Source organism: Pistacia vera, unplaced genomic scaffold (assembly GCF_008641045.1).
Source record: "Pistacia vera cultivar Batoury unplaced genomic scaffold, PisVer_v2 Contig1192, whole genome shotgun sequence".
In the NCBI taxonomy this organism is placed as follows: domain Eukaryota; kingdom Viridiplantae; phylum Streptophyta; class Magnoliopsida; order Sapindales; family Anacardiaceae; genus Pistacia; species Pistacia vera.
In genome coordinates, this window is record NW_022195240.1 from 41,934 (window position 1) to 113,422 (window position 71,489).

Sequence of the window (71,489 nt, forward strand, 5' to 3'; positions counted from 1 at the left end):
AGTGTTGTTGTAGTCTTCTCTCTATATGAGTCCAATCCCATAAACACGTTATCACTTCAATCATCTCATTGGTTAAAGAGCATCTTCTGTCTTCAACAATCTGGCCACTCGTTGAAATTGTTGACTCTGATGAAATTGTAGAAATCAACACAAATAAAATGTCACATGCCATTTGGGCTAAAATGGGGAATCGACTTTGATGTTGGTTCCACCATTGAAGCAAATCTATCTCACGTTTCTCCTTCATCGTCATGTAGGACAGGTCCATTTGTAGGTAGTGATTTAGCTCATTTGGTCCATGTATGTACAAACTGGAGCTGCTACTTCCGTCATGTTCCATATAAGTCCATATGCTCAATCCTTGATGGAGGTCTCCATCAAGGTCGGGTCCTAATCGTCTCTCTTAGACGTTCCACTTCCATTGTACCTGTTCTGATATAAAGAAAATTGACTTTCCAATCTGTGCTTAAAGTCAGTCAAATAAGACGTATAATCATGTCCTAAATGCTGGTCTATCTCACTAATTATACAGTTAACTACATGTAATTTAAACTTAGGATCTACAACAAGGCCTAATCCATATAAGAATGGAATATCTAACCAATATTTCTCATATTTTTCTTCCATCTTTAAAACAATTTCCATTAAAACTTCATTATATCTATATTTAGCAAAATTTTTAGAAATTTAAAGTAAAATATCTAACGCTAATTAAGTAGTCGGATAATAAATACCACTTAATGTATTAGTGGAATCATAAAAAATTTTAAGAAATGAATAAAAAAGTTTACAAACTGCCCAATCATTATAGCTGACAACTTCTTCTGGATGGTTCTTCCGGTTGACGAAATCTGTAATTTGTCTTGCAGTTGGCAAAGCTTTTTCCAACATCAAATAGGTGGAGTTCCAACGGATAGGCATGTCTATACATAACTTCAAAGGTCGAACCGGTGGGTCCTCTTGCTTACAATATTTGACGTACTCCTACCATCTTTTATTGCTACCGCAGACGATAAATCTAATAGCCACATGCACCCTCTCCATCTTCGAATGTATAGCATCTAAACCTGCTTTAACAATCAAATTGATGATGTGGCAAGCACATCTCTAGTGAAAAAAATTTCCTTCACCACGCAGATCCAATCTCTTGTCAGATAAAGAGATTGTCGCGGTGTTAGCAGCTACATTATCAAGCGTTAGCGTTACAACTCTATCAATTAATACATATTCTTGCAAAACTTCAAGAATTGTAAAATAAATAATGTCAGCACTATGTTTTTCATATAATGGTTTAAAACCCATCAATTTTTGTTGTAAACCCCAATTATGATCTAAGAAATGTATTGTGACAGTTAAAAAATCTGTTTTTGATCTAGAAGCCCATATGTCTGATATAAGTGCAATAGATATATTCCTAAAATTTTGGAATTCGTTTTTAAGTTTATTATTTATTTTGTTATAAAGTTTTAGTATTTATTTTGAGAGAGTTAGGGATTGTGGACTAAAATAAAGTTGAGTTTGAATTTGCCTACTTGATCCAGTTGAAGATGTACCGGACAGCTGCATTATTTGAGGGTGCTTCTTCTCTAAGTGTCGTCGCATCGTTGAAGTCCTATTCTCAGCGCCAATAATGGTTCCATAGAAATTACATACCCCACACGATTCTTCCCCCTCCCCATTTGTCTCAGGCCGTTTTGATTTGGTGAAGTGTCGCCATACATCGAACACGACCCTCTTTGACCATCGGAGAGGTTGGGCCATGCCTGTACCCATTGAGTCGCAGCTCACTTGTGTTTGGTTGCACCTCGTCCTGACCAAATGTGGTTGTTGAATTGCAGTTGCTGCCTCTGGAGGAAAAGGTGAAAATAGATTGAACCCTTCCATTTCTTCAATGGATGGAACGTAAAACTCATTTGGGGATGATCCTCCGAATGCATCATTTCGAGAATCCGTTATGAATTTATGATAAAATAATAAATAATTAAAATGAAAACAAATAAATAATAATATGAATAAGAGATGATATTGAAAAATAGAAAGAATTGAATAATATAAATAAATAAATTATAATATGAATAAATTATAAATATAAATATAAATTGAATGAGAATTTGATTAGAGATTTGGAGTATAGAGTAGAGAGTAGAGAGATTGAGTGGTGTGAAAAAAATAAGAAATTTAGGGAATATTTATAGTGTAGCATTGGGGGGGAATGAAAAAAAAAAAAAACCTCCCCCCCCAAACAATGACCGTTGGCTGGCAGCCAATGGTTATTAAATGAATTTTGTTTTTCTTAAATTTTATAAAATTTTATTTTAACCCCTACAATTTCTGTTTATTTCAAAATTTATAGGGGGTTTTATGTAATTATACAAGGGGCTAAAAAAACAAAAAGGTTTGGGCCTGGGACCGGTCCTAGGCCTGGGCCTTGGAGGAGGGCCCAGTGGAGGGATCGAGCCCTCCTCCTTAGGCCTAGTCCGGTTTTGGGACTAGGCCTACTAGGATTACTCCTACCGGGTTTTTAGGCCGAGTTTTTGGACCTAGTCCTAAATGCCTAGCTCTAGCGTTAGCCACTGAATTCCTCTCCTTTGGGATCTAAAGAATTGTGAAAAATCTGAACTGTTCAAGCTTGAATTTCACTAGTTGGAGATAAGATGCCATTTAGTCTTCCTTCGCCTGATATTCCCTAGTAATCTGATGGACTACGAGCTGGGAGTCGCTATAAATCTTGATGGACTCTGCCTCTATTTCCTTAACGAGGCAGATCCTCGCAAGCAAAGCCTTGTACTTAGCCTCGTAGTTGGAGGTGGCAAACCCGAATCTGACTGCAGCCCTGATCAGGTTTCCTTTAAGACTTTCAAGCAAGAGCCTAGCTCCTACCCCCTTCTCATTTGAGGACCCGTCTACATATAGAGTCCACTTCCAAAGATCATCAGACTTTGGCTTCTACTGTTTGCTTTCCTTTGAGGTGATTGCCCTTGGCGGGCTTACTTCGCCTTCTGGTTGATAGGAAATTCCAAAATGAAATCTGCCAAAGCCTAACCTTTAATTGCTATTCTCGGGATGTACTTGATATCATGCTAACTCATTTCCATTGTCCACTGAATCAATATGTCTGATGCCTTGGGCTTCTGCATTGTCTTTCTCAACTGGAAGTTTGTCAGCACATGTATGGAGTGCGCTTGAAAATAGGGTCATAACTTCTTAGCGGCGAAGATAAGGGTATAGGCCAGTTTCTCCATCTCGGGGTATCTTGTCTCCGCGTCAAGCAACCTCTTGCTCACATAATACACCGACCATTGTACTCCCTTTTCTTAACGTACCAAAACCACACTGATCGTGGACTTGGACACCGATAAATATAATGGCAGTGGCTCGCCCTAGACGGGCTTTGATAACAAAAGAGGTTGACCCAGATGTTTCTTTAATTCCTGGAAGGCTTTCTCACACTCCTCTATCCACTTGAAACCCTTCTTCCCTTCAGAGTCTCAAAAAATGGTAAGCACATGTATGTGGCTCGGGAAATAAACCTGCTAAGTGCGACCACACGCCCTGTCAAGTTTGTACCTGCCTTATGCTAGTCAAGCTTTTCATGTCCAGGAGATCTTGAATCTTCTCTAGGTTGGCTTCGACACCTCTCTGATTTATTAGGAATTCCATAAATTTTCCCGAGCTTACTCCGAAAGCGAACTTCAAAGGTTTAAGTTTCTTTTTGTATTTTCTGAGGATGTCTAACATTTCCCCCAGGTGCTCAACGTGGCTTTTGGCGACTTTTGATTTGACGAGCATGTTGTCAATGTACACCTCCATTATCTTGTCGATTTGTTTGGTGAACATCTTGTTCACCAAAACACTGGTCGGTCACCCCAGTGCTCTTCAGGCCAAACGGCATAACGCTATAACAATAAATCCCCCGATCAGTAATAACTGCGGTGTGTTCTTCATTGGACTGATACATCGGGATTTGATTATATCCCGAGTACGCACCCATGAAGCTGAATAGTGCATTCTCAGTTGTCGCATCTACTAACTGGTCAATCTGAGGCAACAAAAAATTGTCTTTGGGATAGGCTTTATTCAAATCTGTCAAGTCGACGCAAGTCTGCCACTTACCATTCGACTTCTTCACCAGGACTACGTTGGCGACCTAGTCTAGGTATTTCACTTTCCTAATGAAGTTAATGTTCAAGAGTTTGTCAACTTCATCCTTGAGCGCTTTAGAGCGCTCTGCATCCATAGACCTTCTCTTTTGTCTGATGGGTCGATATTCAATCTCTGGCACATTACCTCGGGGCTGATCCCCACTATATTTGCATGTACCTATGCAAACACATCAAGGTTTTTTTTCAAAAACCCCACCGGACTGTCGACCATTTCTTTGCTCAGACTGCTGTCGATCTTTAATACACGAGTTGGGTCTTCCTCGTTTTGCAACTCTTATGTTGGCCCTACTGCGGGCTCTTTCCTATGGATGCGAGGATTTATTGTATCTTTGAGAGGTCTAGGGTGCGGCTTGGACTCTGGAATGACCATGGTTCTCGAGAGCAACCATTTTAGTGCAGCATTAATGACTCGGTTGTAACATTTCTGAGATTCTTTTCTGTAACTTCTGCTCATCGCAACCCTACATGGTGTCGGGAACCTCATTGCTTGGTAGCGCACTAAAGTGACTACACTCAGATCATCCAAGATCGACCTTCTGAGGATGACATTATATGTGGTCAGGCAGTTCACCACTAAGAATTCTGTCATTTCCATCCTGATTTTGGGTTTTGCCCCCAATGAATCCATAGAGCGGCGATGGGCACTCCCTCAAATCTCTCTCTGTGAACCTCATTTCTCTAAAGGCTCCCAAGAAAATTATGTTCGTTGCACTCTCATTATCGACCATCACCCGTAGTACTCTGACATTGTCGATCCTAGTTGTGATTACGATTACATCATGATTATGGCGAGGAGTTTCTTCACATTCTTCCACTGTGAATCTTACCACCTCGCTCTCTTGCCTGGGCTGCTTCAGCGGTTTCTGTTCACAGCTCATTACTCAAGAGACCGAGTCTATTCTGGCCTCTCTAGCATATTGCTCGCTGGAGCTTCTTGAGCTTGCTGCAATATCTGGACCCCTATAGATCATGCCCACCAAAACTTTGTTGTTGGCGTTTGTCAGGGCTTATTGGATCTGGTTATTCTACTCGCCAGTGCCTTTGCGAGTTGGTGTCTCCTTAACAAATTCTTTTAAATGGCCCCTTCTGATCAGATCTTCAATGACGTCCTTTAAAGCCTGACACTCTTTGGTATTATGTCCTATGTCTCAGTGGTATCTAAAATATTTCTGCCTATCTCTTCTACCCAAAGCCCCCTTATTCTTTTTGGAGCGGGCAATTCCTTAACCTTATATGAGACTTCATATATATGAGCTATGTCTTGCGTGAGAGGGGTGTATTCTACATATACAGGAAAGGTTGTATGTCCTTGTGGTTATCTGTTCTCTGTCTCTTTTGGGACCTATTCTGATCCTTGTCATTGCGGTCTACACCTTTCCGCTTGTCTGATGAGTGATCTTGTCACCTATCCGAGGCTCTTTGCAATGAGCTTCAAGCTAAGGCTACTAGCGAGCTTTCTACTCTAGTGCTTTACAATCATCAAGTAAAACTTTGTCAAGCTCACGTGATCTTCACTTTGGAGCTCTTTCCACAGCTCTGTTTGCGGCCTGATGCCTACAACTAGCCAAGTCTAAATTGACTACTCGGGTGCATCTACAACCTTTGCTTGCTCGTTTTGAAACCTTGTTAAATATGAGGTCAGTGTTTCATCTCTCTCTTAACGAATGTTGCTCAAGTAGCTGAGCGACATTGCGAATTGTCTCCTCACTTGAAATTGTCATAAATAGAGCAAGGAGAATGGTTGCCAAGAACTGATGGAGTTCGCCTTGAGTCTTTTGTACCACCTCTTGGCATCCCCTACCAATGTGACCTCAAAGTAGCGACACTTTACTAAGTCATAGATCTAGTGCAGCTCGATCAGGTCATTAAAAGTGTCGAGACGGTCTCTGAGATCTCTTTTCCTATCAAACTTACTTTCTGGTGCCCTAAATCCTTAGGGAAGGAAGGCTTGGTGAACTTCCTCTGTGAAGGGACAACTCACTATTTCTTCCACCGCATTGTTCTGGCTAGCTCTTAGATCGTTGAGCATTTTTTGCACCCTATCCAAGTCTTCATTGTGATTGTCCTGGCTGGCTCTATTTAGCCTTACCTTGAGCAGGTGAGTTCACAAATTTGTTGCTTGTGATCCCCCTCTATTATGCTCCTTGTTGCGCGAGGTTGAGTAATGATGGCTAGGCTTGTAGGTGCTATCAGGTTCATCATGCATTGCTCGCGACGTTGGTTATAACCAAAATGTCGGTTATTGCTAGATTGGCGCAAATGACTCATCTCGCAAGCTTGCAAGGACCGAGCTTGTCTTGGGCGTGGGTTAAAACGGACACACTGAGGTTGGGGATATCGCCAGACAGGTCGAGCATCCCGTGGGCCACCATTACCTTTGCTTTCCCCTATTGGTTGTTTTCCTGGTCGCCCCCCAAGGTTAGTTTGCTCACAGAACTCACGCTTGTGAGTGGAGTGTACTCTGTGATGTCGGCAGTGCCGGTCGCCCCTCGATGCCGATGAACCAGATTGGTCGCGGGCTAAATTCTGACCTGTTGGGGTGATATCGCTAAAGCGTGGCTGGTCAAGGTTCTGTGCGGTTGGTTGTTGATTTCTTAGCTCAGCCACCTTCTGTTACACCGCTATGCAACCATTGTTATCATTTCCATCAGTTGACCGTTCTCGGGGTTTGACTTCCCTGCTCCTTGGTTATTTGCGGCCTGTTGAGTTGGCAGCACTGGTGGTTGACGCCCAGCGGCATCTTGCCGCACCTCCTGGTGGGTAGTCTCCACATTGTCATGGTTTCCAGTGGTCTTCTGATCTTGTACGTACCATTTTGGGCCTTGATTGATTAGATCACTAAGGTTGTTTGCCAGAATTTATGAGATTTTGGCAGAGCCCTTCTTTTAGCGCCAAAATGTTGATGAAAAAAATACACCAACTAGAGTGATCCGATCAACCTTGACGGGATCGGAACTGATGTGTGCGTGATTATGGGTAACTAGCAGTGAATAAATAATAAAATACAGTAAAGTAAATGACAAAGAGGGTTTTAAAGTGGTTCGGCGAGTTGAACTCTTGAGCCTATGTCCACTGTTTTTGTATTTGCTATGAGAGCTTACAATGACAGTCCTAGAAATATTTGCTAACCCCCTTCTCATCGTTGAAGGGGGTTTATATACAGAATTTGTATAAAGGAAAGAGTGAAAATAAAAGATTACAATTAAGTTTGAAATGTAACTCCTATATTCTCGCGATTGGGCGCTGTGATTGCTCAAAGATTATTGTTAATATGTTCCCTTCCGAGATATCCGAGATCTGGAGTTATCTGTAAGCTGGTTGAACAACTGTAAGGATTAGTCGCGACTAGCTTATGCTAGGTTGAGCTATAACTCGACAAGCTTATGTTAGGTTGGGACAATCGATACAGTCGAGTTGGTTCTGGATCGTGTTATAACCTCACAATTCTTCGAGCTTAATGGAAAAGTCACACACAACAGGCATAAACACTTCGTTCCTTCAACTTTTATTAGGCTTCATTAGGGTTATTTTCCTTCCACACCTTCACCTTCTAACATTAAAAAAAAAATGACAATTACCCCATAATTTGCCAATTATATCTTTTGCCCTTTTTTTTTTTTTTTTTTTTTAAAGGTAATTGCAGGAAGGGTAAAATATACTTTTTATAATAAAATATTATTTTATGTATTAAATATTTCAAAATAATAATAAAGTACTTAGATTTTTTTTTTTAAATATACTTAAGATTTAATATTATTTTTAAAAGAATTTATTTTTATTTAAAAAGAAAAAAGTACAAAACTATCAAGGCTTGGACCTACCATTCTTAAATCATCATAATTTTTCTGTTCAAAAATAATTATTGTTGAATTTTCAATTTACAAAAATATATATTTTAATATTTCAATTATTATATTTTTACTTTACAAAATATTTTAATTTTCACATTGTGCCCTGCTTTCAATTAATTTAACACCAAAATTCGACAATAAGAGACATAAGTAGCCAATTGCGAATTTGTGAATTTATATGTTGAAGAGAGTGTAATAGAAATAATCCTAATACAGCATTAACAAAAGTTAAAAAGAGTGAAATTTTATGTTTACTTAAATAATCTATGCATTTGTAAAATGTTGACCTTCTAGTTTCTCCGTAAACTTTATATATTATAAACAATGTTCTGAAAACCGGATCGGACTATGACCCGTTTAAGGGTTTAGTTTTCGGTTTGACCGGTTGGATCGGTCGGTTGGACTGTATTCTGTAAAATTATTTTTAGTCCCTAAAGGTTTGAAATTCATCAAAAACACCCCTATAATACTCCCTTAAGGTTTGAAATCTGTCTAAAACACCCCTGTCCCGCGAAGAGACCTGTGATGGTGGTGGCAGCGACGATCGACAGCTAATCGAGGTTTGGAATCATGGGGCTTTTGATGTACAGGTGTCGGCGAATCTGTGGTGGTGCTAAGGAGTTCCATCGGCGCCGTAACTCGCCGGAATCAACAAAAGAAATCCGACGGTCGCGTAAACTTTGGGTGGACGGCGAGTGACGAAGGCTGGTCGACGGCGACTGAAAATGGTTGGGTTTTGTTGTGGAGATGTCGTCCAGTCTAATGGTCGTGTTTTTGCCCTCGAATGATGCCGGAATCCGGCGGGATTGAGCTGCGATTGGACCACGATTCGACATTATTCCGGTGGTCCAATCGCAGTCCAATCCGGTTTAAATCAAAATAACAGTTTTTTATATATACCGGACTGGATTTGCCGCCGGTTACTGGTCGAACCGGTCCGACCGGACGGTCCGGTCTGGTTTTCAGAACATTGATTATAAAAAGCAAAATAATAATAAAAATTGTTATGAAACCTCTGAAAGGTCATTGTAATTAACGCCAATCTGAAAATCAAATCAACCCTTGACCCTGTCAAGGTTCCGATTCACAGTTTGACCGGTCAAACAGCTGTTTTAACAGTGGTCTAAAAAGTTTAAATTCTTACAAACACGCCTCTATAAACTTTTCAGCTCCTATAGGTTTAAAATATAACAAATACACCCCTATGATCTATTTGGGTTTTGACTTTTTAGGCCAAATTATGGCTGATTCCGATGGTCAAAATTCAATTCGATACCATCACTTGAATCACCGTCCTCCACTCTATAAAACCCCTCTAACCCCAGAACTTGGTAGCCCTCCGTTCGTTGACCATGACTCGCAAACACCGTCGCAATTGGGTTGATTTTTCTAGCCAAATTTTGGCCTCCAAAATTCAATCAAACACCACCACTTAAACCCTCGGCTTCTACTCTACAAAACCCCTCTAACCCCGACACTTGGTAGCCCCCCGTTCGCAGGTTGTGACTCCCATATTGGGTTGAATTTTTCGGCCAAATTCTGGCTTATTCTGATGTCAAACATTTAATCCAACACTACCCCTTTAACCACCAACCTCCACTCTACAAACGTCATCTAACTCTGACACATGTAACCCCTCGTTCATCGGCAATCAAATTAGGGATTTGGGTAAACAGTAAAATTTAAATTTCAGGCCGGAAAGAGGCTGATGGACAGTTGGACCGACCGGCCAAGTCGGTCTGGTTTTTAAAATATTGATTAACTCAAAATATTATAGAAAAGCAAAATAATACTAAAAGTTGCAGTGAGGGTGGATTGAACACGCGACCTTTCGACCTTTAATCTCACGATCTCCCCGCTGAGCTATCCCGACTTGATAACCGAAGGGTTTTGATTTTACAAAAAAATAAGCTGATTTTGAGTATACATAAAGCACGTTGATTAGATGATAGTGTAATTTCCAAGGTTCCAAAGCGAAGACTTTTTATCCATATTTTCGTTTTGGATCCGAACAAAATGCTCTCTCTCCATACATAAACTCTGACAGTCTGACTCATATAGAGTGAGATCCAAACCACCACCAAATCTAACAGAAATGGAGTCATTCGACACATTTAGCAACGACGGCCAACCCCATTCATCCTTGGACTTCCATGACAACGTCGACGACAACATTATTCCCTCTCAATCCTACGACTCTGCATTCGCTCCCTCTCCTCCTGCTCCCGCTTCCTCCAACTACGTGTCACCCTTTGATACCACACATGAGACTGATCCTTTTGAGTCAGCTAACGGTAACCATCCGTTTGAATCCGCCAGTGTGAATGATCCGTTTGAGTCTGCTTATGTGAATGCGAATGACGGTGTTGTTGGTGCTGTTGATCATCGTGATCATGAGAATATTTTCGTTTCTGACGAGCCCATTTTGCCTCCGCCCGAGATGATGGCTGAGGAAGGCTTGGCTCTCCGCGAGTGGCGCCGGTTAGTTTCTTCAGCACTCTGTTTATTCTTATAATGTATGGAGCATGATGCATTTTGATACTCATGGAATGTGAGATAGTGAGCTACTGCATGCAATATTTGATGGCTGTGTCTGCTTATTTGTTTAGAATTAGAAACTTTATTCGGTTTACATGGCTGGTTAGGTGGTAGTCAAGGAAAGAAACAATATTCAATTGGAAAATTGCTTTCATCTGGTGAATTGTTGGTATCTGAGATCTTAGGCTGCCAATTTTGAAAGATGTAAACTCAGAAATTATGTTTCACTTTTCTTTACAGTATAGCCTGGCTAAAAGGCATCGAATATCTGTAGATTGTGAAACCTTTAATTTCAAATGGTGCAGTCAAAATGCCATCCATCTTGAGGAAAAGGAGAAAAAAGAGAAAGAAATGCGGAATCAAATCATTGAAGAAGCTGAAGAATACAAACGAGCTTTCTATGAGAAAAGAAAGCGCAACATGGAAACTAACAAGACTCATAACAGAGAAAGAGAGAAGGTAAAACTTCAAGAATATGTCTAATTTGATCTTGTTTTGGTAATGTTAGGACCCAATTCATCCTTTTGCTGTATCTCTACTTGGATAAATGAATTTCTGTTTTTGTGTAGCTCTACTTGGCGAACCAAGAAAAGTTCCACAAAGAAGCTGACCAACATTACTGGAAAGCAATAGCGGAGCTCATCCCTCATGAGGTTCCTAATATTGAGAAGAAAAGAGGGAGTAAGGATCCTGACAAGAAACCTTCGGTCGTAGTCGTTCAGGGTCCAAAGCCTGGGAAACCAACTGACCTTACTAGGATGAGGCAAATGTTTATGAAGCTAAAACATAAACCACCACCTCATATGATGCCTCCCCCGCCCAAACCTGCCAAAGATGGCAAGGATGGAAAGGATTCAAAGGATGAAAAAGACGCAAAGGACGGCAAAGATGGAAAGGATTCAAAGGATGGAAAAGTTGCTAAGGATGAGAAGGATGCTAAGAACGAGAAAAGTGGTACACCAACTGATCAAGCTGGGAGTGCGCCTGCTTCATTACCCACTAAAGATGTAGCTGCTGCAGGGAACACACCCATATCACCTGCTAAAGAAGTTTCCCCTGACACACTTAATTTGGGGACTCCTGCATCAGTTGAGGGTGAAGAGGCTGCTAGACCTGAGCCAGTAATCGCTCTGTGATGAGGCATCATATTTTATAGTCACTAATTTCTTTACCGTATTTCTGAATTCTCTACCAAACCAATCTGTATGAAAAATAAAAGCAGGTTAGGCTATGATGAGCTTTCTTCCTAACTTGCTTAAAGATGTTGTAGGCGAAATTTTTTTGGTTTTTGGTTCTTCAACTTAATGTTTATGTAGCTAAATTTTGAAGAAGTTTGCATATTCTGCATCATTTGTTTGTACTTATGTTTTCTTGTGATGAGTTGTGAGCATCTTGATTCGGTAGTTGAGCATTGACATTTGACTTTCTAATTTCCGTTCTTTGAATCCTTGATAAGCTCTACCCTTTCCAAGTCTTATGGCCCTAGAGAAGAAAATGAGGACATTTAATTTGGAAAGCTTATTATTCTCTTTCCTATTGGCAATAAGGTATATATCAACCGTGTGTTTCGTGGATGGAGGATGTTTCTTTATTTTAGATTGATTTTGTACAATAAAGAGATTGAAGGATGCTGTTAATTGCCATAACTTTAGAACGAGTGAATTTCTTTTGCCCTATGGAAACTTTCTCTTGCCCCCAATTAAACTGAGAGAAAGCAGCAATGCTCTGTTCCACTTGTGGCGATTAACAGTCATCAATTCAATTCGTATCAAAACAGAGCGCAGTTGGGGTGTAAACCTGCTGACATATTGCTTCTTTTTCCTCCCCAGTCGCTGACCTGGTAGAATATGTTGTATAGGGAACTGATCCAGGCAGCATATCTGGACTCTAGTTTGTTAATAGTACTCTCTGCCTTCGAGGCTTTGACCCCAACAAGTGTAACCTTTTATTTCAAAAAATACAAGGCAGGGTGCAATGGGGTGGCTTTTTGGCCCAATCAAACTATGCTGAAGAGTGAAAGCTGAATCCGGACCAGAAAATCAGTTGCTAACAAAATTTAACTAATTCCATGACAGATGACCAAGTCTCCGTTGGTTGATGATCAAATTCTCAGCAGAATTAATTAGATCTACCAGATTGATTGAATGCCTGCAGGTACACCATTTTTCCAAATATATTAAATAACGTAATATTGATCAAACTTTACTTTCTCAAACATCACAGTAAAAATTAATCTCAAATATAAAAAGGTAAAATCTCGGTCTGGGGATGGGAGAATAGTCTGTCAGCTTCATGAGAAACTAGTTTGTATTTGTGCTTGATGCAGCCTGCTAAAATTACCAAATTACAAACGGTAACAGATGCAAGAATAAAAAATTGTACAAATGCATTCAATAGGAGGTTAAGATACAACGGTGGACATTAAAATTAAAGAGAATCTAGAATCAAAGGATTGTGTTAATAATAAAATACCCGATGGAAAAACTGTAACAAAATCTTTGAGCTTATTTCTTCACGTGGAAGAACCAACTTTTTTTTCTGTATAAATTTCTATTTTCTTGGTGCTTGATTGTCAAAGTTTCACTGAAAAAAAGTTTTTCTATTTATCCAAAAGGGATTGCACATGTCCGGTCCTTCACATGACAAGAAATGTGAAGTTCCAATCAGCGTGGATTCAAAGGGATCCTCCTCCACGTGCGGTGGTCACAGTGTTCTTGTCACCACTCGCCACCCACCGTAGATACTTAGCTTGCGCTACTTCTTGGTGGGGCTTGGAATCACTTCACATGTGAGGAAGATCATGTTATTGTTATCCATATCATACGCATTTAAGATCACTACACATCTTAAGCTCACGGGACTAGAACAAACCCCACATTCATGGAGCTCAAACGACAAAAGTCATGAAAAAAAAAAAAAAAACAAAAATCTATAGGATTCCTAAAGGAATTCTATCACCCACACCTACATATATCTTGGTATATATATGTATAACTATCTCTCTGATGGTGGTAGGTTCGTTTAATTTTCCCTCGCCACTTGGGCTTTTGTCATGCTAATGTTCGCTAATTTCTCAGGAATTGCAATGAAAATCTTGAATTAGGTGTGTGCATTACATGAATAATGTATTAAACAATAATCCTTTTTTTTATTTCCCTATTTTAACTCATCTGTAAATAGAATATGTATCAGGTAAATAAAAAAATTTCACACCTTACATGAGATGAATAGAAAAGCATCTGGGTTTTTATATTTGATCTCGGAGATAGTCATAATGAGATGTTAATCGTGACATAAAGAGGAGGTAACCAGGAAATAATGATTCCAAAATATATCAGCAGTACTTTATCATAATTATATTAACACTGTGCCAACGGAGACCAATTAATTTTGCTTCAACTGCAAAAAGACCAATAAGGCTCCACAAGCTCAGTCTGTCTGCAAATACAACTCAAGCGCATTCAATTTAATGCTAAAACTATAAATTCATTAGAAACAAAACAGGGTCCACAATCTTACATTACATAACATATACTATTTCTTATACGCTCTCTCTCCCTTTGGAGAGGGCTACAACATCTAGTACACACACTTGCACACTAATAATAGCACCAAATGAAGTTAGACAAAAAACAGAAATAGGTAAAAAAAGAAAGAGCATTGGATGCTGTCCAATGGCTACTTTTCTTTTAAAAAAAAAAAAGTAAAAAAGAAAAACCCAACAGAGAAAGGCTACTACTGGGGTGAAATAAAAAGGGCTCATTGCACTAGTCTTAGTTAAACTTAAAGAGGTGAGTAAGTATTAGAAGTTGAAATTGAGGCGAGATGTGTAAGTTGCTTTGGGAGACCAGTTGCTTGGAATAACATCCCTTGCAGAGAGAGCTCTTCCTGTTGAAAGTGTAGTTATCTTCACTGAGAATGGTCCCTTTAAGGGTCCCCCAATTATACACCAATTTGCTCCCCATAGATGATTCATCTGCAACCACTGGTTGGAACTTGCCTGCCAATTTTGAGAAATAAAAATCAGTTTCTAATTAAATATACTGTTCAACTTTTTGGATTAAAGAGCACATGCAAATGGGTGGTGGAGGGAAGAAAAAGCTTCGGCAAAAAGTGCTTTTAAGCCCATTGCACATTGGCGCCATTGGAGGGAAGAAAAAGCTTCGGCAAAAAGTGCTTTTAAGCCCATTGCACATTGGCGCCGTTAAGTTTAGTATAATAATAAAGAGTAATGCTGTATATATATCATTTTTATATAATATTATATGTCAAAATATGATTGATTAATTTAAAGTTAAAATTAAATTTTCACCCAATCATATTTTGTCAATAATATTGTATGAGAATGATATATCTGTGCGTAGATATGATGGCACATGATCAGTAAGCGACACGTCCGCAGTATTAGGATTTTGTCTGCTTTTAATAAAGATTAAAAATGATTAATCTTAATCCCATACTGTAATTACCGTTGTTACTGTTCTAATCATCTTATTTTATGAAGGTCCGTTTAGGGAAATGAGAAAGTGCAGCACTTTTGAACAAGCACGACTTCAAAGCATGTTATTTCTTCACGCTTTTTTTGACTTGGAGCGTGTCTCATTTATTTCAGCTTTATTTACTTAAATGTTAAAAAAAAAAAAAAAAAAGGAAAGAGAAACACTGAAACATAAATCTTACTTCTCTTATATGCATCGATCCCACGTCTCCTTCTCCATCCTCAAATTCCACAAGAATGGACAGCCAGTAATCAGTCGAACCTTCGTTCACATGGAACGCTATGTTCTTTCCAGGATATTTACACGGCGTCCTGAATTAATGAAGAACGACAAATAAGAATAAAGATAAATATAAACATTTATAGAAGGAACTTGGTCATTAAAAAAATAGGCGTAAAGTGACAAAATAGAAGTGACAAAAGAGAGAAGGCAGCCGTTGAAACAAAGGAATGGCGAGACACGTACCTCCTGTAGATGACTGGGAGCTCGCCTCGGTTGCGGAGCTGGGAGCCCTCGCCGGTAACGGCCATGCGACCAAAGGCTGCACCACTGAGGTCAAAGTGGGTGCGACCATTGGAGCAGTATCCACCTGGGCACTCGTCCGTTACAATAATGGTGACGGCCCTTCTCGAGCATACGCTCTTGTCCAAGCACCTCACTTTGTAACATGCCCCACACCCCTCTCCGTTCTTGAAAAGTATTGGGCTAACCGCACCCACCCTGGCCCTCAACGGCTTTACGTCCACTAATGACCCATACCCACATGCCCCTCCTGCACCAAACATTAACATTTCTTACTTAACATAACTCACTTGCCTCCTAAATTTAGAAAAATAGCCAATTAGGCTCTGAAAAAGCTCAACACTTTTATTTAACCAGCCGAGTTGACCCAGCTCACTTCTGAGTCAACTCACAGAAGTGACAGCAGAAAAAAAAAGGTTCAAGAGAAAACTCACTAGCTTAAAACAGATATTGACTAAGAACTCTAACAACAGGCATCATTAGAGTATAATGTGGACTTACCGTCACTACCGTCGCCTTCGGGCTCGCCGTACCAGGTGGCAGTAGCGGGTTTCCAATGTGGGTCCGTGACAAGGTGTTTAACGCTGGCGGACACCACTACACACTTGAACACCAACAAAAGGAACAACTTCATGACTTGGCTGAGACTGCGGTGTAACTGCATTGTGTTAATTAAATTGTCAAGGAAAGAAGCGGCGCCACCACCAACACCACCACCAGCAACTCCGTCACTTTCCCGGCAAAAGCAGAGAAACCGAGAAAGCAGTAAAATTAAAATGTGATTTAGAGGTTTGCCGACAGTTTTTTCACTGACTAGTATAGACAAAAGCTATAGTGTGAAGGCCTTGTGTCAGGTTCTATAAATAGAAGAAGGTAGGAACAAGAGAAGAGAGGAAGGCTTTCCCTAGTTCTTTTTGGTGACCATGTGATACATTGGTTTTGGAATCATTTACGAGTCATGCCATTAGGTCTATGGGGCCTACCGACGGTTAAGGCGTTAAATCCGCATGACCGTACGTTGGGTGTTAGTGTTAAAGAATGAAAGGGGTAGTTTGGTAATTTGAGGACAGGACCGTTAGATTGTTTGGTTCTTGGGTCATGTGAGGAAATGGAAAATAGTCGTTAGACGTTGACAGAGCAACAGATTATATTGTAGAAGATTAGGAGTTTATTAAATAGAATACATTTACAAAAATGATTTTTACATTACAAAAAGATCAATTAATTACCATAATGAAGAAGTTGTCGGTTGTACCATAAGGAACCTTGAATTTACAATAACTTTACTTTATTTCTTTCTATTTTTGGTTTCTGTATAGCAAAGGTAACAAAAGTTGGTCTCGGTTATTTATAAATTATAATGCAAAATTTTATTTCTTTCCATGTCTTGTCTTGGAAACTGATTAGTAATATACGGGCCAAAGTGTGAATGTGCTTAGCCCAATATGTTGACCTCCTCATTTAATGGAAAATGTGCATATATTTAGGAATTATTTTTCAAAAACAATTTTTAAAATCAACGTCTGGAAGGCAAACCGCACATGGGCTCCTACTATATAATTGTATGGTATTCCTACACAGCAATTTTCCGGGAAAAAAAAAATGGATGTTTGGATAGCAAGAAATCAGAAATTAGAATGTGAGGGAAATCAGAAACTAGAATGTGAGGTAAAAGTGGTGAATTATTGGCGCAAGTGTTAGCACCTTATCCATCGAAATTCCAACTGGTGGACAAGACAAGACAGCCCCATTGAATTCACTTGTAATATGTAATAATAAATGATGTAAGGTATGATCGCATGCCATGGTCATGGTGGTGTGACATGACTCATTAATTCAACAAAAATAGATAGTTAATTAGGTATAGACACACATCCAACTCCAAGTTCCAATTCCATCTTTCCTCATACTCGAAAGATTTAGATTCATTGCCACTAATAATATTGCTGCCTCCACTAAAGTCATTCCCCAACCCGCCCGCCCCGCCCCCGCCCCCCGCGCACATTATTTAGTGAAATAATCAAGTTGCCCTCCTTAAATGAAGCACCAAACTTGAACTAAAAAGTAACAACAATGCTACAGACACCGATACTGTGCACCGAATTGTTACACCGAATGACATATCCCGTGACTCAGACCAGTCACATATCCCATGAACCAATATTTTACGAGTGAACGATCATTCATCAACTGTGGACGGTTGTTCACTATTATTAGACAGGAGTCCATTATATGTGGACGTCCGTCCATGCGAAATGAACAATGGACTGTCGTCCATATTATATGGACAAGAGTCTATTTACTATGGACGGGAGTCTACATAAAATGGACGCCCGTCCATACTTAAAAAAATAAAATTTTAAATAAAATTAAGGGATAGTCATTCACCATTTCTAGACGGCCGTCCTTTAATTTTAGACCCCCGTCCACATAGTATGGATGACCGTTCATCAACTATGGACAGTTGTTCACTATTATTGGACGGGAGTCCATTATATGTGGACGTCCGTCCATGCGAAATGAACGATGGACTGCCGTCCATATTACATGGACAGGAGTCCATTTACTATGGACGGGAGTTCACATAAAATAGACGCTCGTCCATACTTAAAAAAATAAAATTTTAAATAAAATTAAGGGATAGTCGTTCACCATTTCTAGACGGCCGTCCCTTAATTTTAGACCCCCGTCCACATAGTATGGACACTTGTCCATACTGTAAATTTAAAAAAAAAACTTATGGATGCCCATCCATTATACAGTGGACAGAAGTCCCTCAATGATGGACGGGCGTCCACATATAATGGACGGCCGTCAATTGTTTTAATTAAAACAAAAATTTGAAAACAAATTTTTGGGATAATAAATTTTTTTTAATTTACTTTTTTTTTTTTTTCTATTTGTATAAAACATTAGCTTCTCCAATACGACTTCTCCAAAAAAAGCGACAAATTTTTTACACGATACATAAAAGAAAAAAAAAACTTCATTTTATACTTATTGACTTTTGCTTCATCGTTGGCGTCTGTTCTTCGCATCTGTTCTTCGCGTTTGCGTTGTACTAGTATCTTCCTCAACAGCCACAACCGTTTTCTTCCTGAATAGCCAACTACCGTAACAAGAAAGGAAGCCATCCATTTTTCATAAAACAATTGTTTAGGGTGGAAAGGGAGATAGGGAAATCAAAACCTGTTCAGATTAGAAAGATTTGTTGAGGTTGTTAAGCGGTTTTTATTTAACTTATGCATTTATTTAGTTTTGTATTCTATTTTGGATTGAATATATGTTGCAATAGAAGATAATTGATACAGAATATTTGTTGGTGATTGTTGTGAATCAGATTAGTGAACGCGAGCACTAGTATTGGTTTTGCATTAAATTACAGAATATGGAAGAGTCCAGTTTGCCTCATTTCAATGATGTTGAGGTAAACTGTGCTTGAAACCTTAACTTTTTCTTTAACATTATTTTAAATTTATTGTATTGTATTATTTCTTATGATGTGCTGTATTAGTATATTCTAATTTTGTTCATTATAAAACTATTAAATGATCAGGAAAATGAACGTGATGAATTAGAAGATTTGGGATGTGCGAAGGAAGAAGTGGAGCCTTATATTAGAATGGTGTTTGATTCAGTTGATAGTCTGGTGAAGTATTACAAACGGTATGGTAACAAAATGGGTTTTGACGCAATGATACGTACGTCGAAGAAAGGCGATGATGGAGAGATGAGATATGTGACAGTGGCATGTTCTTGTCCTGGGAAGGAAAGATGTAAATCTAGAAATACCTTGAAAAAGCAACATGTTGCCAAAACAGATTGTAAGAGTCGGATTAGTGCAGCTTTGAATGGTCAATGCAAATGGAAAATTAAATCAGTTGTACTTGAACATAACCATGATCTTACAAGTCTGACAAAAAGAAAATATTTCAAAGTTAACCGAACGATACAATCTTATGTGAAAAGGAGGCTTGAAGTTAATAATGTGGCTAGGATTAGACCGTGTAAAAATTTTCAATCATGTTTAGTTGAGGCAGGAGGTGTAGAGAATTTGACGTTTCTACAAAAAGATTGTAGGAACTACATTGAAAAAGTGAAAATGCTACGACTTGGAGTTGGAGATGCTTCAACAGTACTCGAGTATTTTATGAAAATGCAAAAAGAGCATTCAAGTTTCTGGTACATGATTGATGTAGATGAAGAGAGTCGATTATAGAATATGTTATGGGTTGATGCTAGATGTAGGGCTGCATATAAAGAATTCGATGATGTTGTCACCTTCGACACAACATATCTGACGAACAAGTATGATATGTCATTTGCTGCTTTTGTGGGGGTTGATCATCATGGACATTCGTTATTGTTAGGTTGTGCGTTAATTTCTCATGAGAACATTGAGATATTTGTATAGCTATTTCATTTTTGGCTTGAATGCATGGATGTTGCTCCTAATGGAATTATCACTGATCGGGATAAGGCCATGCAAAATGCAATTGAGATCGTTTTCCCTAGTACAAGACATAGGTGGTGTTTGTGGCATTTAATGAAGAAACTGCCTAAAAAGTTAAGAGGGTATAAGGAATATGAAACTATAAAGTTTAAGTTACAAAATATTATGTATGATTCCTTAACGCGTGAAGAATTTGAACAACGGTGGAACCAATTTGTTGATGTGCACAACTTTTGCGAGAATGGATGGTTATGTGGATTGTACAAAGAAAGAGTACGATGAGTGCCTGCATTTCTTAAAGATACTTTCTGGGCAGGTATGTCTACTACCCAACATAGTGAAAGTATACATGCATTTTTTGATGGATATGTAAATTCCAAAACTACTTTGAAATAATTTGTGGAACAATATGATAATGCATTGCGAGATAAAGTGGAAAAAGAAAGGGAGGCTGATTTTAGATCTTTCAAATCTTGGTTGCCATGTATAATTAATTACCCTATTCAGAAACAATTTCAAAGTGCATACACAACTGCAAAGTTTAAAGAGTTTCAAGAAGAGATTGCGGGGAAGATTTATTGTGAATTATCTTTTTTGAATAAGTGTGATTCTTACGAGGAGTATCAAGTTTTAGAAGATGTTTGGTTTGGAGATAGTAGTCACCGTGTTCCCTTTGCAGTATACTTAGAAGAAAGTTCGTGTGATATTCGTTGTACTTGTCATTTGTTTGAGTTCAGGGGGATTCTATGCAGACATGCCATTATGGTGTTGATTCATAAAAGGGTTTTACATGTTCCAGAAAAGGATATTTTACGGCGTTGGAGGAACAATATAAACAGATGTCATACGAAAATTAAGGTGAGTTATAATAGGTGGAGCACCAACATTGAAGGACAATGTTTTAATAAGTTGTCTAATATAATGCTGACAATAGCCGATATGGCATCAAACAATGAGGAACATTATAATATGTTGACAGAGTTTATGATTGACATGAGAAAAAAGTTGGAGCAAAAGGAAAGTGAGTGAGGGCTTGGTAGAAAAGTAAACATCTCTTCCACAACTGGTTTGAGTAGTACAGATGGGGACAGTCCTCCGAAAGAGAGGAATAGTCTAATTATTAGTCCATAGGTAGTTCATAGCAAAGGTCGTCCTCCATGTAGAAGAAAGCAATTGAAGGTTGAAGAAATTGTATATAGGGTTAAAAATAAAAAATAACAAAAACAATTGGTATGAGTTATACACCTATTCTTACATGATATTTCTTTTTTTAAACATTATTTACTTATTTGAAGTTTATAATAATATCGACTTGATTATTAATGTGTTATGCTACTTTTTAGGAAAAGGATCATCAGTACAACGAGAAAATGAATAATTTCTTTCATTTACTTCCGTGGCCGATGCAGAAACTTAAGTGTTGTCGAATGATGTTGTTACTACCCAAGTATGTGTTATGTATGTTGTATAATTGTAATTGGATTAAGTTTTCTATAACGTGTGCTAAATTGTGGTTGTTAAACAATGATAGTTGTCCACTGGTCCTGTTCAGAATCTCGTAGAACAAAGTAATTGTTGTACTGGACACGAGTTTATAAATGATGAACATGACTCGTTGGGAGATATTTGATATTGTTGACAGGTTGAAGCATATAGAATTGTATTTGGTAGAAATTATTCAAGCTTTGGTTAATTTCTGCCGAATGCAGTTGAGTTGTATGCTGATTTAGTTGTTTTGTTTTTAGTATTTTGGTCATTCGTTGTGTATGAGTAGACTATCTGCTGTAGGGTTGTGAATTCATGATAATTACCTTAATGTAACTTATTATGAATGTTTTCAATATCTATTATCATCAGATTGCAGACTTCGATTGTAGATGGAAATTCAGATATTCATTTCATTTGAGATTTGAATTTTGATGTCTTTTGGTATGTCTAGTATTATATATACATATACATTCAAAAGAGTAGTTGAGATATGTATAAACAAAAGGCAAATCTATTTATAAACAAAAGGCAATCTTTATCAAGAACATCCGTTGAAATCAATCTTTAACAATTAACATATTTATAAACAAGAGGCAACTATAATATTCGTACATAACCCTTAGTATTTGAAATACACATAATAATAATTAACATTCATAGTGCGTTCCCCAAAAATGTTGAGAAGGAAGAGACTGTTGAGAAATTTTTCATCATGGTGCAGGGGGTGGAGGTTGACTAGAGGAGGAAGAGACTGTTGAGAAGTTCTTCATCATGTTGAAAATTTCTGCCATGCATTCCCTAAGGATGTCAATTGTTTCTTTTATTCTTGATGCGAACGAATTGAAATCACTTTGCAATTGATCATGTTGTTCCTGCATTTTCCTCTCAATACGTGAAAAACGGTCCTCTTGAAACTTTTCCATCCACTTAAATCTACTTACTATTTCTTCTAAAGTATGAGAAGACATATCTTCTATATTCTGAGATGATCCAAGTTCAATACTCGTTCTTCTTCTTTTGCGCACATAGGCTTGTCCTTCATTTACCCTTTCTAGAACACTGACACCTTCCTAAACTGTTGCATCTCCCTCTATTTCATCCCTAACCACAAGCCATTCTCCTGCCATATTCTTTTTAATCAAACTCATTTTCCACAATGTCACATCCCCCAACACATTATTTGCAGAAAACTTAATCTTATTTGCTTGATCATTAGGGGTGATCTGAATACCCAACTTTTCACATATTAACATAACAAGCATCCCCCAATATACTTCTCCTTTTTCTGCTTGAACCTCTCCCAACTTCTTAATTAATAACTTTGCTGAATTGACTTGCCTCACTGATATTGCTGCTTCCATGAACATTAAATCCTTAACCGTCACATTTCTATTTGTCTTTTTCCTACCATTAAATGTGTAAGTTAGATATCTGTGAAATACTCTCATAGCAGGATTCTTTAACTTTGTAGATTTACACTTATGTGGATGGTAAATCCCTATCCCATAAACATCTATCCAAGCTTGTTTGGAATCCCACATTCTAGATACGCTATCCAAACATTCAAAATCAAATCCTGGCCAGGTTGCTAAATCTTGTAGTCTCACTACAAAGTTCTGATTCTTTAATCTAAAAAACATTGTATACGCCGGAAACTCATCAATATATGTCTTCACAACTTCCAAACTACCAAAAAACTCATAGCTCAAATGCTTATATCCATTATATCTCATACTCACCAACCGGTCCCATTTCAAATCATGAATCCAACCATTCATTTCATCACCTAAACCCAAACTTGTTATAAGTCCTAAATCCAAACTTCTTCCAAGGAAAATATCTCTTTTTAACATCTCCTCGTATTGCTTTTTTTGTTGCAAGTCTCGAAATTGGATTTCAGATGATGATGTACCTTCATGGGGAATGGTTGTATTTTTTGCTCTCACCATTTTCTACTTTCTTCTAAAACTTGTATACATAAAAAATTCATCATCATAATCAGTCATAACTAAAGAAGTTTACAATAAGTAGATGAAGATTAAATCCTAAAAGTATGTATTACAAAAACATTTGAACCATTCAACATTTCCTCTAAAGCTGGTTTGAAAGATGCCAGTCATTCCTATCTTGCTAGTTATGTGTTCTGCATAATCTTTATGGATTTTATGGTATGTTAAGGACTTCATCTCTTCTCCATCAAATTTTTCATTGCATCATTGTATGGATTATTTTTAAATTTGCTGTTCAGTGCTGACAAATAGTTAACTGTTATGCTTCGTGTATAGATGTTATCGAGTTTCCGTTGTTTATTGTATCATTCTGTCATTCATGGATAAACTTTATGCATAATAATGTAGCATTTGTTGATTATAGCATGTGGTGCTTTTACATTTTTTAACACAGGTTTGGTCACTTTGCCTGCTTCACTTCTGATGTTGAGAAGTGTCTTCTGGTCTTACCTCTTGAGAAGAAGACTGGAACTTTTGGAGAAGTTAACTAAAAGCGCAAGGTCCCTTTCAATAGTGCTAATAAAAGTGCTTGGGCAGTCTACAACACTTCGGAAAATTCAAAGTGGTGGACAAGACAAGACAACCCCATTGAATTCACTTCTAATATGTAATAATAAATGATGTTAAGGTATGATCACATGCGATGGTCATGGTGGTGTGACATGACTCATTAATTCAACAAAAATAGATAAGTTAATAGGTATAGACACACATGCAAGCTCCAATTCCATCTTTCCTCATACTCGAAAGATTTAGATTCATTGCCACTAATAATATTGCTGCCTCCACTAAAGTCATTTTCCCCCCCATTATTTAGTGAAATAATCAAGTTGCCCGCCTTAAATCAAGCACCAAACTTGAACCAAAAAGTAAACCTTAATTGGTGGAAACTAGATACCAGATTTCAATGAATCAAAAAAGTGAAAATATTTTTGTTTTGTTTGTTTGTTATCTTCAAACACTGATCGATCCCAATGTCCAGTTATAGAAGAAGATGATCAATTTGAAAAGATTCTTTTTATATATGTATCCTTCCAAAGTAGCTATATAAAAAGAAAATCTCCACAATTTTCCAAGGAGGATCACATAAAATTCTTCTTCTGTCTGAAGCTAGGACATTGCATGTGCCGAAGCTTGTCGGCAGAAGAAGACTTATTTCAATCATCAGTTATTCAAATATTTCAGCTATAATATATAGTTTATTTAGTTTGAAGTTATGTATAACAAGCATAATTTGCATCATTTTACAACATGTTTTCGCCTGCAAAACTTTGTATTTAATTACATGTAATCTTAATTAACATTAGTATATGTTAATGTACACTATTTGCTATCGACTTGAACGTGAGAGATTCTTTAACCAACATATGAAGATATATTTGGATGAAACTATATTGTTAATTTTTGTTTGAGGAATCTTGACATATACAAGAGTCTAAATAGATATGCTAATTAAAGATATCAAATAGATTTTGTCAGTTGAATTTTAAATAATGGTTTTGTTAGTTGAGTATGGAATTTGGACATACTCGTATCATTATTTTTGTCCAAAGACTAAAATAATATGAATCTTTTGTCCAAATTTTAACTAACTCATACCCCAAGGATTGACTGTAAAATTTTCAACACAGATGCTTGAAAATGTATGCGCATGTTCATACTCAATCAATTTATAATATTATATTTATGTGTAATTGCAGTATGTGATCATGCTGACAAATAATCTTGAAATAATTAATTATTGTAATTAATTTAACTAGTGGGTATCCGTATGTGTCGTAAAGCTACAACGCATCAATTACATATAAGTGTTAGTGGTCACATTGGCAGGATTAATTGAAGGAAATAATGGTATAAAATATCCATTCTCCTTTGACTAAAAGTTAATAATGTAACACAAATACGCACGATCTCCTATGAAAAGAGCACTATAAACATAAAGCTAAACCCAATATGGTTTCGATTTCCTTAATAAATTATTATTATCTTGGTCGTTAAAGCAGCTACAGTTAAAGAAGAAGAAGAAGAAGAAGAAGATATCGAATATCCATTGCACCACAATTAACTGCCTCCATTATTTGGATTATTAATTAAAAGAATTTTTATGCATGCATTACGCATACCATACATCAATTATATATTCAAAAAATCAATAAAACTTTAAAAAAAATTTATTAATTGTATGTGTTGTTAATTTGGATTTAAAAAAAAAAAATGAAATATCACATCAATTTAATGTTAAAGAATTACATCAATTTAAATTATAAATTATTTGTTATAATTTATAGACTTTATTTATTTAAAGAATTACATGCATATAATGGGTGTCCCAGAGAATAAGTTCCTGAATCAAGCTTTTAAAAAGTCAAACAAATATAAAGGTGTTTAGTAATGTTTTAAAATAATATTCTGGGCTTTAGGGTTTGTATTTTAATTTTGGTGTGTCTTTACGGTTGCATGAAGGGTGGTGTACATGTTAATTTGATTGTATGATCATAGAATGAGTTGGTTTCCACATGCTTCAACAAGTGTCAAATGCATCCCTGTTGAAGATCCATGCATTAATTATGTATAGAACAAAGCAGGTAATTATTTTGTAATTCATTCAGCTTTTACATCTAATTAGGGACCATTTTCAGAAGTTGGATATATATATATATATATATAATCAAGACTTGAGTTACAATTTTGGTGCAGAAGAGAGTTTTTGATATCATATCCGAATATTATTAATTAGATTTTTTTAATTAACCAACAACTTTAGTTACAGGAGAGCAGAGAGCAAGTGCAACAAGCCAGGAGACACGAGGCATGGGAAGTAGTGAGGGCATTATGGAGCTACAAAGAAACTCAACCAACTGGAGTAAGGTAGTGGAAGAGATTGTGAAGATGGAGAGAAAGATTTTTCCTAAACATGAATCACTTGCCAGGTCCTTTGATGAGGAACTCAAAAAGAAAAACTCTGCCTTGCTTTATTTATACATTAATGGACAAGTTGTGGGCTATGTCATGTACTCTTGGCCTTCTTCCTTGTTCGCTTCTATCACCAAACTTGCAGGTTCCACGATTTCTTCCACGCTGCATTATTTTCATTTACATATTCAAAAGTTTGTGCATTGGTTAAGTGCTATTAATTCATTTGGTAGATCTTTAACACGCCTATTATCTGTTTGATAAATGTCTCCAAAAAAGAAGTATGTGACCAAATATATTAAATATGATAATTCATTATTTGTGATTCCTGTTTCACTGATTGAAAATGAATACTTAGTGAAGGAGAGTTGTAGGAGACAAGGCCATGGAGAGGCATTGCTGAAAGCAGCAATTGAGAAATGCAGAAGCCGAAATGTTAGCCGCATAATGCTTCATGTTGACACCTTAAGAACTGCTGCCATGAATCTCTACAAGAAATTGGGTTTCCAAGTTGATGCCTTAACACAAGGTTACTACTCTCCTGATCGACATGCTTATCGAATGTACTTGGATTTTGATTCCAATTAGCTGCTACAAACTGCAAAGAACTTGGAACTTAGTCCATATATGTAAAGTAATTTGGCCATGTTTTGTCAGATTGAGGTCCTTAATAGATGACTCAATAATTGATGCTGTGATCAGCTGGACATGTGATATTTTTCCCCTTTTTGGTGCAAAAAATTGAAATGGGTGCTATTTAATTTAATCTAATATTCGTCTGTTTCATTTTACAATTTACATTAATGCCTGTGGACATATTTAAACCATTTGTCCAATATCTTACATAAAATTTTGATTTGATTAACATGTTTTAAGTATAATTATCCCAACATTNATATATATATAATCAAGACTTGAGTTACAATTTTGGTGCAGAAGAGAGTTTTTGATATCATATCCGAATATTATTAATTAGATTTTTTTAATTAACCAACAACTTTAGTTACAGGAGAGCAGAGAGCAAGTGCAACAAGCCAGGAGACACGAGGCATGGGAAGTAGTGAGGGCATTATGGAGCTACAAAGAAACTCAACCAACTGGAGTAAGGTAGTGGAAGAGATTGTGAAGATGGAGAGAAAGATTTTTCCTAAACATGAATCACTTGCCAGGTCCTTTGATGAGGAACTCAAAAAGAAAAACTCTGCCTTGCTTTATTTATACATTAATGGACAAGTTGTGGGCTATGTCATGTACTCTTGGCCTTCTTCCTTGTTCGCTTCTATCACCAAACTTGCAGGTTCCACGATTTCTTCCACGCTGCATTATTTTCATTTACATATTCAAAAGTTTGTGCATTGGTTAAGTGCTATTAATTCATTTGGTAGATCTTTAACACGCCTATTATCTGTTTGATAAATGTCTCCAAAAAAGAAGTATGTGACCAAATATATTAAATATGATAATTCATTATTTGTGATTCCTGTTTCACTGATTGAAAATGAATACTTAGTGAAGGAGAGTTGTAGGAGACAAGGCCATGGAGAGGCATTGCTGAAAGCAGCAATTGAGAAATGCAGAAGCCGAAATGTTAGCCGCATAATGCTTCATGTTGACACCTTAAGAACTGCTGCCATGAATCTCTACAAGAAATTGGGTTTCCAAGTTGATGCCTTAACACAAGGTTACTACTCTCCTGATCGACATGCTTATCGAATGTACTTGGATTTTGATTCCAATTAGCTGCTACAAACTGCAAAGAACTTGGAACTTAGTCCATATATGTAAAGTAATTTGGCCATGTTTTGTCAGATTGAGGTCCTTAATAGATGACTCAATAATTGATGCTGTGATCAGCTGGACATGTGATATTTTTCCCCTTTTTGGTGCAAAAAATTGAAATGGGTGCTATTTAATTTAATCTAATATTCGTCTGTTTCATTTACAATTTACATTAATGCCTGTGGACATATTTAAACCATTTGTCCAATATCTTACATAAAATTTTGATTTGATTAACATGTTTTAAGTATAATTATCCCAACTTGTTATATGTAGTTTGAATTAAGAAACAATAATCTCAAAACTTATTCACATTTTACTTAAAATTTATATTATGTTATCCAGACATTCAATAATATTAAACTTTATTATTTTATTTGTTTTAAGTGCACTTCACATTACAAGTACGTTCTTGCGTACGTTTAAAGTTTAATTTAAATATAAATATATAAAATAATTTTTTCGATGAAAAAAAAAAAAAAAAAACCCACAAGTATTGTAAAATAAAATTACAGGAAACCTTAAAGTCAATATTCAGCCATGAATCCGAGTAGCTGGTGACTCTGGTCCAATCCCCAAAGACTCTTTTCGTGGCTTACTCCGACACTCTTGAACCGTGGTTCATTGTTTTCTGCAGTTGTTTTGCTCGATGCCTGTTTCTTAACATTAATTCATAATTTGGGTTAGGGTTTTTGGGCAACGAGAAATGGCAAGAGTCGTGAGAAGTTGCATTATGTCGTTATTAAAGATGGTGAATTCATTGATGGGAATGGTGGGAATTGCTATGATTTTGTATGCATTGTGGTTGATTAGGGTTTGGCAGAAACACATGGGTGAGTTCCCCTTTGGTGATGATTCTGATGGTCCGGCTCCATGGTATGTTTCTTTTGTTTGTTTAGAGTTTTTCATTTGTGGGTGTGTTTGGTTGCTGGGAAATTGATTTCAGATTTGTTGGATGTTTTATTATCTGGGTTTGGTAATTGTAATTTTTAGAATTGGAAGATTGCTTTTGTGTTTTGCTATGTGATGCTTTGAGTTAATTTCTATTGAATTTTTACTATTTGGAAGTTGAGAAAGATATATTAAGATAATATGAAACTAGAATTTGATGATTCTCTTAGTATTCTGAGCAAACAAAAGGAAAAATTTCCTGAATTTTGTTCCACTGGTTTCTGAAGTTGTATTTGTTTTGAAATTTAAGGGTTTTAATTGTTGATTAATAATTGTTTAAGTTTATTGATCATTTTATGTGGACTAAATTTCCTTTTGCGATAGAAGTGGCAGGGGGGGAGGGATTAGTGGGCCAAATAGACTGGTTTTGTAAAACATGTTTCCTTTGTCTCTCTCTAAATAAAAGGTGCAAATAGACTTTTCCAATTGTACTTTTGTTAGACTGAATATATCGGAGTTCTCTCTTCTAAAGGATTGACTGTGGTAATTAACAAGTTGGTTTGTGTCTGTGTGAGTTGAAACTATGGGACATTATCAATCAGAAAAGCGTGGGTTGCTGGTTCTAGATACTTCTTANAAAAAAAAAAAAAAAAACCCACAAGTATTGTAAAATAAAATTACAGGAAACCTTAAAGTCAATATTCAGCCATGAATCCGAGTAGCTGGTGACTCTGGTCCAATCCCCAAAGACTCTTTTCGTGGCTTACTCCGACACTCTTGAACCGTGGTTCATTGTTTTCTGCAGTTGTTTTGCTCGATGCCTGTTTCTTAACATTAATTCATAATTTGGGTTAGGGTTTTTGGGCAACGAGAAATGGCAAGAGTCGTGAGAAGTTGCATTATGTCGTTATTAAAGATGGTGAATTCATTGATGGGAATGGTGGGAATTGCTATGATTTTGTATGCATTGTGGTTGATTAGGGTTTGGCAGAAACACATGGGTGAGTTCCCCTTTGGTGATGATTCTGATGGTCCGGCTCCATGGTATGTTTCTTTTGTTTGTTTAGAGTTTTTCATTTGTGGGTGTGTTTGGTTGCTGGGAAATTGATTTCAGATTTGTTGGATGTTTTATTATCTGGGTTTGGTAATTGTAATTTTTAGAATTGGAAGATTGCTTTTGTGTTTTGCTATGTGATGCTTTGAGTTAATTTCTATTGAATTTTTACTATTTGGAAGTTGAGAAAGATATATTAAGATAATATGAAACTAGAATTTGATGATTCTCTTAGTATTCTGAGCAAACAAAAGGAAAAATTTCCTGAATTTTGTTCCACTGGTTTCTGAAGTTGTATTTGTTTTGAAATTTAAGGGTTTTAATTGTTGATTAATAATTGTTTAAGTTTATTGATCATTTTATGTGGACTAAATTTCCTTTTGCGATAGAAGTGGCAGGGGGGGAGGGATTAGTGGGCCAAATAGACTGGTTTTGTAAAACATGTTTCTTTTGTCTCTCTCTAAATAAAAGGTGCAAATAGACTTTTCCAATTGTACTTTTGTTAGACTGAATATATCGGAGTTCTCTCTTCTAAAGGATTGACTGTGGTAATTAACAAGTTGGTTTGTGTCTGTGTGAGTTGAAACTATGGGACATAATCAATCAGAAAAGCGTGGGTTGCTGGTTCTAGATACTTCACTTCTTACTTGTGCATAGTTTTAGTTGAGGACATTTTTTTTTTAATTTAATTATTTTTTTTTGTAAATAATGATAGTAAAAGAACTTGTTATTTATGGATTATACTTTAAGCAATTATTTTTGCTTGTATTACAGGTTTATTTACACTTTCCTTGGCCTTGGGGTCACTTTGTGTGTTATCGCATGCTCAGGTCATATTGCTGCAGAAACTGTAAACGGTTGCTGCCTCTATTTAGTATCCTTTTCCTAAATATGTAAAAAAATATATGAATTTCCTTTTATGTTCATGCATTTGGGGATTTAATTTTTTATTGTTCCTTTGATTTAGTTTAGTTATGAAGTGAATCTGAATCTGAGTATAGCTTCAATGGAGGTGTACTTTCTAGAATCTGATGTAATGAGTTCATTGTTGACTTAACTGTGTACAGTATATGTTGTTTGTCATTTTGCTTCTTTTGCTGGAGGCTGTGGTGACTGCTGATGTATTTCTGAACCGTGATTGGGAGGAGGTATGTTACATGTTAAAACATTCATTGATTTGAATTTTATTGATCTCTCATGTGTTTGGAGACAATTTAAGTGAGTCATTTTTTTTTCTTGGAATAAACATGTGAGGCCTGGGTTGATATATTCCGACTTTTTGCACCAGGACTTTCCAGCGGATCCAAGTGGGAGTTTTACTCAATTTAAAGATTTCATCAGGTCAAATTTTCAGTTCTGCAAATGGATAGGCTTGTCAATTGTCTCTGTACAGGTATCCCTGTCTCTCTGCCTCCCTTTCGACATGTTTTTGTTGGTGAAAATTGTTTAGTGAATGAGTCTTGACTATTAATTTAGTAGGACTTAGCAGGATTAGTAGACACAATATGTATGATGTTATAGCTATAGAAATGACTGAGTATATATGAAAGCTGCAGTCTACATTTTAATTGTATATGGTGTCCCATTTGGCAATGATTCATGCTAAACCATATTCATAGATCCCAAAAGTGTCATTTGGTTTTTATTAGGTCCTATAGTGATTGCTTCCCTTGATCAATTTCTTCTGCAGTAATCGGATCTGCCTCTGTTTTTTAAGTGATGATACTAGTTTGGGATGCCTTTTAGATGAGACTGAAAAAGATAGTAAACAAATAATAATATGTGATGTGTAAGAGTATTTGGTTTGTATGCTTTTTGGTTGAAAATGCTCCATCTACATTCTTTCTTTTTTGAGTTTTTCCAAAACTCTTTTTTTCCTTTTGCCTCACTTGGCGAACATCTTTTTAGCCACGTGAATCTCCCATATTTAGAGGTGTCAGGTTGACCTTGTTGGAGGTAGTGATTAGGTTGGGGTCTATCTGTTGCTCAATCGCCTAAAAGAAGAAAAAAAAAATGTTTGTGGTTTCCAGATTTAACATGATAATTGTTTAAACTTCTAGCATTAGCTTTTGTGTCTCTTTGGTTCTTATATTGCAGTTCACCCCTTCACATGCAGGGGCTATCTTTTCTCCTAGCCATGGTACTCAAAGTGCTCAGACCAGATCGATATTATGATAGTGATGATGAATATGCTCCTGATAGGGTTCCACTCCTGAGGAATTTTGTTCACCCACCGACCTATGTGGTTGGAGACCCTGTTTATGGATCCAAAACTGATGCTTGGACTATCAGGATTAATGAGAAGGTAGAAATGCTTTATCTTTCCATCAACCTAACTGCTTACTATAGGCCTATATTTTCGTAAAATGCTGTCATGATATTTACCGTATCCCAGTCAATCATTATTTCTTCTAATTCACTCGTTTCTTTTTTCATGTCTTTGACTTGAATATATCACTACTTTTGATATTGACACTATAGGTCCTGAACTCCTCATTGCAAATTCCAAGTCAGTTTCCTGCAATGCTTCATTCTGTGCTTTGTGGCTGCATGCGCATATTGACATTTTTATCTGATATTTCATTTTCACAAGCTTAGACTATAGAAGCAGTTTCTACTTGTTAACTTTTCTGTAAATTCAGTCCTTTCCTCTTCACTGGCTCTCTCTGAATGGGTAGTGACTGAAGATAAGAAAAAATAAACTTACTTGCATGTCTGCGCTGGTTATCTCACTTATTAAAAACAATGTCTGTGCCATTGATTTCTTACCTCATTGCAAGCCCTAATCCGATTTTATTATTTCTGTCTGTTCCAAAATCTTTAATTTTAAAATATAAATCTCCCGACTTAGTTTGATTATTTGGATATTTCTTTCTTCATCCTTTTTCCTCATTTTTCTTTTTACCATAATTACGCAAACAGGTGACGAGGGTTTGACCTCAAACTCAGATGATGGATAGGAAATGGAAGTTTTACTATCTAATTCCTATCGGCCCAGAGCAGGATGAAATTCAATATAAAGGTTTAAGGAGGATAAGCTTCTGACCAACTTTGAGTTGGTGGAATTGTATTTTCTTGTATAGACACTGCCCCAATCATAGTTTTGGATTTTGAATGACGAAATATTATATGTTGTCTGAAAAACCGTATTTTTTGAATGTCAATAATAAAAGGTTTGAGGAAAATTTTAAATGTCTACAAGATGATGCTTTTCTTCCCTATTTGAATGATTGAAATATTATCCAATGTTTTAAAATCCAATCGGGATGAAACTTGGCAAAGTTTTCGGGTCTTGGGTTGACCGGTAAATACACTCCTGAAATTTTAAAATTTAGCAAATATACCCTTAAAAATTACATTAAGTTTTTATAAGTTTGAAATTTAGCAAACACACCCTAAATACGAATCGGCCAACGACTGTTTGGCGGCAGTGACACTTCAATTATCCCTTGAGCTCATTCCCCTGAAAATCTACCCAAGATCTGGTTGATATCGGTTCGATTTCGGTTAAATCTCACTAACACCAACATCGTCGGCAACATTCCAAGTCAGATGTCATTGACGTTGGCATCAACAACCCTCCTCATCACCTCGAAAATACTCCCCTCTTCCTCCCAGCCAAAAGCCACCTCATCCTACCTCCTTTAGCTTCGCCAATTGTCAACAAAAGCTGGTTGTTGCTACCGCCAATGCCTTTTTATTTTCGGCCAATTTACTTATCGGAAATCAAATCCGTCGCCACCATTACACTCACTGACACCTTTTCTTCAAAAGCCTCAACATCCTGGCCTTCAATTGTTCGTCAATCGTCATCCCAAATTCTAAGGTTTTTGGTGAATAAGAATAATGTAAACCCGACCTGGTGAAGCTTTCGAGTCCCGATTAAAACGGTCGGGTTGGATCGGGTTTTAAAACAATGATATTATCATAATTTTCCATATAAACAAAGCACATTTGTTTGCATAACTGTTGGAGAAGGCTGTTGTCGTAAACAATTCATACAAATGAGATATTCTTATTGGATCTCTTGGAAATTTTATTAAATATTATAAAGAATGTGTTACCGATCACCCTAATTATGTGTTTGGTTGGGGGTAATCTCCTATCACTGAATTACTACGTTTGGTTGTCAAGTAATCATTGTTTTAAAACCCGACCCGTTGTGAGACCTGGTAAGGTGACTGGGTGTGAGACCTGGTAAGGTGACTGGGTCACAGGTCGACCAGTTCAATCGGTTGGACCAGTGACGTCAAAAATAGTTTTATTTTTAAAAAAATTATAAATTAATCCCTTAAATTTTATATATTACAAAAATACCGTAAAATGTCAAATTAGTCCCTAAAATTTTTATTTATTTAAAATGCCCCCAAAAATTACCAATTAATCCCCAAACTTTTGACATATCTCCAAAACACCCCTAAAAATTACATATTAGTCCCTATAAATTTGAAATACTGCAAAAACTCCCTAAAACCTGAACCTTACTGGAGAAGCATCCGGGTCCCAATTGGACCGGTCCGGTCCAGGTTTTAAAACAGTGCAAGTAATATAAGGTTTCGATAATCTTCCAAAATCAATAGTAATTATTATTGATAATATAGGAGGTAATTTTATTATCTATAGTTTCTTAGGCATTTTAAGATTACTTAGTAATCTTAATTTTGTTACCATTTTACCCCTTATTAATAAAATTTTAGGACAATAATGCCTTGTTATCTAAATAATTTACAAAAAAATTATGGACAATTTTAACCTCATACTCAGGATTTTTAAGACAGAAATACCCTTGTACATCAACCAAATTACCTAAGACCATAGCCACCACCCCAACCACCTAAGACTCAAGAGGACCGCCAGCCGTCGGCAGTCACCAGAACGACACACGGTCGACCGGATTTGGCCGGCTGTGTGTCAGTCAGATCATTTTTGGCAAATTTGGTCGTGAAAAGGTCAGATCTTTGGTCGTGAAACGGTGGCCTTTTCACGACCAGATCTGGTCAAAAAATGGCCAGAAACAGCCTTACTAGAGCACAGCCGATTAGATCAGGCTAGTCATGCATCATTACGGCGACTATCAACAATGGCCGATGGTAGTGACTGGCTGCCAGTAATGGTTAGGGTGGGTGTGGGTGATTTTGTTACAAATTAAAGTTTTATATGACTAAGGTGTTTTAGAAAAATTTCAAATGTTGGGGGTTAAAAGAAATTATTCAAATAATAATAATAAAAATAATATTATATTAATATTTTAAAAAGAGGGCAATTTAGTAATCTATATAGCATACCAACAAAGCTATGGACACCGAGTATTTTGCACCGAAAATGTGTACTGGCCTACGTGTACCCAAGCACCTGATTTTTCTATCCATTTTTTTCTAGTGAATATGGATGGCCGCTCACTCACATGGACTCCCGTACATATTATATGGACGGGGGTCCATATATGACGGGACGCCCGTCCATAAATAAAATACAATAAAAAAAATTGTTAAACATTAGGGATGGCCGTCCATTACTTTTGGACGGGCGCCGACAAATAATGGACACCTGTTCTTTACCCAAATATGAAAATAAAAAAAATAAAAAACTTTGGGGACGCCTGTCCACCAATTCTGGACTACCGTCCCTTAAAATCTTTGGACAGCCGTCCAAACATTGTGGACGGCCGTCCTTTCACTGTGGACGGGCAAAGGACGGGCGTTCGTAAGGAATGGACCCCCGTCCATTCTTTTGTTGTTTCAAATTCAAATAAAACTATGGACGGTTGTCCATAAATTGTGGACGGTCGTCCTTTATGTGTGGACGGGCGTCCGTAAGTAATGGACGCCCGTCCAAAAGTAATTATTTTAAAAAATAAAATTAAAACATTGGACGGCCATCCATAAATGGTGGACGGTCGTCCCTTCATTGTGGACAGGCGTCCATATCCTTTAATGTAATTAAAATTTAAAAAAAAAAAATTAAATGTTTTCTTAATAATTTTTTTTTGTTTATTGCGAATAACATTAGCTTCTCCAACATCAAGCGCCAAAATTCTTCGAGCGAAAGAAAACCAGCGCCAAAATTCTTCGTCCCCTTTTGCTTCATCGTTGCCGTCTGTTCTTCGCCTCTATGTTGTGTTTGCATTTCTCAGCCATTTCTTTCTACAACAAACGTTTTTTCCTCATTTTACAGCTACTGTGTGAAGAACGAAAGCTATAAACTTTTCATCAAACCATTTTTTACAGTGGAAACGGAGATTAGAAAGATTTGTCCAGGTTGTTAACCAATTTTTATATAACTTATGCATTTATTTAGTGTTTTACAATGGAAAGGGAGATCAGAAAGATTTGTCCAGGTTGTTAACTGATTTTTATATAACTTATGCATTTATTTAGTTTTGTATTATATTTTGGATTGAATATATGTTACAATAGAAAAAAACTGATAGAGAAAATTTGTTGGTGATTATTATGAATCAGATTCGTGAACGTGAACACTAGTATTGGATTTGCATTAAATTACAGAATATGGAAGAGTCCAGTTTGCCTCAAAATATGGAAGAGTCCAGTTTGCCTCATTTCAATGATATTAAGGTAAATTGTGCTCGAAACCTTAACTTTTTCGTTAACATGATTTTAAATTTATTGTATCGTATTGTTTATTTTGATGTATTGTATTAGTACATTCTAATTTTATATATTATAAAACTATTAAATCAGGAAAATGAACGTGATGAATTAGAAGATATGTGATGTGCAGAGGAAGAAGTAGAGCCTCATATTGGAATGGTAGTTGATTCAGTTGATAGTCTGATGAAGTATTACAAACGGTATGGTAACAAAATGGGATTTGAAGCAATGATACGTACATCAAAGAAAGGCGAAGATGGAGAGATGAGATATGTGATAGTGGCATGTTCTTGTTCTGGAAAGGAGAGATGTAAGTCCAGTTGAAAAAACAATCTGTTGCCAGAACAGATTGTAAGAGTCGGATTAATGCAGCTTTGAATGGTGAATGCAAATGGGAAATTAAATCAGTTGTACTTGAACATAATCATGATCTTACAAGTCCGACAAAAATAAGATATTTAAAGGTTAACCGAACGATACAACCTTATGTGAAAAGACGACTTGAAGTTAATGATGTGGCTGTGATTAGACCGTGTAAAAATTTTCAGTCATGTTTAGTTGAGGCAGGAGGTGTAGAGAATTTGACGTTTCTAGAAAAAGATTGTAGGAACTACATTGAAAAAGTGAGAAAGCTACGACTTGGAGTTGGAGATGCTTCCGTAGTACTTGAGTATTTTAGGAAAATGCAAAAGGAGAATTCAAATTTCTGGTACATGATTGATGTAGATGAAGAGAGTCGATTACAGAATGTGCTATGGGTTCATACTAGATGTAGGGCTACATATAAAGAATTCGGTGATGTTATCACCTTCGACACAACGTATCTGACGAACAAGTATGACATGTCATTTGCTGCTTTTGTGGGGGTTAATCATCATGGACATTCGACGTTGTTAGGTTATGGGTTAATTTCTCATGAGGACACTGAGACATTTGTATGGCTATTTCGTTCTTGGCTTGAATGCATGGATGTCGCTCCTAATGGAATAATCACTGATCAAGATAAGGCCATGCAAAATGCAATTGAGATTGTTTTCCCTGGTACAAGACATAAGTGGTGTTTGTGGCATATAATGAAGAAACTGCCTGAAAAGTTAAGGGGGTATAAGGAATATGAAACTATCAAGTTTAAGTTGCAAAATGTTGTGTATGATTCCTTTACGCGTGAAGAGTTCGAAGAGCGGTGGAACCAATTTGTTGATGTGCACAACCTTCACGATAATGCATGGTTATGTGGATTGTACAAAGAAAGAGTACGATGGGTGCCTGCATTTCTTAAAGATACTTTCTGGGCAGGTATGTCTACTACCCAACGTAGTGAAAGTATGCATGCATTTTTTGATGGGTATGTCAATTCCAAAACCACTTTGAAACAATTTGTGGAACAATATGATAATGCATTGCGAGCTAAAGTGGAAAAAGAAAGGGAGGCTGATTTTAGATCTTTTAAATCTTGGATACCATGCATAACTAATTACCCCATTGAGAAACAATTTCAAAGTGCATACACAACTGCAAAGTTTAAAGAGCTTCAAGATGAGATTGCCGGGAAGATTTATTGTGAGTTATCTTTTCTGAAAAAATGTGATTCATGCGAGGAGTTTCAAGTTTGGGAAGATGTTTGGTTTGGAGATAATAGTCGCCGTGTTCCTCATGTAGTATACTTTGATGAAAGTTCGTGTGATATTCGTTGTACTTGTCATTTGTTTGAGTTCAGGGGGATTTTATGCAGACATGCCATTATGGTGTTGATTCATAAAAGGGTTTCACACGTTCCGAAAAAGTACATTTTACGGCGTTGGAGGAAAAATGTGAACAGATGTCATACGAAAATTAAGGTCAATTATAATAGGTGGAACACCAACATTGAAGGACAGCGTTTTGATAAGTTGTCTAATTTAATGCTGATAGTAGCGGATATGACATCAAACACTGAGGAAGATTATAATATGATGACGGAGTTTATGATTGACATGAGGAAATAGTTGGAGCAAAAGGAAATAGAGGGAGGGCTTGGTACAAAAGTGAACATCTCTTCCACAATCGATTTGACTAGTCAAGATGGGGATAGTCCTCCGAAAGAGGGGAATACCCTAATTATTAGTCCACAGGCAGCTCGTAACAAAGGTCGTCCTCCATGTAGAAGAAAGCAATCGAAGATTGAAGAAATTGTACGTAGGGTTAAAAAGAAAAAATTACAAAAACAAAGAATTGGTATGAGTTATACATTATTTGAGTATTTTTTTGAAACATTACTTACTTATTTGAAGTTTAGAATAATATCGACTTGATTATTAATGTGTTATGATACTTTTTAGGAAAAGGATCATCGGTACAGCGACAAAAGGAACAGTTTCTTTCATGTACTTCAATGGCCGATGCGGAAACTTAAGTGTTGTCGAATGATGTTGTTACTACCCAGGTATGTGTTATGTATCTTGTATAATTGTAATTGCCTTAGATTTTCTATAACGTGTGCTAAATTGTGGTTGTTAAACAAAATGTCCATTGGTCCGGTTCATAATATCGCAGGACAAAGTAATTTCTATACTGGACAGGAGTTTGTAAATGATGAACATGTCTCGTTGGGAGATGTTTGATATTTTTGCCAGGTTGAATCATATAGAATTATATTTGGTAGAAATTTTTCATGCTTTGGTTAATTTCTACCGAATGCAGTTGAGTTATATGCTTATACAATTGTTTTATTTTTAGTATTTTCGTCATTGGTTGTGTAGGGTAGTGAATTCATGATAATGACGTTAATGTAACTTATTATGAATGTTTTCAGTATATATTATCGTCACATGACAGACTCCGGTTGTACATGGCATTTTGGATATGCATTTCATTTGAGATTTGAATTTTTATGTCTTTCGGTATGTCTAGTATTACATATACATATACATTGAAAAAAGTTGTTGACATATGTATAAACAAAAGACAAATCTATTTATAAACAAAAGACAAATTTATTTATAAACAAAATACAATCTTTATTAACAACATCCGCTCAAATCAATCTATTTATAAACAAAAGGGAAAAATTCTTCATCATGGTGCAGGGGGTGGAGGTTGACTGGAGGATGAGGAGGCTGTTGAGAAGTTCTTCATCATGCTGAAAATCTCTGTCATGCGTTCCCCAATGATGTCAACTGTTTCTTCAATTCTTGATGCAAATGTGTTGAAATCACTTTGCAATTGATCATGTTGTTCTTGCATTTGCCTCTCAATACATGAAAAACGCTCCTCTTGAAACTTTTTCATCCGCTCAAATCTGCTTTCTATTTCCTATAAAGTATGAGAAGACATATCTTCTACATTCTCAGATGGTCCAGGTTCAGTACTCGTTCTTCTTCTTTTGCGCACATAGACTTGTCCTTCATTAACCCCTTTTGGAATACTGACACTTCCTGAACTGTTGCATCTCCCTCCATTTCATTCCTAATCATAAACCATTGTCCTGCCATATTCTTTTTAATCAAACCCATTTTATTCAATGTCATATCCCCTAACACATTATTTGTAGAAAACGTAATCTTATTTGTTGCATCATCAGGGGTGATCTCAATATTCAACTTCTCACGTATTAACGTAACAAGCATCCCCCAATATATTTCTCCTTTTTTCTGTGGTGATCTCTCCTAACTTCTTAATCCATAACTTCGCTGAATTAACTTGCCTCTCTGCTACTGTTGCTTCCATGAACATTAAATCCTTAACCGTCACATTTCCATTTGTCTCTTTCCTACCATTAAATGTGAAAGTCAAATATATATGAAATAATCTAATAGAAAAATTCTATAACTTTGTAGATTTACACCTATGTGGATGGTAAGTCCCTATCCCGAAAACATCAATCCAAGCTTGTTTGGAATCCCAGGTTCTAGATACTTTTTCCAAACCTTCACAATCAAATCCTATCCAGGTTGCTAAATCTTGTAGTGTCACTACAAAGTTCTAATTCTTTAATCTAAAGAACATTGTATACGCCTGAAACTGATCACTATCTGTCTCTACAACTTCCAAACTACCAAAAAACTTATATATCAAATGCCTATATCCATCATATCTCATACTGACCAAACTGTCCCATTTCAAATTATTAATCTAACCATTGATTTCATCACCTAAACCTAAACTTGTTAGAAGTCCTAAATCCAAACTTCCTCCAAGGCAAATATCTTTTTTCGACACGTCCTCATATTGTTTTTTATGTCGCAAGTCTCGAAATTGAATTGTAGATGAGGATGCGCCTTCCTGAGGAATGGTTGTATTTTGTGCCCTCACCATTTTATGCTTTCTTCTAAAACCTGTATGCATAAAAAAATCGTCATCATAATCTGCCAAAGACACATAGCCAATTACTCTTAACATATACACTTTGAGCTCATCATCAATTTCTGCATGGCACTGTAAAATCTGGTAATGTTAACAAATGTCCAAAATTAAACCAGAAACTAATGAGCTCATCATCAAGCAAAAAACAGAATACCCAACTAATTTCTCAAACAATAAGAGAATGGTTCATTCTTCAGACACTTGTTTCGCATTCAGACTACATTTGTTGTCATATTTGTAACAAACAGGCACAACTTAATTAGAAAATGTAATTTCTCTTTCAATGCTCATCAAAAATTTGGCACATCATAATTACATTCTCATTGTCCCTCAAAAAGGAAGAAGGTGAGCTCCTAAAAAGTACATTAGCTTCAACCTACCACCCTTTCCTGATGCATTTTCGATCTTGTAATACTTTAAATATGCACTAATATTTCTGTAGGGGATGACATTATAGAATGCTAATCTGTAAGGTTATTGATTTCCTAACCATGTCAGTAGAATATAACTTTTAAGCATCTTTTAAGTTGTTTGGAGGGGTGAAAAACATGCAACACTTTCTTTCACTAATATGATTTGTTGCATGTAGATGTTTTGTGATTATGTGACAGGAAATACCAAGTTTTTTTATCAAGTTTTTTTCTATTTAATAAGTTTGATTTGAATCTCATCATGAACAGATCAATGAAGAAGAAAACACACACAATGTGACACTTGATGCAAAGAATACTAAAGCTGCCAGCCCTTCCTATGAAAATGCAACTTCCTTAAATCAGAAATATCCACCAGTTCCTCAATGGCCATACACACCTCAACATGCAGAACAATCTTCCATGAATTCAAGACCGTATGTTCCCACTTGCAACAACGGGAGAGGGTGATTGGGTGGAAACATACGGTCTTGAATTCATGGAAGAAACATGCATGAAGACCATAAAAAAACACCCAAATATTTTGTCTCTACAGATGAAAAACCAAGCAATATATTTGTACTTTATTTTGTTTGAATTTGACAGAAACAGTTTCAAGATTACATGCAGCGTAAATGCAGAGAATCAAATTCAGGCCTAACACATTCATCCAATGCCGTGCAGTGTAAATACAGAGAATCAAATTCAGGCCTAAGATATTCATCAAAATAAACTACATTTCTCTTTATCAATGGCACAACACTTCTATTTATCAATCACACAAACCAATCCCACCAAATTGACTGGATTTCTCTTCATCAACTCAAGTCCATTCAACACATTCATCCAACCAAAAAAAAAAAAAAAAAATTGAAAAAGAAACTGTCTAATTACCGATGGCAGATGACGAAGACGAAGAACAAGCGCAGAACAGGAATCCAGAAGAACAAGAGCACGAAGACGAAGAACACCCTATAACGTAGATGGAAGACGAAGAAGATGGTAATGGCTGTGAGTTTTAGTTTTAGAAACTTCCCCAAAATGTTTAACCTAATGCGTCAGTTTATTTTTTAAATTTTATTTATATTAAAGGACGGGCGTCCTTAAGTAATGGACGCCCGTCCATTCTTTATGGACAGGCGTCCATAAGGGTTGGACGGCCGTCCTTTACATAAGGGATGGCCGTCCAACCCTTACGGACAGGCATCCATTACTTATGGATGCTCGTCCACAATGAAGGGATGGTCGTACACCATTTATGGACGGCTGTCTAGTGTTTTAATTTTATTTTTCAAAGTAATTACTTTTGGACGGGCGTCCATTACTTACAGACGCCCGTCCATAGTTTTATTTAAATTTGAAACAACAAAAGAATGGACGGGCGTCCATTCCTTACGGACGCCCATTCATAGTGAAAGGACGGTCGTCCACAATGTTTAGACGGCCGTCCAAAGATTTTCATTTTTTATTTGTAAAAGCAAAATAATGGACGGGCGTCCATTTCTAAACATAAGGGATGGCCGTCCAAAATTGGTGGACCGGCGTCCCCAAAGTTTTTTTTTTTTTTTTTTTTTTTCATATTGTGTAAAGGACGGGCATCCATTATTTGTGGGCGCTCGTCCAAAAGTAATGGATGGACGGTTGTCCCTAATGTTTAACAAATTTTTTTATTGTATTTTATTATAGACGAGCGTCCTTTAAATGGGGACGCCCGTCCGTCGTATATGGACCCCCGTCCATAATATGGACGAGAGTCCATGGGAGTGAACGGCCGTCCATAACGCGCGTTCCTAGAACAAAAATCAGGCGCCTGGGTACACGTAGGCCAGTACACATTTTCGGTGCAAAATATTTGGTGTCCATAGCTTTAAAAATAATATTATATTAATATTTTAAAAAGAGGGCAATTTAGTAATCTATATAGCATACTCACCAATTTATCCTCTCAACCAAACATATCAATATAACATATCCACCAATTTATTCCAACATAACAAACACATTTTCTTAAATATTCCCAATAATCTTTAAAATAATCTATTTTTCATTAATATAACATTCTCCGTAATACAGTATTATTTGAACCAAACGCACCTTAAGTGTAATTTTTCTTTTGTCGATCATATTCAACTTAGAGTTGGTGTTCAAGTTGACAATTCTAGCTGAGACCAGTTGCCTTGCTTTTGAATACAAAAACATAGTCTACATAAACATGACAAATATATGTACCCCGTGGGAAAAATGTATAAATATTGAATGCACCACACAGGAAAATAACTTGGTTATTAGTATTGGCAAATGTTTTTATAGTATAATTATAGAAGTCAATCTGCAGCACAGTGTACAGAAAATTAATAAAACACTAATATTCTTAAGAAATGATGCTAACTAACTAAGAATTGGTGGAACAAAGAAGGTGCAGAAGCGGTATGCAGCATAATGGCCTAAATAGATAAAGAAATAAAAGACCATAACCAGAGTTTCCCTCAGGGGTGAAATCAGCACCGCCATGGATACTGAGAATTGAATGCAAAAACAGGTGTAATGCAAGATAATAATTGGAATAAAAGCCCCTAAGGTATAACTATGAAGTTTAAATAATATGGAGGAGGAATAGGCGATTTCGAGCATGGCAATACTGATAGCCACAAATGCATATCCGGCAAGAACCAATAAAGATGCAAGATTGGTGTGAATTAGTTGTGCCCAACACAGTAGGCTCGCTCCTATCACCGCAGCATTCATAGCAAATGTGTCCGAAACTGCAAAAAGCTGTAGCGCTGATTTCTCAACTTTTTTAATGGTTGTTTCATTTAGATTAAAGAGATAAGTAGTGTTATTGTTTTTTGAATCATCACCACCCTTATTGTCACCAATATCACTACTACCTACTTGAACCGAAGCAGCAAACGCCACGCCAACTACAAGTGTTGCTACCACAAGAAAAGCATTTATCTTCTGATTAACATCTTCTTGTTCTGTTGCCTTCTTGCTTCTAACTTTATAACGTAGATCTTCAATTGTCCTTAACCCACTGTTAATTCTGTGTCTACGAACCATAGCAAAAAGATGCACCAGAAATAACACAGATAAGCGTCGTAAGCTGCATTTCAATTTCAATATCAAATTATATATTAAACTCAAGCCACAACATATAATTGTGAGATAATGTGATAAGTAATATTATTTTTTTATTAATTAATGATATAATTCCTTCAAATCACAGAGAAAATCCTGACATATTAAATTTATGATACTAATTAATGAATAGATGGCTTAATTTTGAAAGTTTCATATTGGTCTATACCATTCCAAATCGAGTTGGTGTGGAGGGATCTACTTTTGCAGAAGGTTTCTCATTCTTAGTCACACCAACAACCTTCGCATCAACATGTTTGTCCTGCATCACCTCAAAAATTAGGCATGATGAATTGACTCAGGTTGAATATACTCAGTGTACAATAAGTAACGATATCTAATCCAAATAAGGGTTGATTGTTTATCATTTGAGTCGTTAAATTGTAACGTTTTTTTCTTCCTATTTTTATATTTTTAATTATCTGACTAGAAAATCAGTTACCATGCATGCATTTCATACCTTCTCAGACTGTTTATCAGGTACCTCTTTGTTATTCTCTTCATCTAGCATTTCATCAGATTGCTTCACGACATTAAAAGCAATGTCGTAGGCCGTGCGGCCTGTCTTGTTCTTAAGAGCTGCGTTTCTTCGCTTGTAGAGCAAAAGAGTACCCAGCACCAAGCAATGGCCATGCCTTGCTGCTAAATGCAAAGGTGTATTTCCATCGCGGTCCTTCATGTTAATAAGCATATCCGAATCCGATTTGTTCCACTTCAATATGTGCCTCACCAGATACTTGTTCGCACTCTTGGCCGCGACGTGAAGAATGCTCCGGCCTTCAGCATCGAGGATTTCATTTGGATAAGGCCATTGTTTAAGCAACGCCCTCACAATTTTGACGTACCCCTTTTCACTTGCAACATGGATAGCATAGGAGCCTTGTTTATTTTTATATAAAACGTTATCACTCATAATTTCTGAGAGATAACGAACTTCCTCCAGATGGCCTGTGGATGCTGCACTATGAAGTAGAGTGTTCTCAGCTTCATCTCGTGCGTCTAGTCGCTTCGGCTTCTCCTTATGAATTAATTCCAATACCTCTGTACGTAAAATAATTAAAAATAATAATTACATCTAAATAGATCAAACAGAAGATTAAAAAATTCAAAATTTCAATGGATTGAGAGGTGGAAGTATCCACCTAAATTTAATTTATCCTCAGCCATGAGTTGCACCAGGCACTTTGCAGTAGCTGAACAGTCAACACGATCAGGTACAGGTATAACATTAAAAAAAATTTCAAGAAAGTGCCGGTTGCCATACTCAACCGCCAGACATAAAGGAGACTGATTTGCCTTGTTCCCGCAATTGCACACATGCTCCGGACCTGTATGTTCCGCCAATAAATAAGCCATTTCATCTCCTTCACCTTTCTTCGCTGGATTTTTAGAATGCTTGGATTTAGGAGCTAGTTGTAGCGCTAATAAAGCCTCATGCAAAGCTGTGTTTCCTTCATTGTTCTTCATCCTCAGCGGGTGTGGTTCGTCTGGATGCAAGTTGTGATATATTTTTGCATGGTCGACTAGTATTTCCGCTGTGTGAAGCATGCCAACTCTAGCGGCAACATGAAGTGGAGTGTCGCCGTGGGAGATTGTCTCGATATTCAAATTTGGAAATTGATCAGCCATGAGCTTGGTGAGCTCTTCATTACCGGAGCTTGCCGCCACGTGAAGTAGTGAGTTATTTAAGGGGCCGAGTTTTTTGAAAATTATATCTGACATGTCTCGATGATACATGTCACAGAAGGGATAACCATTGGCATTGCCTTTCATTGTGATTTGAACAAGGTCAAGTTCCTTGACCATTTTCTGAAATGAACCTGCAGTTAGGAAATGTAAATGCTTTTAAAACTAGACCAACCACAAGCAGGAGGTAAATGGCTTATATATGTATCAAAAGTGAAGCTTGCTTCCATTGGCCTCAATGCATCAATACTTGAACTCATATTTACACTATTCTCCTAAAAAGAAGGAATGTCAAGAGACAACAAGAAGAAGAAAAAAGAGCCAGCAGGACGGGAGGGGTCTATAGTCTTGGATTTGGGGGCAGTTCGTCATGAAAATCAGAAATCTGTGAGCCCAGAGATAACTAAATAAAAAAAGAGAAGCAATATTAGGTTTAGGAGTAACTTTGTAATAAGTTAACACAAGAGGAAACTGAAGTAGTCGAAGAGCCTTCAGATTGAATCTAGCTAAAAAAAATAAGGGACCCACTGTTAATTTCTCTAGCACTTTACTACCGGATTCGGGAAATCAGTAGCAAAAAGTATTAATCTCATCTTTATGCTTGGAATACATATTTTAACCTATTTTTTTAATCAGGTGCCATCTTGACTGAAACTTTATTATATATATAACTTTTGAATAAGTTTAGAGTAAAGTATGTAGAGAGATAATAAATTTATTGCTACACAAGAATATATTTGTAACCCGAGTTAACTCAAAAGGTAGGATAACTTTCAAATTCAAATCATGTTTCTCAAAAGTTATTAATTAAATCTTCTAGTTCGTAAATTTTCCATCTGTAACTGTAAGCTTCAACTTCTACGTTACAGTTTCTTTACTTTATTTGTATCTTGCCTTTATACTTTTCTTCTTGTTCTTTTTTTTTTTCTTTTCAATAATAATAATAAAAATTGTGAATGTGCATCACGCTGGCATCTAAGAAAGAGTAGTGAGTGGATATTTGGTTGTATTTGCTTTATTCCCTGTTGATATATATATATATAATAAAAATTGTGATGATCACGTTGGCATATGGCATCTAAGAAAGAGTAGGGAATGGATATTTGGTTGTATTTGCTTTATTCCGTGCTGAGATTCAATGTCGGGTTTACAAGCTGGAGAATGCAAAGGAAAGAATGCACACACAATTTTTTATTATCTCAAACAACGTTTATATACACGCTAATTACATCATTGTATATGTCACGTACATGCCTATTTTACAAAGCATTAAATGCTATCCTAGACTGTAGACATTTTTACAAGTTATTATATTAGAGTCAAACATTCCTAACCAATTTGACATTTGTCAATCTTATCCCTAAAAAACAGCTAAACCCCTCCAAGTAGTTGACTGTCATTGACAACATTAATGATGGCTCTTAATCAGCGACCTCTTTCAGGCAGGACGTATAAGGCTTCTAATTGCAAGCTCATTTGATCGCTTGGACACTTTCCTGTATTATTTCTAGATCGCATTACCTTCTGGTCACTTCTTCCAAGATCGCATTACCTTCTGGTCACTTCTTCCAGATTGCATGCTCATTGCGACACATGCTTATGAACACATCTACTTCTGCTCGCATCCTTCTTATCTAGCACATCTGGTCGCGAGCTTCAGATCGCAAAGCCTTTAGATCATATTCCTCATGTTTCTAGAAAGATATCACATGGCATAACACTCCTCCTTGATATCTTTTCGGGAAACACTAAGTCCGAACCTTAAATCTTCGAACTTGGATTTGCATAATCCTATTATCAAAATTTATGCTGCTTGTTCTTTAGGTTGACAATGAATGATCTTCACTTCTTTTTTCTGCTCGGCTTCACAAATAGCATGATACTTGATCTTTATATGCTTTGATCGGCCATGAAACGCAAAATTCTTGGCCATAGCAATGGCATATTGGTTGTCACAAAAGATTGTTGTTGGCTCATGTTGTTCTAGCTTCATATCCTTCAGGATCTTCCTTAGCGAGATCGCTTGATTCACTGCAGCAGCTATAGCAATGTATTCTACTTATATAGTTGATTGAGCCATTATTTCTTATTTCTTGGACAACCAACTAATTGCTCCTGAATTTAAGAAAAACACAAACCCCAATGTGCTCTTCATGTCATCAACTAATCCTGCCCAATTGCTATATGTATATCCAACCAAGTCGAAGTCTTTAGACCTTCTATGCCATATCCTGAGGTCTACATTTCCTCTAACATATCGCAGCACCCTTTTGGTTGCTTGCAAGTGGACTTTGCTTGGCTCATTCATAAACCTCGATAAGAGGTTACAGCATACATGAGATCAAGTCTGATTATGATCATGCTTTTGTATCTACTTTCATCAACTTTGCAACCTCCACCATCTCTGCTCATCTTTTGGTTTAGAACTAGTGGAGTACTCAGTGGATTACAACTCTCCATGTTAAACTTCTTCAAGATCTCATTTGCATGTTTTCTCTGACAGATAAATATGCCATGTGGAGATTGGCATGTCTCCATCCCAAGGAAGAAGGTCATCTCCCCCAAATATGTCATCTCGAACTCCCTATGCATTGCTCTCTTGAACTGGTCCACTCGATCAGGATTATTTCTAGTCACTAGCAAGTCATCAACATATAAGGAGATGATTATGAGATTGTTTTCTGATTCCTTCACATAAAGAGTCTGTTCATTGGGCTTCTTGTATAACCAAGTTCACTCAAGTACTCATTTAATCAGTTATACCAGGCTCTAGGTGCCTTCTTCAACCCATACAAAGCCTTCTTCAGCAAATAAGCTTTGTCTTCACCCCCTTTAATTGTAGAGCCCTCTGGTCGCTCCACATATATTTCTTCGTCCAAGTAGCCATTCAAAAAGGTTGACTTGACGTTTAGCTGATATATCTTCCATTTGAACTAAGTTGTAAGTGCGATGAGAAGTCTGATCATGTCATGTCTTGCAACTGGAGCAAACGTATCTAAAAAATCTACTCCATATTGTTGAGAGTAGCCCTTGGCTACAAGTCTAGCCTTGAATTTGTTGATTGATCCATCATGATTTAACTTTATTTTGAAGATCCATTTGACTTGGATGATCTTCTGATCTCTGGTAGCGTGCCGAATGCTCCAAATTAATAACCTTCCTAACCTAACTACTAAATTGTATATAGGGTAAGCAAGAGTCAATCCCACAGGGAATGCTTCGATTAAATTCTATATTCTAAAACAATGGAAACAACAGAAAAATAAAACAAAACCCTAAACAATAAACATGACAACAGTAATGAAAGGGGGTTGTAGTCAAGGCAAACTAAATAAAACAAAGGAATCTCTAATGGTAGAAAATATCAGGTTAAAAGCAATCAGTTCTCGGTTCAAGATCCACCTAAGCATGCATTAGACATGTACTAACCGTAACACTATTCTATCTCATTATTATAGAACTACTGACCCTAGGAAACACTAAGCTCTGTTACCTGAATTTTTCCTTAATTGTCACTAATGAAATAAGCTGTCCAAGTAGATCCCAACCCTTGAACAACCTAGAACAAGCTCTCTAAGTTTAATTCAATAGCAGCCTTAAGAATTAGGAAAATAGATCAATCTAAGCAACAATCTCGCAAGCTCGGATTATTTAACTTAGGTTATGTTATTCAAGATGACAGAATGAAAACTTGTCCATAATCATCTATCATCATATGTTACTCATTGAATAGAAAAAGGACGATTACGTATCACAATTCCTAATTCTAATAGGTAAAATTCTGATTAAACAATTTAGCAGGCCAAAACTAAATCACTCAAACAATAATCATAAACAATTAAAACAGAATAACATAAACAATTCCAATAAAAACGAGATTAAGAACAATGTTACTGAAGTCAAGTTACAGCAATGACATGAATTTAGGCTTCAAAATCCCCTTGAACTGACGAAGAGAAATCAGCCGCACATCTTGACTTGACTTAGAAAGTAAAAAAAACTGAAAAACAAAACTCCACTGCCGTCTCCCTCCTGGTTAACCTAACACTCCTCCATAAATAACATGTTTTTCTCCTAATTCTACCCCAAGAATCACGGAAAATCTTTCCTAGACGTTTCCTAAAAGATAGACTTCTAGATTTGTCAAAATCTTATCAGATATGGAAAACAGAATTTGTCTCCAGTTTGCACCAGGATTCTCGCAACGTAAAAGATCTTTTCTGGGCTTGGTCACTTCATAAAAATTGTAGTCCCAGATGTGTAGATGAATCTGGGCATTTGAATCACCCGCTTTCGATATCTGACGCTCCAGCTAGGCCCGTTCGAAGACTCGATACTCAGCCAAGAAATCCTTCCGCGACTAGGATTCTAGGTCTAGTTTTGCAACAACTAATAAAGACCCAAACGAACTCGGATTCTCTCCCATAATACCTTCTTGGAAAGCTTGATTTGTCAACTTTACTTTTTCTGAAGAACACTTTTGCAATCGAGAAATCTGACTCTATGAAAAACCTGAAAAACGCATCACTAGTCAGAATAACAAAAATCTGGAATTTCCTAATCTTTTATCACTTATTTCCTAAAGCCTATCCAGTTATGCCAAACTCATAAAATAAACTCTAATCAACTCAAATAGGCATAAAACATAACAAAAAACATAATATGGAAGGAATAAAAAATATATAAATTCCACTCTATCAATCTCTCAACCAACCTCCAGGTTTCATTCTTTTCAATCATATTCAACTCCTCCTTCATTGCATCTCTCCATTCTTTTGACTTCGCAGCTTCAGCATAGCTCATAGGTTCCAATATAGCTATATTGCACCTCTCATATACTTCAGCTAGAGGCCTGATCCTGCTAACTGATGGTTCTTCGTAAGCATCTGATTCTTCCTCAACTTCATTCTTGTTGTTAACGACCTCTCTTTGTTAAGGCCTTTCTTCTTCTTCAATTTTCTTCTCCTCCTAATTACAAACTGACATTTCATCAACCCTGACATTTCTTGTGATCAGAATCTTGTTCGTAATTGGATTGAGAACTCTATAGGCTTTTGATTGGTTGCTATAGCCAATGAAGATTCCAGCTTCAGCTTTCTCATCAAACTTGCTTTTTTTACTCACTGGAACATGAGCATAAAAGAGGTTTCCGAAGAGTTTGAGGTCCTCCACACTTAGCTTTACTCCGTAGCAAGCTTTTACTGGAGTTCAATTGTTAAGAACCTTTGTTGGCAATCTATTTATCAAATAGACTCTTGTATTGATCGCTTCAGCCCAAAATGTTTTGGACAACTTTTTCTCATCGATCATGCATCTGGTCATCTACTCCATTTTGTTGTAGAGTGTAATGACTGCTGAACTAGTGCTTAATTCTAACTCCTCTACATGTCTCTTCGAATTCACTCGAAGTGTATTTTGTCACATTATTGCTGCGAACAGATTTGATTGTTAAATCAATTTGGTTTTCGACTAGAAGCTTGAACTTCTTAAATACATCGGCCATTTCACTCTTCTACCTCAAGAAGTGAACTAAAGTCATTCTAGAGTAGTCATCAATGAATTATACAAAGTAGAAGGAGTCTGCATAGAACCACACACATCGGTGTATATCAGTTGGAGCTTCTTCGTAGCTCCAAGTTGCATTTCCAGGAAATGGTTGTCTGCTCAATTTTCTAAGCTGACAAGCTTGACATAGACCCTTCTCTCTTTGACTTTGGTAAATTATGCACTAGATTTTTGTGTTTCATCTCTTTCAAGCCATTGTAATGAAAATGGCCAAGTATTTTATGCCAAAGTTCTGACTCAGCTATTTTAGCAAACTGAGCTTGAACTTCTGGTTTTCTCTATTCTATGAGAAAGCTTTTTCCCATCATCTTGACTTTCATCAACTTACTCCTTTCACTATCTACTATAGTACACGACTTGTCTTGAAAGTGTAAAGAATAATCTTTCTCTAACATCTATCCAACACTTAGTAGACTCTGGTTGATTTCTGGCACATACAACACATTTGTGATGTGCTTTATACTCGATGGAGTCTGGATGGCAACTTTGCCTCTTCCTTTAACCTCCACGAACTCTCCATTTCCAATCTTCACCCTGGACTGGAATGAACGATCCAAATCTACAAAATTGGTGAGATCTAGTGTCATACGGTTAGTATAATCATTATCTATTAGCCACGTTTCTCTTCTTATGTGAGTTGCATGACAAGAGGTCATGAACAACTGTTCTCCCTCTTGATTTTGTTGTTGCATTTTGACCAAGTGACCTATTTGCTATGGTTGGTTTGCTTTATTCTTGTAAACCTTTTCAATATGGTTGAACTACTTACACGACCTACACTAAATGTTAGGCCTGAACTAATATCTATTCTCCGCATGATTTTTCTTCTTACAGTGGGGACATGGTAGATATCCCTTCATCCCACCATTCTTGCCTCATTGGTTATTCGCCTTTTCTTTTCCCTTTCTATCTCCAGCAAGCTTTTTGTATCCTTCTTGCACTGATTTCCCTTTATATGAAGCCGTCATGGCTCCTTCACTACTGTCTTCTTGTCTTAGCACCCTTCTCTGTTCTTGAGCTTGTAGGGCATGGGCAAACTCAGTAAGGGTAATCTGAGATAGATCTTTTGAGTCATCTAAGGATGAGATTTTGACCTCAAACCTCTCTGGTAGACTCATTAACACCTTTTCGACTATCCTCTTATCCGTCATTTCTTCGCCAGGAAGTTTGATTTTATTGACCACATTCATCAGTCGATCAACATATTCTTTAACATTTTCAGACTCTTGTATCTTCAGCGTCTCAAACTCCCTTTTCAAATTCAAGACATGCATGTTGCTGGTTTTGTCACTTCTAGCAAACTCCTCTTTAAGCTTATCCCAAGCTTATTTTGGTGTCTCACAAGCCATTATTCTTGTGAAGACCAGCTCTGTGACAGTCGAGTGTATGTGCGACAAAGCTCTTGGAGCTTTTGTGGCTTCTTCTTCATGTAGACAAATCTGGTTCAATGTGGGATTTGGTCCCGGTTGAGTTAGTTGCTTTTCTTCTGCCACATATTGCCAAAGACCTTGTCCTTGCAAGTACGTCTTCATTTAATAGCCCACATATGGTATCGCTCTCCATTGAAGACTAGAGGTAAAAGGGAAGTTGTGCGTGATGCCATGAAGATAGGTTTTGTGTTTTAAACTAGAGAGTTTTTCTGTGGACAGAAGATGAAAGGGTTTATAGGAAGGATGAATCTCAGCGAGGCTCTGATACCAATTGTTGGGTTTACAAGCTGGAGAAGGCAAAGGAAAGAACTCACACACATATTTTCTTTATCTCAAACAATGTTTATATACACGCTAATTACATCATTGTATACGCCACGGATAGGCCTATTCTACTGAGCATATAAATGTTATCCTAGATTGTAGACATTTTTACAAGTTATCATATTAGAGCCAAACATTTCTAACCAATTTGACATTTATCAGTCTTATCCTTAAAAAATAGTTAAACCACTTCAAATAGTTGACTGTCTCTGACAACATTAATGATGGCTCTGAATCAATGACCTCTTTCAGGCAGGATGCATAATGCTTCTAATCGCAAGCTCATTTGATCGCTTAGACACTTTCCTGTATTGCTTCCATATCACATTACCTTCTGGTCCCTTCTTCCAGATCGCATGCTCATTGTGACACATGCTTACGAACACATCTACTTTAGCTCACGTCCTTCTTATCTAGCACATCTGGTCGTTGTGTATTGCCCTTTCTTTAGGTTTTTTTTTTTTTTTTTTTTTTTTTTTTTTGTTAAGATTGAAATTGAGCTATTCTTGCATTTTATTGATTGAGCATTGTGAGTTTTAAAATTTGAATGAATCATAATACTTATTTTATATGATTTTTTTTTTTTTTAAAAAATAGAGATATTGTATCTTTGTATAATTGAAAGAGTTGCTTATTTCTTTAAACCAAAACGTATGCGTTTTATAGTTTTTTATTATTTAAGTGTTACCTTTCACGTCTAAGGTTGAATATCTTTAGTTCACTAAAACAAAGAAAAAGGAAACCGTCTTTTATGAGAGTACGTGTGGGAGAGATTTTAAAAGAAGGTGGCAAGGTGCACGTTTGAGAGAGAGTGAGTCGGATTGTGAGTCTAGAATTGGAACGGAAATCGGTTTGCAACTTTTCAACGGAGGTTTCTATTTCTAGTAAGCATTAATGTTCTTGTTTAAGTTTTGTTGATTTTACGGTTTGATTGGAATGAAATAGCGTAGTATTACCTTGGTTTTGTTTATGGTATAATTATAAAAATTTAATTTGGATTTTATTTATATTTATTCACCATGAAAAGTCTAATGAATAATTGGAGCAACGAAGGTGCGGACCCATGAATGTCCTACTTAACTCTCTTAATTATTACACAACTTTCTTAATTGATAATAAATTATCTAAACCTTAAAATAATTGTATGCAACATGTTTGTATAGATCAGTTTAGAGAGCGGATTTTAAAAGTGATTTGTTAGATGAACTTGTTTTTCACAGAGGAAATTTAACTCCCCAAACATCCCAAGTTTGCATTTAACAAAATGACCCTGAAAATCTTTTTGATTTTTCTTTTTTTAAATTTAGAAAAGCTGACGTGGCACACTTAGGATTCATTAAACATGTAAAATGGGTTAAATTGAAAAGATTTCAACATATGTGGGTAAAATCATAATTAATGAAAGTTGTTTAAATTTTGAAATTTGAAAATGAGCCCCCACCCTTCAAAATCGCTTAATCAAGCCATATACCCAAAAAATGACCGACGAACACTATTCCTTTTTCTGCGATTCCCGACGACTATAGTGCCTAAATTCCGATAAATTTTCAATCCTAAAGCTTCCTTACACAAAACCATGGTTGACATTCATAAAGAGGAGGAAAACCCAACCCCACTTCGAATCCTAGACTCCGACGGCACCAACAGTTCAAAGGTTGTCGAAGACGACGCTCCGGTGAATCATTCGATGAGTGAAGTGGTCCACAGGTAAAGGAGACAACAGCGGCACAAGAACAAAGAGAAGAATCGAAAAACGGTTTTGAAGAGGAGGACGCTGGCGAGAATTCAGGCGAGGAGGAAAATGCCGGTGAAGAAATGGTACCTTTTTTTACTTGTTTTTTTAAATTGGATGAGAAAATGGATTGATTTGTGCGAATTTGGTGGAGATGTGGTTGTGGCATTTTGTCGAGCAGTTGGCGGGCATTGGTGGAGTGACTTTGTTTGGGTTCCAAAGGATGGGGGAAGGCAAGGGAGGCCATAGGGAGATTGTTTCAGGCAATTTGGTGGGCTAGGGATGCAAGAGGTGGCCGAATTTGGTGGGCTGGAGGGCTGCCCTACATATTGCGTTGTGCATGGCCAGCCTTGCCAATATGGGCTTGCATGATTGTTGGCTATGATTGTACCAAACAATCATGCAACCCCTACTATAGGGTTGTAGGGGTTGCATGATTATTTGCAGGGTTGGCTATGGTTGTTGTGTTAGAAGTGTTAAATTGCAGGGCTGACTATGATGCATTAGATTTTTCGTTGCTTTATTATATAACGGGCAAATTACTTTCTTTGTTATATTTTGATTGAATGTCAAAACATTAGATGATTGAAGGACAAATATTAAATCTCCTTATACGATTAGGCAGCTTATTATTAGAAGAAGGTCACTACTTTTAGGTTGGCTCACCATCACCACTCAACTTTATACCATAATTTCTAAATCAAACAGAACCAATGAAACCACAAAAAACCTTTCTTTAATTTTGGACTCAAAAGAAAATATTTATTCTCCTTTTCATATCATTTATAGAAAGGGTTTAAGCTTTGGTTAGGTTTGGTGAAAAAAAAAAAAAAAAAAAAAGATTAGAAAAAAATTTAAAAAGTAAATTTTATTTAATAATATAGGGCTTAAAAAGAGTTTCATAGGAGTTTGAATAACATCACTCAAAAGCTTTCTGAATTGTTTATGTGATGCTGGGCTCATCAGCCCATTACATTCTCTTGTAATCTTGTTGGAGGTAATATTATTAAGTGGAAGACTAAGTTTGTATGCTTGCTTTTCAATTGATGCTTTGGTTGAGTTTTAGTTTAGTGATGTTTTAGATGTGTTTTGAGTTGTTAACTACTGTGATGGTAGGATTAGTAATGAGCTGTGCAGTATGGTTTTTATGTTCATTTACATTGTATGATGCTCCTTTTTTTTTTTTTTTTTTTTATTAATATCATACACTTGAAAAGATTAGTTGAAAAGTTCATTGTATGATACTTTTTCTTTGTTTACAAAGTATGTTGGTAGCCAATTAGTAGTTTTGGTTTCTTTTTTTTTGCTGATATTTAGTTTATATCGATTATGTAGATTTTTCAAAGCGTAAACTACAAAGACTATGGGTTGGAGGTTGTAAGCGATAAGGTACCGTACTTCCCTATAAGGGTGATAGTTAGGTCGAGTTGGCAAGTTTTTACGAGAATAATGGATATTTTACAGGAACATAAGAATGGTTTAGACTGATTCAAAGAGAGTTGTTTCGGTCATTTTATGAAGATTAAAGAAAATTGGAAAAAGGCGTTCTAGGGGCAAGGAGTGCATTATATGTTGCTGCACTCAGTTAAAAGGAAAAAAAAAATGTGGTTCATGGTGAATGGAAAGCCACTACATTTTGGGATGATGGAATATGCCTTGATGACAGACTTAAGATGTGGGAAATTACCAAAAGCGATAGAGCTAGATAGAATAAAGAATAGTGGGGCAGCTAAAAACTTTGCTAAAAAGGTTTTGGGGGAGAAAGCGTCTATTACGGGACGTGATTTAGAGGAGAGGTTAGAAGAAGGTGGGTATACCTCTTCAGAGAGGTTCAAAATGTGTCTGGTATGGTTCGTGCATTCGATCCTAATGGCTTCTGACTCAACAAAAGTCGTTAATATGGATTGGGTGAAGTTTGTAAGCAACATGGACTTCTTTAATGCTTATCCGTGGGGATGAGTATCAGTTACGCTAACCATGGACTCCTGTAAGGAAAAGACGTGGCGTTAAAACAGTCCCAATCTGTCGAGAAGAATAGACCGAGCACGTACAATTTGTTTGGCTTCCCATGGGCAATGCAGGTAAATATTAGGGGCTTTTTGTTATATTTTTTGTATTATATGTGTTTTAATTATGATATGGACTATTTTTTTACAATGTAGGCTTGGATGTATGAGGTCATCCTTGTCTTGGCAAAGGCAGGGGGGAGGATAAAGACTTCGGATGAGCGATCACAATTTCCTAGGATGTTGAGGTGGCACATCGAGAAGTGTACCCATTGGGATTCGAGAAGTGTACCCATTGGGATTACGAGAAGTGCACCTATTGGGATTACGGCAAAATAGACATAGAAATTCAAACGGCTCGGGGAAGATTAAAGGATTAAGCTTTTGAATATGCACTTGCTTTTAAATGTGGCTTAAATCTAACTGATTTTGTTTCTTATTGTAGGGAGTCGTCTGTCCCTTCCTCACCTCTACTAGGGGTGAAGCAGGAAAGGAGTTTGTTACATTTTTCGAAGCAATGGAGGATGAAGTAGATGAAGGGATAGACAGCATAATGCAGGACCTAAAAGGGGTCACGCATGTGAGTGCAGTTGCAGGGCCACTGCTTGAGAGTGTTGTTGACGCCGAGGATGATGAAGCTCCAATCAGCGGGAGGGAGGAGGAGGAGGAGGAAGAGGTTTGTACGCCTCCACCCAATTGGCAAACCGGTACAACAAGTACCGCTTTGTCGAGGCATCAGGGTCGGGAGAATGAGGTGGTTGACCTCATAAACGATCTATTTGAGAGTTTTACAACAGTCGTTTATGAGAGGTTTGAGAAGATGGAAGAGCGGATGAAAATGGTGGAGGAGAAAGTTGATAAGGTGGCAGAGAAAGTTGGTAGGTGAAGGAGGAAGTTAGTGGAGTATTGAAAGTGATTGAAGTGCAACCTGAGCTAAAAAGAGAGAGCCGAAAGAGTAAGTTTTTCAAATCTTCTTACACCATAGTAACGTATGGAAAGAAGAGGAAAATGAAGAAAAAAAATTGAGGAAGTCCACGAAAGTGGAGAAGCAAAAATGTAGGAGGTTAAGGAGGTTGCGGGAGGAAGTGGGGAAGTGATAATGGAAGAGGGTAAGGCGGGACTCGAAGGAAGTGGGGATTTGTATAGGCCAATAGAGGAGGAAAAGAAAAAACTCTTCTATGCCTATTACAATGAATATTGAAGTGATGCCCATGGGAAGTGCAAGACCTGAGATTATCCTCGGGACCGGTTTGAAAAGATATTGATGATGGGCAGGTGGCTCGACAACTTGGTGAGTTATTTTTGCTTATTTTTGTTTATGTTTTCCATGAGATATTGTATACTTATCTGTAAGATGGAATACATGGAGAATGATGCATGTGATACCATAACATGTATATTCATAGTTTGAAAAAAATTTCAATCAAATTGAAAATAAGTAAGGTATAACATGTTACCTTAAGTCCTTAGCAACCTTGGAGACTTTTAATTTCAAGAGAAATTAAACAAAGAGTATCCACACCAAGGTAGAAGAAGAATTAGGCCAAGAGAGAGATTTAGGGTTCTTAGAGATTTTTTATCTCTATACTAAAATCGATATATCATTTTCTTTATATATGAAGCCTTGTAAACAATTCAATAATTGTTTTGGACTTCCTTAAACAATTCCATAATTGTTTTTAGAGTTGTAAATAATTTCATAATTATTATGAAGTTGTTAAACTTCTTTAAATAATAACATTGGATTAATATTTAATCACAATTAACAATTTAACTCTTAAATTGTTTACATAACAATTTAACCCTTAAATTGTTCATATATTTACAATTACAACCCATTATTAAATCCAATTTCATATAAAGAAAATGATTAATTATGAATTGGAATTCTATTGAATGCCAATTAGCAATTTAATTCTTAAATTACTCATAATAACTAATGTAACCCTCCATTGAATCTAATTCAATGATAATAATACAAATAACTTTATTACCCTTGGTAGGTCCTAGCCAACCTTGGATAATCAACTCTCTTTGGCTATTTCTCCATTCTCCTTAGTTTTTATGTGTGACCTCTTAAGTTCACTGTGGCCTAGCCGTGGGCCCAATATCACAGTCATTTCAATATGTTTTGTCATAAATCTTATGAACAAAACCCCACTAATTATGGTAGGCATCTAGCAATGCTCCATAACCCCTAAGTCACAATGAAGATATACTCCGACGAACCCTTTTATAATCATACACGTTGTATAATCAAATCCTTCCGTTGTCTAATCCAATTAAGAATGGATTCATGGCATGTCAAAATCCTTATCTTAATTTATATCAAGTAACAATCATACATATGGAATGTGTCACCAAGAAACAACCTTTCAAGTAACATTTTATATACCCGGCGGAGATTTCCCTTTCCAATGTATCTTGACATTTGTCTAGGAACTTGATATCAATCTATACCAAGTCAACGGATCACATCTTGACTATCACTTGTCTTCACACATAAACAACACTGGCCAAATGGCTTAAACACATGACATGATTAGCTCATGTTTATATGAACCATATGCGTTTATGCAGAATCCAACTATGATATTTAGGTCTAAGGATTAATAATACACTAGTACGATCTTATGATAAATCATTGACTACATTTTAAATGTCCATGTGATTTATGATAAATGGTCATATTCGATAAACAGTTCACTAACCGCTTATCCATGCTAATGCCCTAGTGATATAACTTTTATAATCACCCCACTTATACCATCACTGATATTCTACGGAGGCATTCAGCATGTCTACTATGTAATATTATTGCCCAATTAATATTACCTATGTCGGGAATACTTTGATGATTTTGATCTTCTAAAGATTTATTCATTCGAGCATTTCACATGTAATACATATATATAAATAAAGCAATAAACCACATGTGAAATAAGAACAATTCTTCTATTAATAAGATAAAATGTATATACAAAATATATACATTAACATATGTATACAAACATAATGCCTTGAACTGACGACATGATTGGTTCCTAGGGCATACACTAACAAAACTCTCACTTGCACTACAGCAAATCGTTGTGGTATCAATACCCATGTTCTCAAGATGATGATCTAATTGCTTCTGTGTCATCGCTTTAGTAAGTGGATCAGCTACGTTATTCGCAGAAGGTGTTTTCTGCACCAAAATTTCTCCAGCTTCAACAAGCTCTCAAAATATGATAATCGCTGAATATGTTTGATTTTGGTGTGTCTTGGTTCTTTTGCTTGTGCAATAGCACCATTATTGTCGTAGAACAAGGTTATCGGAAACTTATGTTCGGAACCACGTCAAGTTCAGCTACAAATTTGCGTATCCACACACTTTCTTTTGCTACTTCTGAAGCGGCAATATATTCAGCTTCTGTAGTGGAGTCGGCAGTGGTCGACTGTTTGGAACTTTTCCAACTAACTACTCCTCCATTACATGTGAAGATGAATCCGAATGTAGACTTTTTATCATCCACATCTGATTGAAAATCAAAATCTGGGTATCCCTGGATTTTCAATTTTGACCTCCATAACTCAGTATTAAATCTTAGTCTTCTCAAGTACTTAAAGATTGTTTTAACTGCGACCAATGTTCCTCCTAGATTTGATTGATATCTGCTCGCATACTTATAGCATAAGCTTATATCAGGCCTTGTACATAGCATTGCGTACATAAGAGTACCTATGATTGAAGCGTAGGGTATATTACGCATCTGTTGTCGCTCCTGATCAGTCTCAGGACTCATATCCTTAGAAAGATGTAGTCCATGACCACAAGGCAAAAAACCTCTTTTGGAGTCTTGCATGTTGAACTTTTTCAACATTTTCTCTATATACATGCTTTGAGATAACCCTATCAATCCTTTCGCTCTATTTCTATAGATGCGAATTCCTAGGATGTAATTTGCTTCTCCCAAATCTTTATTGAGAAAGCTTTTGACAACCACATCTTAACTTCATTATCATGCCAATATCATTTCCATTAATAAATGTCATCTACATATAATATGAGGAAAATCGTGACATGATCTTTTACCTACTTGTATACACACAGTTCATCCAGATTCTTTATGAAACCAAATGTTTTGATCGTTTCATCAAATCGGATATTCCAGCTTCTAGAAGCTTGCTTCAATCCATAAATGGATCTATGTATTTGCACATTTTATGTCTCTCAGTATTGGATACAAAACCTTCAGGCTGTTGCATATATATGTTTTCTCAATAAATCCATTAAGGAACGCGGTCTTGACATCCATCTGTCACATTCATAATCATAGTGTGCTGCTATGGCTAGCATGATTCTGATGGATTTAAGCATTGCAACTGGTGAAAAAGTTTCCTCATAATCCAACCCTTGTTTCTGAATATAACATTTTGCTACCAATCTTGCCTTATAGGTCTCTACCTTTCCATCTGCGCCAACCTTTCTCTTGAAGACTCATTAACCAGTAGGAACTATCTTCTGAAGGATCGACAATTGTCCAAACTTGATTAGCGTGCATGGATTTTATTTCAGAATTCATTGCTTCTAGCCATCTTCCAAAATCGATATCTAATATCGCCTCTCCATAAGTTTTAGGATCATCTCTATGATCAACTTCTCCCACTAAAAAAGATTCAAAACTTTTCATGTAAAAAGTCATAAATCTCTCTAGAGGTCGAGATATTCTAGAAGATTACGGGTTGGAACCATTGTGTCATGCGTTGAAGGTTCTTGATCTGGTTCACGTATCTAAGTATGATCGATTTGAGACTTTTCAGAATATTCTTTGAGTTCAATTTCTCATCCTGCACCTCCTTTTTCTAAGAATTCTTTCTCAAGGAAATGTGCATTTCTACTGATTGAAATTCTTTGATCAATAGGGAAGTAAAAGAATCCTAAATTTTATAGGATACCCTATAAATAGACCTTTTTCAGATCTTACGTCCAACTTGTCTGTTTTAACAATCTTGACATAAGCTGGACAACCCCAGACCTTTAAATAGTTAAGATTAGGTGGTTTGCCATACCACACTTCATTGGGTTTTCTGGACTGATTTAGATGGTGCTCTATTCAAATATGCACTGCTGTTTGTAAGGCATACCCCCACAAGTAAATCGGCAAGTCTGTAAAAGTCATCATCAATCGCACCATATCCAATAAAGTACGATTTCTTCTTTTAGATCACCATTGTGTTGTGGTGTAAAGGAGGAGTAATTGTGATATAATCCCATTTTCTTTTAGAAAATCTTGAAATTCCGTACTAAGTATTCACTCCACGATCTGATTTAGAATTTTAAACTCTTTCCATTTTGTTTCTCTACTTCATTCTGAATTCTTTAAACTTTTTAAATATTCTGATTTGTATTTCATTAAATACAAATACCCATACCTCGAATAATCATCAGTAAAGGTAATGAAGTAGTGAAAACTCCTCTAGCATTTCATTAAATGGTCCACATACATCTATATGTATTATTCTAATAATTCTTTGGCCCTTTCCCCTTTACTCTTAAAGGGTGACTTTGTCATTTTTCTTGAAGACAAGATTCATAGGTCGGATAGGGTTTGAACCCAATGAACTAAAAGTCCACTTTCTCCTAACTGGTTTATTTTTCTGTTCTCCTATAGACCTAATCAATGATGCCAAAGTAATTTAAGATTAATTTCATTTTGGTTCGTTATTAGTTATGGAATTCATTATGCTATGGCCATTTAATTCTAGCACATACAAACCATTTGTATTGATCGCTTTGCCAACAAGTTTCTTTCCAAAATAAACTAAAACATTTATTTCTATTGACTGTACAATGAACCATATTTACATAATATAGAAACATAAATATTTCTAGTGCCTTAGCAAAATACATGATATTGTACAAATACAAAAGGTGTCCTGATGGGAGCATCAAACTGCATGTCCCATGGCTTCGGAACAACATTTGTTCCATTCGCCATTCTTAACATGACTTGATCTTTTGCCAGAGCAGAACTATTCTGCAGATCCTGCAAACAAACACAAATGTGTGAAGTAGCAGCTGAATCTAATATCCAGGTTGAATTATTTGAACTAACATTTAATTCAAATTCAATGACATAGTATTGGGACATACCTATCCAATCTTCTCAATGGAAGGCTTTAGCCTTCTTAAGACTTTCTAGATAGAGAGGACAATTCCTCTTCCAGTGCCCACTTTCTTGCACCAAAGTATTGGCCCTTTTCTTTAAATTTATTGGCTTGAAGTGCAGCCTTTTTCTAAACCCCTTTCCCTGGGTTTGTTCAATTTCTTTTGGGATTTCATTGGCTTTTTCTTCTTAGTCTTACTAGAGAAGCCATACTTACAACCTCCTGCATTTTGCCTTTTCTTTCTTGATCATAAAACTATTGAATCCATTCAACAAATCAGGAAGTTTCTCTCAATCCTATTGAGATGATAATTATTGTGAAAGGTGTGAAACTTGAGGTAGAGATTGGAGAACTAAATCCCCTTGAAGGTGTCCGGCATTTCAATTCTCATGGCATGTAATTGCCTCAGAATGTTGATCATTTTCATGACATGTTCTTCTGGTGACACACCCCTTTCAACTTCATTCCGAATAAAGCTGAACTAATTCATATTGCTTGTCCTCGAATTCTCACGATACAACTTTTGTAAAGCAAGGTAAATTTCATTAGCACTTTTCATCTTTTCACACTTTCTCTAGAGCTCATCACTCATCGGTGCCATCATTTAAGAGCGAGCTTTAGTTCATCTTCCTTCCATTTTTTATATTTGTTATGCTCATCAAGAAGAAGCTTAGAAGGAGGAGGTTCAGGCAGGGGGTTTCTAAACATAGGCTGCGTTTTCTGAATTCAATATTATTGTCAGTTTCCTCAACCAATCATTGAAATTACTACAGCCAACTAACTTGTATTATATCCCAGATTTTCAACAGAGATTATCATCTTTCACGGTTTATATTTTATGAGAGATGTGCAAGGAAATTAAAAACATTATGAGTGTTTTGTCATATATATCTTTTATTAAGCTAATCTAATTAGCTTCCACTTTTATTCAAATCCTATACTTCCCTGGATAAAGATTCGGAAATTTTGTGGATTAAAATTTCTAGTGGGGAATCAAATTCTTATCAAATTTCATAAACCTCACATAATAGAAATTTGGTCATTAAATTCAATAAGTAGAAAACTATTTCCTTTATATCACCATATAAGCTATGATTCATTTCCTTGCCTCTAGTTTCAGATACCTCACATAATAGAAACTTGGTACCCTAAACTAGTTAAATCTGACCCATTATGCTTTTAAAATAGAATTCTTATTATACTCTCACATAATAGAAATCTTGGGTACAATGTGAATTTCTATCCAAGAACTAAGACAATCAATTCTAGGTCATAAATTAGCATCCCTCGCATAATAGAAATCTTGGGATCTCTAATTCTATGGAAAAGAATTAATTGACTCATAATGGAAGGCTTAGACTTAATATTTTAATTAGGGAAGATTTAAAGATTAGGTTTTGTTCTAGGTTAATGTTTTAATATCTACCCTATACATATCCACCATATGTGTCAACTAAATATAAAACATAAACCCCAAACTACAAACCTAAAACTAAATTTCATGCCATAAAATTAAGTTTCAACACTTCATATAAATATTAAAACTTAACTATAAACAATGGCACAATCAATATGCATAAAACATACAAGCATATTACATGCTTCAATATGGCATCACATGTTATCAAACATAACAAATATGCATTATGTTAATATAACACACATATATCCCATATAAAAATTATATTCAATAAATTGCCCATCAACAAACATTAATTAAAAAAAAATTTATTAAACTTTAGGGTATAATGTAACATTTATATTAAATAAGCAATTATTCAACCAACATTTGGCCATTAATAATTGGTGAGAAAATTATGTTTATCTTATAAGACACATGGCATAGTAATATATATTAATCCAATTAATCTTATCAAACACATAATTAACAATTAAATTGTGTTCACACCACTTTTCCATGTTTTTGGCACAAAGACAATTTTACCTTTAACTCTTGAAGGCAAATTATCTTAATACCCTTTAATATGTCCATTAAATCACATATTTAACAAACATGATGTAACATAACAAATTATGCCAATCAAGATCAAACAACCCTTTTTGCACCTAATTAAAAATATGCAACTATTCCTCACATGAACAAAATTCATCTCCATGCATCCATGAACATTTTAATCACTATTAAAACATTAATTTGAATTTTCTAAACAAGTTTGCTAATTAATCAACAATTAATTTACAAACTTGTCATGGCCAAAATTTCACATAATCAAAATTATGTGAACAACATCAATTTTCATCAAAATTGACATATTTGCATCCATACAATGTTCTAAACACCAAGAATCATATTTCAAGCCATAAATATTGAACAAGCAACATTTTAACCCAAATCTCATTTGGCCAACTTCAATCAAATACCAAAATTTCAATTAAATCTTGATGCTTGTGTCATAATCATCATGTTCTTCAAACAAAAAAAACATAAGAACATAAATTGAAATTAAAAATTTCAAAAACTAAGCCATGGCCAAATTTTGCTAGTCAACTAACATGATCAAAAACAAATTTTTATGGCATATAAAGGATACATATGCATGGATCTACAACTCTTACAAAGCAAGTTAATATGTAACTTCACAAATCAAAATTTGAAAAATTACACAACATTATTAAGCATATGAACATGAACTTTTTGGCCAATTTTAGACAAATAAGATCAAATCCTTGGCTCTAATACCATTTGTTAGATGGAATACATGGAGAATGATGCATGTGATACTATAACATGTATATTCATAATTTGAAAAAAAATTCAATCAAATTGAAAATAAGTAAGGTATAACATGTTACCTTAGGTCCTTAGCAACCTTGGAGACTTTTAATTTCAAGAGAAATTAAACAAAAGAGTATCCACACCAAGGTAGAAGAAGAATTAGGCCAAGAGAGATTTAGGGTTCTTAGAGATTTTTGATCTCTACACTAAAATTGATATATCATTTTCTTTATATATGAAGCCTTGTAAACAATTCAATAATTGTTTTGGACTTCCTTAAACAATTCCATAATTGTTTTTAGAGTTGTAAATAATTCCATAATTATTATGAAGTTGTTAAACTTCTTTAAATAATAACATTGGATTAACATTTAATCACAATTAACAATTTAACTCTTAAATTGTTTACATAACAATTTAACCCTTAAATTGTTCATATGTTTACAATTACAACCCATTATTAAATCCAATTTCATATAAAGAAAGTGATTAATTATGAATTGGAATTCCATTGAATTCCAATTAGCAATTTAACTCTTAAATTATTCATAATAACTAATGTAATCCTCCATTGAATCTAATTCGATGATAATAATATAAATAACTTTATTACCCTTGGTAGGTGCTAGTCAACCTTGGATAATCAACTCTCTTTGGCTATTTCTCCATTCTCCTTAGTTTTTATGTGTGACCTCTTAAGTTCACTGTGGCCTAGCCGTGGGCCCAATATCACAGTCTATTTTGATATGTTTTGTCATAAATCTTTATGAACAAAACTCTCACTAATTATGGTAGGCATCTAGCAATGCTCCATAACCCCTAAGTCACAATTAAGATATACTCCAACGAACCCTTTTATAATCATACATGTTGTATAATCAAATCCTTCCGTTGTCTAATCCCAATTAAGAATGGATTCATGGTATGTCAAAATCCTTATCTTAATTTTATATCAAAGTGACAATAAATACATATGGAACGTGTCACCAAGAAACAACCTTTCAAGTAATATTTTATATACCCCGGCTGGAGATTTCCCTTTTCCAATGTATCTTGACATTTGTTTAGGAACTTGATATCAATCTATACCAAGTCAATGGATCACATCTTGACTATCACTTGTCCTCACACATAAACAACACATGGCCAAATCGACTTATTAACACATGACATGATTAGCCTCGTGTTTATACACCATATGAACCATATGCGTTTATGTAGAATCCAACTGTGATATCTCAGGTCTAAGGATTAATAATACACTAGTACGATCTTATGATAAATCATTGACTACATTTTAAATGTCCATGTGATTCATCATAAATGGTCATATTCGATAAACAGTTCACTAACCGTTTATCCATGCTAATGCCCTAGTGATATAACTTTTATAATCACCCACACTAATACCATCACATGATATTCTACGGAGGCATTCAGCATGCCTACTATGTAATATTATTGCCCAATTAATATTACCTATGTCGGGAATACTTTGATGATTTTGATCTTCTAAAGATTTGTATCATTCGAGCATTTCACATGTAATACATATATATAAATAAAGCAGTAAACCACATGTGAAATAAGAACAATTTCTTCTATTAATAAGATAAAATGTATATACAAAATATATACATTAACATATGTATACAAAACATAATGCCTTGGAACTGACAACACGATTGGTTCCTAGGGCATACATTAACATTATCATGTTGTTTTTATTTGAAACAACACATCGATGAGGTATTGGCACTCATGAGGCTACGATAGAGCAACACTGGTGATATATTGTATCCCGATTGTGCCATCACCAATGTGGCCTTTTGGCCCAATGCTAGTAACGACATATGACACTTTAATGAAAAAAGCCATTGGCAGAGGTGCAACAAGAGGAGCCAAGCAAAAAAGATTGGGCACATATGACTTCGACGGTGTCCCTACTGATTTTCACCTTGATGACAAGATCATGTAGTATGTACAGGGGGAAAGGCCCAAACAGGGCCACAGACTAGCAAAGGTTAAAAGAGTATACTACATCTTCAACATCAAGGATATGCATTGGATAACCATCGTCGCACTTCTAGAGGAGGGCTTGCTAAAGATCGTTGACTACAACCTAAGTACTTGTCGAGAGAGGCAGTTGGAGACGAAGTTGGAGCCATTGTGTGTATTGTTCCCACGGCTATTGCGCAACAGTAGGATGTTTCAGCACTTCAGTGACGAAGTACTAAAGGGAAAGTGGCCACTCAAGCACCTTCCCGTCCCGACAAATGACTTAAGGTAAAATTTATATAAAACTTATTTAATAGAATTGTTTTATAAGCTTATTCTAATGTTAATGTCTTCCTACTATTGTAGTGCTGATTGTGGGATATATGCACTGAAATTTATTGAGTTCGACATGACCAACACCCCGATGGATGACTTGAATGACGAAACAATAAGCAACTATTGAGAGCGCTAGGCTGTTGAGTGCTTCCATAGGCATATGGATCCCTTTTGACTGACCAGAACCCAATCCAAGTCATTGTTGATGCTATCATCAAAAGGTATAGAAGTTGGACTAGAATTTTGTAGTTTATGTGATGTTGTCTTATTGTGTTGTCTTGAATAATTGGATTGTGTTGAATTGGATCAGCTGGTGTTATTAGGCATCAGACTGTTGATACTTGGGTTGTGGTGCTGATGCTGAAGGTGTGCCGGATAATTGTGGAGGATAGAGAAGTGGCTGAAGAGAATGATGAAGATTTATTTGTTGATACTTGGGTTGTGGTGCTGTTGATACTTGGGTTGTGGTGTTGATACTGAAGGTGTGCCCTACTTTTTTTTCGGTGTATATAGGAGATTTATTTATTTGTTGTACATAATGTTGTCATTGAATATAATTGACACATTTCAGATTAATACAAAAGCAATTCAGTATTTTTCTCCCTCTTTTGAGTTTGAGTTTATTTAGTATTTTTGTTACATGGCCTTGATGTCTTGATGATATTAGGTTGTCAAATTCATGAGAAAATATGGAATTAATATGTGTTGATGATATTAGGTTGTCAAAATTCAGGAGAACAGTTGGAAAAAATAGGTATTGCCCATGATCGCTTAAGTGATATATAAGCGACTAGATATATCGCTTAAGTGACAAAGGGTTCAACAGAGAATCGCTTAAGTGAGAGAATAAATTGCTTAAGCGATCGTGCAACTAGGCAGATTTGATTCTGTCTCGGACTTGATCGCTTAAACGACCAAGGGTAAAAGCGAAGAATCGCTTAAGCGAGACCATAAATCGCTTAAGCGATCGTGCACCTGGGCAGATCTTGACTCTGCCTCAGACATGATCGCTTAAGCAATGCGACCAACAATAAAAGTGAAGAATCGCTTAAGAGATCGTGCACTTGGGCAGATCTTGATTCTACCTCGAATATGATCGCTTAAGCAACCAACAGTAAAAGAGAATAATCACTTAAGCGATACCATGAATCGTTTAAGCAATACCATGAATCGCTTGTCAGAGTAGATGCTCTAAAGCCAATCAATTATTGTAGAATTGACTCTTTGTAATAATGTTCATTGATTAATAAAAGGCATTTTATTCTATATTACGTAAATGATCATTGTATATATTGATCAATTAGGGGAAGCTGCCTACTTCCGAGTGCACAGGGGCTAGAATGAAAAGTTTCAAAACTTTTAGACCAAATTGTATATTTGCAAATTTTCAGGGGGTAATTAATAATTAACCCACCCAATTCAAAAATTGATTGTTTTTAAAATGTATGCCATGTACTTGTTTGTATATTGTATGGTGCCCAGTACATGAATCTTAGACCTATGGTGAACGTTTTAAAGTTTTTGGGTATGAATGGTTGTAATTTATTAAATAGAGCCTACATGTCCTGCCTTTCTCCTCTTCTCGATATACGTTCTCTTCTCATCTCATTCCCCTCGAATGTAAATCTAGGTTTCTAAATTTATTGATGTAAAGAATTTTGTATAATTATTTTCATTATAAATTTAGAATGATGTTTTGGTAATGTACTTGAAGACGGATCAAGGAAGAAACAATCATACTTGAAGACTCAAGATTTTATTGCAGGACCCCTAGGTGACCTACCGATTCCTCTAGGCTCGAGGAAATCGGTTTTAGTTGGGCCATGTATCGGCACGTTTTAATATTTCGTTTAGAATGCATGCTAAGGTTGAATGTTCAATAACATGCCAAACAATGTCATTCTAACAAAGATAATAATCTGCTGAGACTTTAAATAACAAACCCTCAATTAAAGTATATTAAGTCACATATGCCTTCCATCACGATGGTTTTAGTCAAACCACTGTTCGTCGGAACCTTGTTCGCCAAAGCGAAGGGTACACTTCTACCAGTGGGAGATAAAAAATCATTGGAGTTTTCCTTAATGGTGATGGGTCGACTTAAAATGACGGTTTTGCTTGTTCGCCAAAGCGAAGGTTGATAAACGCGTCATAGGCATAGTAGAGAAGTACACATATTGTGTGTACGTGGTGACATGTAGTGTCCACTCTACTGATACTGAGAATCACACTTGAGGACGATGGTTAGGGCCATTGGATTATGTGATTGGCTTGTTGGCTTTTTCACATTTGAGGTTGATGGTAGGAGCTATCAACTAGTGTGGATTAAGTTTGTTGGCCTACCTAATCAGCTTATTTTGGCTTGTTCGTCAAAGCGAAGGTTTGAAATAGGCAGGATGGGATCTCAGTCCACTAGGAAAGCCAACAGACTTTCCCGAGTAAATGGTGAGGGCTATTGACTTGAGTAAAATAGTGGGAGTATTGTTTAATAAAAGACCATATTAAATAATAATGAACTTTATAATGACTTTATCTTTTCTGCAATTGTAGATTTACAAAAAATGAGCATAATGAACCTACGACCGATAATCGAGAAAGAAAACAGGTTGGATGGATACAATTTCTCAAACTGGTATCATAATCTTCGGACTATACTCAAGTCAGAAAAAAAATTGTATATCCTTGAAAAGCCATACATGGCTGAGCCTGATCCTGATGCCACTCAGGAAGTAAAGGACACTTATCAAAAGTTCCTTGATAATGCTGATGGCGTTCAATGCTTGATGTTAGCATCGATAACACTAGTGCTGCAAAAGTAGCATGAGAATATGGACATTGTTGCCATTATTCTACACCTGAAAG

At 36.2% G+C, this 71,489-nt stretch overlaps 7 protein-coding genes across 8 annotated transcripts; 4 read left to right on the plus strand and 3 right to left on the minus strand.

Moving 5' to 3' along the window:
* Positions 1 to 10,344: 10,344 nt before the first annotated feature.
* On the plus strand, positions 10,345 to 11,820 carry LOC116111694 (clathrin light chain 1-like). The gene is made up of 3 exons (XM_031397840.1): positions 10,345 to 10,495; positions 10,858 to 11,011; positions 11,122 to 11,820. Exons 1-3 carry the CDS (start codon positions 10,455 to 10,457, stop codon positions 11,686 to 11,688), a joined length of 762 nt encoding a protein of 253 aa, XP_031253700.1. The 5' UTR covers positions 10,345 to 10,454; the 3' UTR covers positions 11,689 to 11,820.
* A 2,192-nt stretch (positions 11,821 to 14,012) lies between these two features.
* On the minus strand, positions 14,013 to 16,419 carry LOC116111685 (expansin-B3-like). The gene is made up of 4 exons (XM_031397830.1): positions 16,075 to 16,419; positions 15,517 to 15,823; positions 15,233 to 15,362; positions 14,013 to 14,552 (listed from the first exon to the last, which is right to left on the minus strand). Exons 1-4 carry the CDS (start codon positions 16,235 to 16,237, stop codon positions 14,355 to 14,357), a joined length of 798 nt encoding a protein of 265 aa, XP_031253690.1. The 5' UTR covers positions 16,238 to 16,419; the 3' UTR covers positions 14,013 to 14,354.
* A 9,530-nt stretch (positions 16,420 to 25,949) lies between these two features.
* LOC116111743 (putative [ribosomal protein S18]-alanine N-acetyltransferase) lies at positions 25,950 to 27,182 on the plus strand. 2 transcript variants are annotated; one of them, XM_031397891.1, is made up of 3 exons: positions 25,950 to 26,108; positions 26,288 to 26,581; positions 26,795 to 27,182. In XM_031397891.1, the coding sequence occupies exons 2-3, from the start codon at positions 26,335 to 26,337 to the stop codon at positions 27,022 to 27,024; spliced, it is 477 nt and encodes a 158-aa protein (XP_031253751.1). In that variant the 5' UTR covers positions 25,950 to 26,108; positions 26,288 to 26,334; the 3' UTR covers positions 27,025 to 27,182. The 2 variants fall into 2 exon arrangements, with proteins under 2 accessions (XP_031253751.1, XP_031253756.1); XM_031397896.1 differs by having other exon boundaries at positions 26,294 to 26,581.
* A 200-nt stretch (positions 27,183 to 27,382) lies between these two features.
* On the plus strand, positions 27,383 to 28,334 carry LOC116111596 (putative [ribosomal protein S18]-alanine N-acetyltransferase). The gene is made up of 2 exons (XM_031397763.1): positions 27,383 to 27,733; positions 27,947 to 28,334. The coding sequence occupies exons 1-2, from the start codon at positions 27,487 to 27,489 to the stop codon at positions 28,174 to 28,176; spliced, it is 477 nt and encodes a 158-aa protein (XP_031253623.1). The 5' UTR covers positions 27,383 to 27,486; the 3' UTR covers positions 28,177 to 28,334.
* Positions 28,335 to 29,750: 1,416 nt separating this feature from the next.
* Positions 29,751 to 32,758, plus strand: LOC116111606 (tetraspanin-19). The gene is made up of 6 exons (XM_031397772.1): positions 29,751 to 30,150; positions 30,935 to 31,034; positions 31,228 to 31,308; positions 31,449 to 31,553; positions 32,277 to 32,465; positions 32,642 to 32,758. The coding sequence occupies exons 1-6, from the start codon at positions 29,981 to 29,983 to the stop codon at positions 32,756 to 32,758; spliced, it is 762 nt and encodes a 253-aa protein (XP_031253632.1). The 5' UTR covers positions 29,751 to 29,980.
* Positions 32,759 to 44,823: 12,065 nt separating this feature from the next.
* On the minus strand, positions 44,824 to 48,920 carry LOC116111615 (protein ACCELERATED CELL DEATH 6-like). Its single transcript, XM_031397776.1, has 4 exons — positions 48,659 to 48,920; positions 45,803 to 46,480; positions 45,121 to 45,701; positions 44,824 to 44,922 (listed from the first exon to the last, which is right to left on the minus strand). Exons 1-4 carry the CDS (start codon positions 48,918 to 48,920, stop codon positions 44,824 to 44,826), a joined length of 1,620 nt encoding a protein of 539 aa, XP_031253636.1.
* An 11,797-nt stretch (positions 48,921 to 60,717) lies between these two features.
* On the minus strand, positions 60,718 to 61,251 carry LOC116111624 (secreted RxLR effector protein 161-like). Its single transcript, XM_031397785.1, has one exon. It carries the CDS (start codon positions 61,249 to 61,251, stop codon positions 60,718 to 60,720), a length of 534 nt encoding a protein of 177 aa, XP_031253645.1.
* Positions 61,252 to 71,489: the final 10,238 nt, after the last annotated feature.

Bases quoted from the DNA above. Each gene is read 5' to 3' on its own strand.
- LOC116111694 (XM_031397840.1), top strand. From the start codon at position 10,455: ATGATGGCTGAGGAAGGCTTGGCTCTCCGCGAGTGGCGCCG. The intron at 10,496-10,857 runs GTTAGTTTCTTC...CAAATGGTGCAG, and splicing joins GCTCTCCGCGAGTGGCGCCG to TCAAAATGCCATCCATCTTG. The intron at 11,012-11,121 runs GTAAAACTTCAA...GTTTTTGTGTAG, and splicing joins ATAACAGAGAAAGAGAGAAG to CTCTACTTGGCGAACCAAGA.
- LOC116111685 (XM_031397830.1), bottom strand. From the start codon at position 16,237: ATGCAGTTACACCGCAGTCTCAGCCAAGTCATGAAGTTGTTCCTTTTG. The intron at 15,824-16,074 runs GTAAGTCCACAT...TGTTTGGTGCAG, and splicing joins CGAAGGCGACGGTAGTGACG to GAGGGGCATGTGGGTATGGG. The intron at 14,553-15,232 runs GTAAGATTTATG...CAAAATTGGCAG, and splicing joins GATCGATGCATATAAGAGAA to GCAAGTTCCAACCAGTGGTT.
- LOC116111743 (XM_031397891.1), top strand. From the start codon at position 26,335: ATGGGAAGTAGTGAGGGCATTATGGAGCTACAAAGAAACTCAACCAAC. The intron at 26,582-26,794 runs GTTCCACGATTT...ATGAATACTTAG, and splicing joins TTCTATCACCAAACTTGCAG to TGAAGGAGAGTTGTAGGAGA.
- LOC116111596 (XM_031397763.1), top strand. From the start codon at position 27,487: ATGGGAAGTAGTGAGGGCATTATGGAGCTACAAAGAAACTCAACCAAC. The intron at 27,734-27,946 runs GTTCCACGATTT...ATGAATACTTAG, and splicing joins TTCTATCACCAAACTTGCAG to TGAAGGAGAGTTGTAGGAGA.
- LOC116111606 (XM_031397772.1), top strand. From the start codon at position 29,981: ATGGCAAGAGTCGTGAGAAGTTGCATTATGTCGTTATTAAAGATGGTG. The intron at 31,035-31,227 runs GTATCCTTTTCC...AACTGTGTACAG, and splicing joins ACGGTTGCTGCCTCTATTTA to TATATGTTGTTTGTCATTTT. The intron at 31,554-32,276 runs GTATCCCTGTCT...CTTCACATGCAG, and splicing joins TGTCAATTGTCTCTGTACAG to GGGCTATCTTTTCTCCTAGC.
- LOC116111615 (XM_031397776.1), bottom strand. From the start codon at position 48,920: ATGACATATTTGGGGGAGATGACCTTCTTCCTTGGGATGGAGACATGC. The intron at 46,481-48,658 runs GTTTATGAATGA...TCCTAACTGCAG, and splicing joins TGCTGTAACCTCTTATCGAG to GTTCATTTCAGAAAATGGTC. The intron at 45,702-45,802 runs GTGGATACTTCC...TTTTACGTACAG, and splicing joins TGAGGATAAATTAAATTTAG to AGGTATTGGAATTAATTCAT.
- LOC116111624 (XM_031397785.1), bottom strand. From the start codon at position 61,251: ATGCAAGACTCCAAAAGAGGTTTTTTGCCTTGTGGTCATGGACTACAT.